General features: G+C 47.1%; 1 protein-coding gene across 1 annotated transcript; it reads right to left on the bottom strand.

The window, feature by feature from the left end:
* Positions 1-22,218: 22,218 nt before the first annotated feature.
* On the bottom strand, positions 22,219-65,292 carry CDH3 (cadherin 3). Its single transcript, XM_045814946.2, has 16 exons — positions 65,142-65,292; positions 64,829-64,949; positions 42,431-42,519; positions 41,154-41,279; positions 40,801-40,956; positions 40,538-40,682; positions 38,797-38,972; positions 38,005-38,133; positions 36,810-36,995; positions 34,358-34,599; positions 33,821-33,966; positions 32,850-33,074; positions 28,863-29,069; positions 26,144-26,274; positions 25,602-25,748; positions 22,219-23,111 (listed from the first exon to the last, which is right to left on the bottom strand). The coding sequence occupies exons 1-16, from the start codon at positions 65,193-65,195 to the stop codon at positions 22,902-22,904; spliced, it is 2,490 nt and encodes an 829-aa protein (XP_045670902.1). The 5' UTR covers positions 65,196-65,292; the 3' UTR covers positions 22,219-22,901.
* Positions 65,293-67,848: the final 2,556 nt, after the last annotated feature.

Below are 67,848 nucleotides of genomic sequence, written 5' to 3'. Positions count from 1 at the left end.
CTGAGCAGGTTCACTTTCCCTTCTCTTGGGGGCCAGGGGTTCTCAAATGACTGACATTTATGGAATCATGATGCTTCAGTTTTAATTTTTTAATTTTTTTTCAAAGATTTGTTTATTTATTTGACACAGAGAGAGAGAGATAGCACAAGCAGGGGGAGCGTCAGGCAGAGGGAGAGGGAGAAGCAGTCTCCCCACGGAGCACGGAGCCCATGTGGGGCTGGATCCCAGGACCCTGGGATCGTGACCTGAGCCGAAGGCCGGCGCTCAACCAACCGGCTGAGCCACCCAGGTGCCCCTGCTTTTCAGTTTTTAGATTCAACTTCCCAACAAAGCACAGAAGACTTGTAGTCACAGAATAAAATGTAAATATTATTAATAATATGTAAGTATTAGAAATTGGGGGGGGAAGACTGGGAATCTCTTGAGAGGGAAGCTGGGAAGTTTGGTGAGGACACCAAATCCCCATCCAACAGATATTTCTTTGTTCTTTTTTTTTTTTTTAAAGGTTTTACTTATTTATTGAGAGACACAGTTAGTGAGAGAGAGAGCAGGAGTAGGAGCACGAGTGGTGGTGGGGGGAGGAGAGAAACAGAGAGGGTCAAGAGGACTCCCTGCTGAGCAGGAAGCCCACACCTGGCTGGACCCCAGCACCCTGGGATCATGACCTGAGCTGAAGGCAGCCGCTCAACCGAGTCACCCAGGCACCCCAAAGTGTTTTTTTTACTTAACTAATCTCTACACCCCACATGGGGCTCAAACTCATGACCCAGAGATCAAGAGTTGCATGCTCTTCCCACTGAGCCACCCAGGCACCCCCAAACAGATATTTCTGTGGAGAGGGAAATTTGGGGTGAGTGGTGAGCTCACGATTACCCATTATATTATTTATTATTTACTATTTGCTTTTTTTAAAGTAGGCTCCATGCCCAATGTGAAGCCCAATGCAAGGCTTGAACTCACAACCCTGAGAGCAAGACCTGAGCCACAGCCATCAAGATTCGCATGCTTAACTGACTGAGCCACCCCCATGCCCCTCCCCATTACATTATTTTGTTTAATAATGTATATGTGATATATTTATTCTTCTAAAAAGATGTCAAATATTATCCTTTTTTTTTTTTTTTTTTGACAGAGAGAGACAGAGAGAGAGCAAACACAAGCAAGGGGAGCGTGAGAGGGAGAAGCAGGCTTCCCGCCAAGCAGGGAGACCGATGTGGAGCTCAATCCCAGGACCCTGGGATCACGACCTGAGCCGAAGGCAGACGCTTAATGGCTGAGCCACCCAGGCGCCCCAAATATTATCCCTTTAATATATATATATATATATTTTTATTTGACAGAGAGACAGCCAGTGAGAGAGGGAACACAAGCAGGGGGAGTGGGAGAGGAAGAAGCAGGCTCCCAGCGGAGCAGGGAGCCCGATGTGGGGCTCAATCCCAGGACCCTGGGATCACGCCGTAAGCTGAAGGCAGATGCTTAATGACTGAGGCACCCAGGCACCCCAATATTATCCCTTTAAAACAAAGAAAACATAAGGGATTCTGGGCTGGCTCAGTTGCTGGAGCATGCAACTCTTTTTTTTTAAGATTTATTTATTTAGGGCACCTGGGTGGCTCAGTCAGTTAAGCGTCTGCCTTCAGCTCAGGTCATGGTCCTAGGGTTCTAGGGGGATTGAGTCCCATGTCTGGCTCCCTCCTCAGCGGGGAGCCTGCTTCTCCCTCTCCTCCCCTGCTCGTGCTCTCTCTCACTATCTCTCTCTCTCAAATAAATAAATAAAATCTTTTAAAAAATTTATTTCATTAGAGAGAGAGAGAGAGAAATAGAACATGTATGTGCAGGGGGCTGGGCAGAGGGAGCCAGAGAGAGAGAATCTCAAGCAGCCTCCCCTCTGAGCTCAGAGCCAGATGCATGGCTGGATCCCATGACCTTGAGATCATGACCTGAGCAAAAATCAAGAGTCACACGCTTAACTGAATGAGCCACCCAGATGCCCCAAGGGAGCATGCGACTCTTGATCTCAGGGTTTTAAGTAAGAGCCCCACATTGGGTGTAGAGAATACTTACAAATGAAATCCAATAATAATAATAATAATAATAATAATAATAATAATAATAATATAAAGAAAAACCAAAAAGGAAGGGCAAGATAAAATGTTCAAATATAATGAATAAGATATAAACAGATATAGCAAAAATAAAAAAGCATTTGGGGGGCGCCCGGGTGGCTCAGTCCTTAAGTGTCTGCCTTCGGCTCAGGGCGTGATCCCGGCATTCTGGGATCGAGCCCCACATCAGGATCCTCTGCTGGGAGCCTGCTTCTTCCTCTCCCACTCCCCCTGCTTGTGTTCCCTCTCTCGCTGGCTGTCTCTCTCTCTGTCAAATAAATAAATAAAATCTTTAAAAAAAAAAAAAAGCATTTGGTCTCTGCCTCCGCAAGTGCAAACTTGTTCTGACTATGCTAAGTGTTTAACCCTTTCTAGATATATCTAAAAGGGATTGAAGGAGGGTGGTGGGGTGTTGGCTATGAAAAGGAATGGAGCTCTGATGCACGCTACGACCTGGATGAACCTTGGAAACATGATATGCTGAGTGCAAGAAACCAGACACAAAAGACATATATTATATGAGTCCATTTTTACAAAAAGCCCAGAACAGATGAATCCATAGAGACAGAGAATAGATTAGCGGTTGCCTAGGGTTGGGCAGGACTGGGGGGTAAAAGGGACACTGGGAGTGACTGCTAATGGGGAGGGGACTTCCTTTAGGGAGCGAGGCATATGTTCTAAACTTATACTGTGGTGATGATCGCACAACCTTGTAAACACACTAAAACACAATGAATTGAATGCTTTAAATGGGTGAATTGTGTGGTTTGTGAATTTTATCAGAATAAAGCTGTTTTCTCTTTTAAGTGGAGAGGAGAGTTTTGCTAAGAGCAAGCTTAGCAGAGGGGTGACTTTGGTAGTCCTCTACCCCTACTGTTTTTGTTTGTTTCACAAATCGAAAAATCTAGAAACCTTTCATCCACACACACATACAATTATAACAACAATAATGGCTCTCATTTATATAACAGTGTATTCCAGGGGCTAGTACCAGGCACTTTCATTGTTACTGACTGATGCACCTCTGTGAGGAAGATACCATCCTATCCTCTCTTGAGGAGACCAAGAGGTGAAATGATTTTTCATGGCTAGCAAGTGGCAAAGCTATGGTAAACCCACTATATGCCAGGTCCTGGGCTCAGCACCAGCAACACAGAAGTCCATTCTGAAGACCATCACCCCTCCACTGTCCATGAAGAATGACCCAACCAACCCAGTGCTAGAGAGACCATCCCTGTTTGCCAGGGACAGAGGGGGCTCCTGGAGTGTAGGACCCTCAGTGTGTAAGCCAGCCTGAGGGAGTCACCTTACCACAGTAGGGAGCACGGTGACGGTCCACTCCTGTGCATGTGTGTTTGCGTGTGCATGTGTGCACACATGTACATGTACTCATGGGTTCATGAAAGAAAGGGGTACGTCTTTGTCCTCCCAGGATCAGCAGCTCTCAGTGAGAGTCCAAGTTTCTTGGGAAGGGAAGGTGAAGCTGAGCCAGACGGTGGCAGGTGGAAGGAACCTCCCACAGGGGTGTAGACCAGCAGAGTGATAAAACCTGGGCAAAGAACAACGTTTCCACGGCAGGAAGAAACTCCCGAGTCCAGACTGAGGGTGGGGAGGGGCCCATAATTTTCCAGAGTGACTCTGTAACTTCTCAGGCTGCATTCACCCACTCACCCATCTGTTCATTCATTTGGTAAACACTCATGGGGCACCTAGCATGTGCCAAGCGTTTTGCTGCTGAGGGGAGGGCCTTCCTGCCCTCAAGCAGCTTTCGCTCCGGTGGAATAAACAGACAAGGGAACCAGGTATTTACAATCTCCGGCAATAAGCAAGAATGACATTACTATTTAACAACTGGTAGAACCTGGGCACCACGCACCTCAAAATAAAGACCAGCCCTTAACCCCAGAGCCGGGTGCCAGGCCCCTACCTTTTGGATTACTGGGTGGCAGGGACGTCTGCGGTGTACGGGAAATAGCCCCCAGGTGTGGGGATCACTTGAGGGACTCGGGGAAGCAGCTGATGGCCAATGATATGGCAAAATTTCAATAGAGTATCTTAGCAACTAGAATAGCTGTATCAGTTGGAGACTAGTGCTGGTGGTAATGATTCAAGATTAACAAGTCACGTGATGGGAGGGCACAAGGGGCTCAGGGAAGGCTTCCTGGGGGAAGTGACATCTGAGTTAGCCAGAGTGCCAGAAGTCACCACCTGGGCAGAAGCCCAGAAAAGAGGGCTCAGAATTTTCGGGTAGTTCAGTCTAGCTGGAGGAGGGAGATGCAGGAGACTGGACACAACAGGCAGGAAAGGAGAGTGCTGGGTGCTCTCACTTCTGGTCAGCAGCTGGGACTGTGTCCTCAGAGCAATGAGGAACCAGTGCAGGATTTTAATTAAAATCAGGGGAAAAACAACAAAACAACTGAACTAGATAAAAGGCAAAGTCCTTTCTTTTTCTTTTTTAAAGATTTTAAGTAAGTTCAAAAAAAAAAAGATTGTAAGTAATCTCTACCCAATGCAGAGCTCGAACTCACAGCCCTGAGATCAAGAGTCACATGGTCTACCAGTCTACTGACTGAGCCAGACAGGCGCCCCAAAGTATGGTCAGTCTTTTAAATTCAAGCCATTCTAAAATCTGTATGGTGGTATCTTATTCTGGTTTGACTTTGTATTTACTCAATGACTAATGCTGAGCACCCTATATTTTTCCTTTCTTTTTTTTTAATATGCTCTCTTAAAGATTTTATTTATTTATTTGAGAGCAAGAGAGAACATGAGCAGGGGGAGGGGTGGAGGGAGAAGCAGACTCCCTGCTGAGCAGAGAGCCCTGCAGGGTTGGATCCCAGGATCCTGAGGTCATGACCCGAGCTGAGGGCAGATGCTTAACCCACTGAGCCACCCAGGCGCCCTTTCCCCTTCTTTAAAAAAAAAAAATTATACAAGTAATAAATATCCACAGTAGAAAAAAATTTTTAGGGGTGCCTGGGTGGCTCAGTGGGTTGAACATCAGACTCTTGGTTTCGGCTCAGGTCATGATCTCAGGGTCATGAGATCAAGTCCCACGATGGGGAGTCTCCTTGAGCTTCTCTCCCTCTGCCTCTGCCCCTCTCTCCCCACTCCCCACCACTCATGCACACACGTGTGCTCTCTCTATAAAATAAATAAATCTTTTTTTAAACGTTTTATTTTATTTTGAGAGAGAGTGAGAGAGAGAGTGCATGTGAGAGGGGACGGGGGAGAGGGAGGGGGAGAGGAAGAGAAAGAATCTCAAGCAGACTTCCCCACTGAGCATGGAGCCTGACACAGGGCTCAATATTATTGCCCTGAGATGGTGACCTGAGCTGAAATCAAGAGTCAGACGCTTAAATGACCGAGCCATACAGGTGCCCTTGCAGTCCACATTTTTAATGCAGGCTTGTTGGGTCCAAGGGTCCCGAGTGAGATCCTACAGGACCAGCCAGAGGGTCCTTGGCTTCACACAGGATAGAAATCAAACATGAACTGAGAGGAAGTGAGAAAAGAGTTTATTGAAGACATAGAGAGTATAGATACGGACGGAGTGTACAGGAGACTCAGGAGAGTGAGTCTCCTTTTTCTTTTTTTAAGATTTTAATTATTTGTCAGAGAGAGAAAGAGAGAGAGAGAACACAAGCAGGGGGAGCGGCAGGCAGAGGGAGAAGCAGTCTCCCTGCTGAGCAAGGAGCCCTGTGCAGGACTCGATCCCAGAACCCTGGGATCAATACCCAAGCCGAAGACAGATGCTTAACTGACTGGGCCACCCAGGCATCCCAAGAAAAAAAATTTAATGCAGAGATAAACAAAAAGAAAAACTAAAATAAAAACCACCTGTTATCCTAGAGTTAACCACAGTTGACATTTGAGTTATATGCAAGATATACTCAGATAGATATAGATATATTTACTGATATATAATTATTACTAATTTATATGTAAATGATTATATATATCTATATTTGAGTAAGTAATACATGCACCTGGTACAAAGTTTGAGAGGACTGAAAAGGTGAATGTTGAGAAATAATTCTTTCACTCATTCAGTTGCCAAAGGTAAGAAGTCTAACTAAACAGGGTAGCAGGGAACATGAATTAATAGCATCCTTTTAATGTGCTGGTAGGAGTGTAAACTGGCACAATTCTAGTAAAACTGAACATTTACAAACTCTACACCCCAGAGAGTCCATTCCTCAGCATTTAACCAGGGAAACCACCAAAAGCATGTGCAGCATGAGACCCATACAAGAATATTCATAGATGTATTATCATAAGAGTAAAAATTAAAAAAAAAAAAATCCCACAACAACCCAGATGTCCATTGACAGGAGAATGGGTTTTTAAAATGCAATGGCGCCTGGCTGGCTCAGTTGGAAGAGTGTGCAACTCTTAATCTGGGGGTTGTGAGTTTGAGCCCCACATTAGGTGTAAAGATAACTCAGAAATAAATTCTTTAAAAAAAAGTAATATACAAAGGATGAATAGAAAGTAATGAAAAAATGAATGGACTTCAGCTACATACAACGGCATGAATGAATCTTAATAATACCATGTTGAATGGAAAGACTGGTTCCAAAAGATTCCATACAGCATGATACTCTTCTTACAGAGGATAGAAACAACTAAAAGTACACAATATATTGTTTAGACCATATGTGCAAAAGTGATCAAATATACAAAAGAAGCAAAGAAAGGAAAAACACACGGGGTGCCTGGGTGGCACAGCGGTTAAGCGTCTGCCTTTGGCTCAGGGCGTGATCCCGGCGTTCTGGGATCGAGCCCCACATCAGGCTCCTCCGCTATGAGCCTGCTTCTTCCTCTCCTGCTCCCCCTGACTGTGTTCCCTCTCTCGCTGGCTGTCTCTATCTCTGTCGAATAAATAAATAAAATCTTTTAAAAAAAAAAGGAAAAACACAAATATCAGAAGAGTGGTTTTCACTTAGGGGATGGAGCACATGGGAGGGAGAAAGATCCCACAGGTAAACATGAGGTATCTTTATGTTCGATTCCTTGGGCTGGATGGAGAATTAAAAACAAATGAACAGGGGCACCGGTCTGGCTCAGTCAATAGACCATGCGACTCTCGATCTTGGGGTCATGAGTTGGGCATAAAGATTACTAAAATGAGGTAAATAATTAAATAAACTTTAGAAAATAATAATAATAATAATAATTAAAAAGTAACTCTTCCTGGGGTACCTGGCTGACTCCAATCGGTGGGGTGTGTGACTCTTGATCTCGGAGTTGTGAGTTCAAGCCTCATGTTGGGTGTAGATATTACTTAAAAAAACAAAGGAAAAAAAATCCAAAAAAATTTAAAAAGTACCTCTTCCTCTCTGATCCCCCATCCACTCTGTTCCCCTCCCCAAAGGCAACTACTGTTACCATTCTCCATGTACGCTTCAGGAATAAACTACCTAATTCTACCGTGTTTTTACTCAACAGCTGTTCATGGGCAGACTCCCACATCAATAAACACAGATTCCCAATAGCATTTTCATGGCTGTGTAATTTTCCACTGTTTAGATGCCTATAATTTATTAAACTCATTGCCTTTCCAGTAGACCTGGAGTTTTTTCCAGGGTTTATTCTTGTAAACAATGTTGTGAGCAACCCCTTTATATATACACCCTTGATGACTTCTATGGTAGGTCTTGAGGATAAATTTCTCCAGAGGAGTTACTGGGTCTCAGAGAATGTGCATATTTCGGGATTTGAGCCACGCGTTGTGCCCACCAATGAGGAGAGGGGATTGCCTGTAGGAGGTTTGGCAGCGGGCTTGGTGCCACGAGGTCTTTTGTTCCTAAAGCTACCCCAGAGGTTGTTCATCAGCAAAGCAACGTTCGCCATGCTCAGAACCTCCCTGTGGTGTAGCAGGACATGGGGTGGCTTCTCTGGCAGAAGAAAACAAGTCTTTATTAAAATGCTATTCACCAAGAACGCTTTATTAGCAGAGTTCTTGGCCTTGCATTTGGGCAACTCCCTGCAGTCTGGCGTGGGACTATGTCTCCTGGGGGAAGATGAGCAGGAGTCCAGGGTGCGCCGGGCTCCTTTACGTCAACTCTACTTCCGTCCGCTCGCTTATGCAGTTGCTGTCATGCGGTGGGTAAGAGCTGGCCCTGGGGCCCGACGGCCTGGATTAAAATCCTCGTTCCTTCCCTTCCTGGCTGTGTGACTTTGGGCAAGTTTAGAATCTCTCTGGTTTCAGTTTGCCCTTTCAGAAAATGGAGCCAATGATACCCACCTCAGGGGGTTTTTCTGGCATTTAAATGAGTGGTACACAGGGGTACCTGGCTGGCACAGTCAGAAGAGCATGCGACTCCTGAGCTCTCTGGGTCCTGAGTTCGAGCCCTATGTTGGGAGTAGAGTTCACTTTAAAAAAACCAGTTTTTTAAATGTGGGAGTATATGTACAGTGCTCAAAACACATTGGGCATGTTGAAAGTGCTAATTATTAACTATCACCACCTACTTGCCCTGGGCTAGACCAACAGTCACTGCCCTCGGTGGGGCGGCGGCGGGGGAGGGGGGGGAATCCTCAGAGGAGTGGAGAAGATAGGTAAAGAGGCATTTATAATTCAGGGTGATGAGTGCATTATTGTAGATGTTAAGGAAACGCTCATAGGAGGGAGACTTCAAACCCAAAGACTTCCTGGAAGAAGTGACATTACAGCAGGAACCAAGTCACCTATAGGCTAAAGGAGGGGCAAAGTGGTATTAAGAGTTCAGAGAACAGGGGCGCCTAGGTGGCACAGTCATTAAGCATCTGCCTTCGGCTCAGGGGGTGATCCCGGCATTCTGGGATCAAGCCCCACATCAGGCTCCTCTGCTGGGAGCCTGCTTCTTCCTCTCCCACTCCCCCTGCTTGTGTTCCCTCTCTCGCTGGCTGTCTCTCTGTGTCAAATAAATAAATCTTTCAAAAAAAGAGTTCAGAGAACAGTTAGTTAGTTATACCAGCTATTAACTCCCTTTACTGGAAATTGTGAAGATGGGATTCAGAGGTTTTCATTCTTGGATTTCAACTCAGCATTTCTCAGCACCTGCCTGGGTCCTGGGTCCTGTGTGCAGTGCTGCGATATGAGTGTGTCTGGAGGGACACTTGGCTGGCTCAGTCAGTGGAGTGTCTGACTCTTGATCTCGGGGTTGTAAATTTGAGCCCCACATTGGGTGTAGAGATTACTTAAAAAAAAAACACCTTTTTTTTTTTAAGATTATTTATTTATTTATTTATTTGACAGAGAGAGAGCACAAGAAGGGGAAGGGGCAGAGGGAGAAGCAGGCTCCCCAATGAGCAAGGAGCCCACGTGGGACTCGATTCCAGGACCCCGAGATCATGACCTGGGCCGAAGGCAGATGCTTAACTGACTGAGCCACCCAGGTGCCCCTCCAAAAATAAAAATCTTAAAAAAAAAAAAGAGTAAGGCAGAGGCTCTCAGTGAGCTTAAGACCTAAAGAGGGAGATGGACACAAAACGCCTAAGAGTTAGACTCTCATGAGCTCTAGTAAGAACAAAAAGTCAAGGGAGAAGCTAATTCTGACTCTCCCAGGACAATATGGAAGGCTTTGCAAAGGAATCGCTTAAAAGAGTTATCAGATTCAGGGAGGGGTGGGGTGAGAAGGAAAGACTACCAATGTAGGGGAACAGCACAAGCAAAGGAGAGGGAATGGGAGAGCCTGTGCTCTGGAAGAGTGAATTGTCCAGTGTGGCCTATGGGGCCTGTACCTGGGGAGAGGTTATGGGTGGGCAGGAATGAAAGCTGGAAGGTCAATTTAGGCCAGGGTTTTTGGAGGGCTTCACATGACAGCCTACTTGGACTTCATCTAGTAGGTCATGGGAACGGAACAGAAGTGCTTAAGCAAAGAAGGGACATGATGAGATCTATGTTCTGGAAAGGTCACTGTGGCACAGATGGGGGGAGAGGTAGTCCTTGGGCGGCAGCACAACTCAAAAGCCACTCTAATTGTCTAAGCAAGAAAACTGGTGGGCATAGAGAGGATGGATAGTGTGTCTGTAAGCAGCCATTTGAAACACTTGCAATTAAAAACCTGAAGTTATTCCCTGGTGGCTCATGAGTCAAGATGTCTAATACCCCTGGAAAAATAAACTTGCTCCTGACCCCAGCCAGCAGGAGCAAGAGCAACCTGATATACTTGTTGATTAGGATTAGGGGAACTTTTCCTGTTTAACTGAGGGTCAACTGAATTACTAGGGGAAATAAAAAAGAGTGACATCTAAGAATGAAATGACTTGGTTTTATTGTTTTTTCCTTAATGGAAACAATACATGAGATCCACATTTAAAATATTTCTCAAGGATCATAAAGTGCATTCCACCAGAAACAGTCTTGACTTCATTTCCATTGAGAAATAGAGACGGAAGGAGAGTAGAACGGAAGGGTGGAGAAGGGTGGAGAACTAGCGGGGGGGGGGGGGGGGGGGGGGGTGGAATGCTGGCCAAGGGCCAACAGCAGAAGGAGCGAGAAATGCCAGGGAAGGGAGGATGATGCATTGGGCCCAGAAGTGGACTGCATAAGGACCTCGGGATTAGGAAGTCCTGAGTTCAAATCTCTGCTGTTTCCCTACCATTCTTATCCCCATTTTCTTTTTATTTCTTATTTATTTTTTAAAAGATTTTATTTTTAAGTAATCTCTGCCCCCTACGTGGGTTTGAACTTACAACCCCAAGATCAAGAGTCGCATGTTCCACTGACTGAGCCAGCTGGGTGCTCCTCCTTATTTTCTTACCTGTCAAATGGGGGTCATAATATCGTTATCCTCTGGCACAATGAATGTTATTGGATCTGTGTCTTTAAAGGTTTTATTTATTTATTTGAGAGACGGCACAAGCAGGGGGAGCCACAGAGGGAGAAGGAGAAGCCGACTCCCCACTGGGCAGAGAGCCCCATGCAGGCTCAAGCCCAGGACCCTGAGATCACGACCTGAGCTGAAGGCAGCCGTTTAACCCACTGAGTCACCCAGGCACCCCGCATCTGTATCTTAAAAAGATTAGATTGCTCTGGCCACCTGCTTGGAGTGGGATAAAAGGAAAAAGAAAGTACAGGCAGATTACCTGGTTTTTCCAAGTTTTCTTAAGCTCTTGAGACAAGAGGATTATTACTATTACTCTGATAGCTTGACTTATTATCATTTCCTTTCGAAGTTCTCATTGGCTACTTGTGATTCAGCTTTTCAGCTGTTCTTGTGAGTCTTGAAACTTTCAAACTTTCATAGACTCACTGATTCCTGAGATGACGCAGGAGGGAGGGGCTCTCTTAAGATTTTTGCCATGGGGGTTGGGCCACTGACATCTTACTTTCCGGTCCCCTCATTTTCTCACTGCCCGGCCTGTGAGGAAGCACCAGGGTTAGACAGGGTGCCTTCTTTCTCTTACTTCCCTTGCCTCCCAACTGTCTGGAAACTCATGAAATGACACAGCGGGGTCCCTGAAGCTCTCTCCTCCAGGCCCTGTACTCAGGCCTCACCCCTCCGCTTTAAACCACTCCACAGAGATGGGAATTATGAAGTAAACGACTTGAAGAGGCCAACACTTCTCCTTTATTCTTCCTCTCTAACTGGTGGCAACTTCCTTCTTCCATTTCTAGTGAGAAGCAGGATGATGTGGGAAGCTAGCAGCAATGCCCCTCCCTCCCAGGGTCCGTGGGCCCATGTGCAGCCCAGACCTCTCCCCACAGCCTGATTCCAACAGGACTTCACTCACCTCAGCATCTGCATTCACATGTACCACCGGCACCTCAAAATACAGGCAGGTCCAAAACCAAACATCACTGCTCTTCTCCAACCTGTCCTCTTTCTGTTTTCTTCATTTCAGAAAATGGCACCATTATCAAACAGTTGCTCAGGCCAGAAAACTGAACATCTAATCTGTAATTCCTTTTTTCTTTTTTTTAGTAAAATCTCCCCCCAATGTGGGGCTTGAACTGCCAACCCCAAGATTGAGAGTCACATTTTCTACAGACTGAGCCAGCAAGGCGCCCTTCTAACTCCATCCCTGCACTCACTGATCAACCCACATCTGATCAGCCATCTAATCCTCCCAAATATCCCTGAAACTACTCACTTCGGTCTACACCTTTGTCCCACTCATCGTCACCCCTACTTGGGTGACAGCATCATCTTCTGAGCTCCGAGTAAATTCCCCTTTCCACATGTGGCTTTTTAAAGTTTGTTTGTTTGTTCGTTCGTTCATTCATTCATTCATTCGTAATCTCTACCCCGAACATGAGGCTGGAACTCATGACCCCAAAATCAAGACTTGCATGCTTTTCAGACTGAGCCAGCAAGGCAACCCTCTACATGTGGCTATTAAGATTAAAAGTTAATAATTAAGTAAGTTAAATGAAAAAATTCAGTTCCTCAGTCACACTAGCCATTTTGTCAAGTGTCAACTGTGGCTGGTGGTTACGGTGTTGGTCAGCACAAATATAGAACATTTCTATCATTACAGAAAATTCCATTGGATGGCTATTCTATTCTATCCTTGAGTTTCTCTCTGCATGTTTAAATTAAAAAAAAATTCATACAGTCTAATTTTCCTTTTTTTTTTTTTTTTTACAGAAAAAGTAGCATACTTTTCACATTGCTCTCTAACTTGCTTTTTCACTTGGCAAGATACCTTAGAAATCTTTCCACAACAGTGCATTAAAGAGCTTCCTCCTTCTTTGCTTTCAGTTGCAGAATAGCCATACCATGCTCTGAATGTGGCAGAGTTTATTTAAGCAGCCCGCCCCCCACACGGGGGGGCGTAGACAAAGGGTTATTACCAATCTCTTGCTCTTATGGACAGTGGAACAACAACAAGGGTAGTGGCCTTGTCCATCTGGAATTTTGCATGTATGGAGGGTTATATCTAAGACACATGCTAGAGGGATCATTCTAGAGCAACAATTTGGTCAGGCCTGGGCCCCTGCTGAGCACATGCTGTTCCTCCTGATCTCCTTCCCTAGCCCCTGACAAACTTCTACACAGCCCTCAAGTATCAGCTTGGGTGTTTCCTTTTTTTTTTTTTTTAATACTTTATTTATTTATTTGCCAGGGAAAGAGAGAGAGAGGGCACACAAGCAGGGGGAGCAGCAGGCAGAGGGAGAAGCAGACTCCCTGCTGAGCAAGGATTCCCCATATGGGACTCCATCCCAGGACTCTGGGATCACCACCTGAGCCAAAGGCAGAAGCTTAACCGACTGAGCCACCCAGGCGTCCCATGGCTGTTGCCTCTTCTGGGAAGCCCTCCCTGACTCCACACCAGGTCAGGCTAAGATCAGCCTGCATTGTAATTGCCTGATTCCTCCTGGTCTCTTCTCTCAGTCTAGAGCTTTATGAAGGAGGCATGGGGTGGGGTTGTCTTGTTTTTCCATATATCCCCAGGGCCTGGCACTCAGTAGAGGCTCAATAAATATTTGCTGAATGATGAGGCAGACACCAAGTTTTCGTGGTTGTTCTTTCCAGCACTCTGTGGGCTCCCACGCTAATGGAGCTGGAAAGGAGAACCCCCAGAAAGCAGATGATTCAAACGGGAAACTGAGGCAAAAGAGGTGGCAGCCTTTTGATCTGCATTCTTGACTCCAACCTCTTCTTTTTTCCCCAGCCCACCCTATAGTTAATAACAAAAACTACAAGGATTAATATTTATTATTCGCTATGTGCTAAGTGCTGTTCTAAGTGTGTTATATCCATTAACTAATTGGTTTGTTGTAGCAACTTTGTGAGGAATGCTCTCTCATTATTCCCTTCTTAATGAAGAGAGAAATCAATAACTTGTCATGAACGGCAGAGAGTAACTTGAACCCAGGCAGTGGGGCTTCAGAGCTCGTGCTCAAACGCACTCTACCTATCTGTCAGTTGTTCTTGGGGGCTTCTCCCCTTTTCCAAAGCCCACTGTGGCTCCTTACTGCCTCCATCCCAAAACTACTTTTGTCGTCTCTTCCCCACCCCCGTTGCCACCCTGGTCCTTGTCGTTCCCCCCTTACCCTGCTACCCTGGTCCCAACCCTCTTGGCTTGGCTTACTTTCTCCTTCATTGGGTTCCCTCAAGACCTAAGTCAGACTGGGCTCCCTATCCCTTGCAATAGCTACTGCCTGGGTGTCAGTTTTCTTATCTGTACAACAGGTTGATCGCAAGTGAAAGCATCGGACTCGTCTTTCTTTCAGCCCTTATCTAACTCCTATACATCCTTTAAGACCAACTCAAAGGGCTTCCTCCTTCAGGAAGACTTCCTGGATTTCTCTAACCCCTAAAGTACCCTCCTACTCTCCCCTGAACTGTAGGCAACTTTTAACACCCAGATTAGAACATACTTTATCTTTTACTTGCTGGATGTAAGCTGTCACCCACGCCAAAGAAAGTGAATACTCTTTGAAAGAACATATAAAATATAGAGGATGGATTTCAATTTTATGGCTCCTTTCTTTGAAATACCACCTTCACTGTTGATGGCATCCCTGAGTTCTAATTTTACTGATCTTTACGTAATATTGTTTCTTTAAGTGGATTTAGTGTTTACAACTTAAGGAAATATATTTTTAATTTTTTTAATTAAAAAAATTTTAGGAAATATATTTTAAATAAAAAACATTAAAAAAAGAAAAAAAACCATTAACAATAGTGTAAATGAAAAACCAGCATCATTTGCCACAACTAGAGAATAAAAAAATACAGTGACAGAACAATGTTGTTTAAATGCTAGTCTTTCCTTCTCTGGTTAAGAGAGAGAACTGTAAGTCTTAAGTTGTTAGACTTGCTAAGCACAAAAAGGAGGATTTCTCCTAGATGCAAGCAGGACTGAAAGAAAATTGGAAATGGAATACCTTTCTTTCTGTGTGATTTAGGATTATTTAATACTTTAATACCTGCCTCATGTATCACCTAAAATCAGCTCACCTTCCAGGAACCAACAGCTTAGTCAGAATAGACAGAACCAGCTTCCTCTCCCATCTGTGCCCCTCTCCAGCCTCAATTGCTCCTCTGTAAAATGGGCTGATCATGACCATCCCTGGGACAGCTGTCAGGGTTAAACGAGATGTCACACATGCTGTTCCTGGATTCTCTCAGCTCTGCTGCCTACCATCTGCACAAGACCACGGGTGACTTGCCCTGCTTCCCTGGGCCTCAGTTTCCTCATTTCCAAAAAGGAATGTATAAAACCTGCCGTAGAGAGTTGTAAAGCTCCCTTATTTAACAAATATTTACCGAGGGGCACCTGGGTGGCTCAGTCATTAAGCATCTGCCTTCGGCTCAGGGCGTGAGCCCAGAGTCCTGGGATTGAGCCCCACATCGGGCTCCTCCGCTGGGAGCCTGCTTCTTCCTCTCCACTCCCCCTGCCTGTGTTCCCTCTCTCACTGGCTGTCTCTCTCTCTGTCAAATAAATAAATAAAATCTTTTTAAAAAAATTAAAAAAGTAAAAAGTAAAAACAAAAAAAACAAAAAAAACAACAAATATTTACCGAGTACCTACTATCTTCCAGTCACTATGCTGTGGGTTGAGGATGCAGCAGTGATGATGAAGAGGGACAAAAATCCTGCTCTTGTGGAGCTAATCTTCAAAGGGTGGGGGGAGAAGAAAAATGAAATAAGACAATAGATAAAATATACAGTACAATTTGGTGGGAAATAATAAATGCTATAGAAAAATAAGGCAGTGTGGGGGCAGGGTTGCCAATTCTAAAGAGGGTAATCCTGGGATAGAATGTCTGACTGGCTGACATTTGGATGACCTCTGTAGGTGAGGGCCCTGAGATTTCTGGGGGACCGGCCTGTCAGGCAGAGGGCACAGCAAATGCAAAGGCCCTGAGGTGGGAGGCACCCTGGGCTATTTCGTTGAGCAGGAGGCTGATGTAATTGCAACAGCAGTGTGAGCAAAGACAAAGAACAGCAGGAGGTGAGGTCCCAGGGTCCCCCAGGCAAAGGGGTTTGATCCTGAGCACATTTTGTATCTCTGGTTTTGATCTGGATTGAAATTTAGCATATCTTCTGGTACATGGTAGGTACCTAATTCATAGGAGCTCTAATGATAATAATTCCTGGCATTGCTTAGCACTGTCTTCTCTCACAGGGCCTCTGTTGTCAGGCTCCAGGGTGACACACAGCGACACACACACCTGCCTTACCCACTGGCTCTGCTTTAGTGGAAGGCAGCGGGGACAGCATGGATGGAACCCAGCCCCAGCATTCCTCACCCACACATTCCCTCTTGGATTCCTCGCCAGGCCTTCCACACCCCTGCAGCTGGCTGGGCAGTGGGCACAGGAATGCTGAGGCCGCCGTGGGTTGGGCTGAACTTGGAAGCCTAAGGACAAGCAGCAGCCACAACAGCGGTTCACATTTACGGAGCACGACCTAAATCCCCGGAAAGAGCTGAGTGCTTCCCAAGTGTTCCCTCCTAGCGCTCTCTTCCCAGCCCTCTGAGAGAGGGGCTGTCTTAGGAAACTGAGGCTTGGAGAGGTCACACCCTCAGGTGAGACACCCATTCTGCAACTTCTAGGGGCTGCACTCTTTTCCAGGACTCTGCCCCACAGGACTCTGGGGACCCTTTCTGACCAGACTCCCCTCCTGAGAGAGAAGAATCTTGCAGCTCCTGCCGGCCAGCTCTGCAGCTGCCTGCAGGCCTGGGCAGGTCCTGGCTGGTGCCTCCTCAGTGGCTGAGGATGGAGCAGAGGGGGAATCAGGTTTCACCAGCTCCAGGATAGAACCCAGGTTGCTGAATCAGGCCTTTTCCCAGGGCTTCTCGGACTCAGCCTCCAGCCCTGCAGTGGAGGCGGCCCAGCACTGCGCCCCCTGGTCCCCCCTCCTTACCAGTCTGACTTCATCTCCCACTGCACTCTTGCTCTTTCTCTGCTCCAACCACAGGGGCCTCCCTGCTGAATCCCACCAAGCACACTCCTGCCTCAGGGCCTTCGCACTTGTTCCTTATATTCAAACATACCTGCATACGTGCTCTCTAGTATCCTCCAGCCTTTACTCAAATGCCACCTTCTCAGTGAGCCCTGCCTCCAGCCCCTCCTTCCTGCCCCCCCACCCCAACTTGATCTTCCTCTATAGCTCCACCTTTCACTGTGCCATGTATTTTACTGATTTGTCTTATTTATGGTCTGTCTCCCATTGAATGTTAGCAGATCGCCCTTAGACTGGGCAGGAAGGGCCTCTGCACTGTGCTTTAGAAGGCCCTGCTCTGGCCCTCCCGCCCTTCCATGAAGCCAAGTTGTGACTGTTAGAACCTGGGTCTCCCTCCCTGCCCTCTAGACCATTCCCTGCCCAAATGGTCCCAGGCCCTTCCTAGGGCTGTCCGGAGGGCAGCCAGCATAGCCCAGGTGTATATTCCTAGGCCCAGGGGTTAGAAGGCTGTCTATAGGGATCAGTGGACCAAGCTTGGATGCGTAGGCTGGGGTGTACACACAGGAACCTCGCGGTGTGGGTAGAAAAGTGGACTGACCATTGCTCCTGGGCTGAGGGCTAATTCTGCCCGTGCAGTCACATTCTGGACCAGTATTCCAGATGTCTGAATATCCAGATTAAAACCTGGCCTTCCAGATCGCTGTGAAGACAGGCTTGTTCCAGTAAGAAGATAGAATATCTTTTATTTAACAGTTTAGTCAACTCATATGGTATATGGGCCCTACACACAATTTTGCCCAGAGCCCCCAATATATTAAGGATGGGACTTTGAATATTTTCTGCATTTCTGTATCTCCAGCACCTAGACCAGTGCCTAGTGCAGAACACATGTTCCGTAAATAGTTGTTAAATGAACCAAAAAGCCCTGGGGCGATGCCCCCGCATACTCATGGGGGCCCCAGAAGTGGCTGAAGTGCTGTGGCTTTTCTGTGTCAGAGCCTCAGAGTCTCGGAGTCGGGAGGGGCAAACCATGCCTTGCGTGGGGGGCCCTATGCCATATATGAAGACCCTCTCCTACCGCCTGCCTGCCCCCACGCCCCCATTATAGCTGCAATCTCTGAGCAGAGAGACCAATGCGGGGCTCAATCCCAGGACCCTGGTATCATGACCTGAGCCAAAGGCAGATGCTTAACTGACTGAGCCACCCAGGCACCCCACAGAGTTTAATTCTTAACAGTAAAAAGCTCATACTTGAGAATCAAAGAGACCTGGACTCCATAGCTATCTCTGTCACTTCCTGTGTATGGCCTTTATTCTCTTCACCCTCAATCTCCTTTTAAAAAGGGAAGCATGAAACCTCTCTCCCGGGGTGGGAGAATGTAGGTAACTGACTCCAGGCACATGAAGGGTATGGCCGGTCATCGCCCAATATTGACTGCCGCCGCCGCTGCCACCACCTCCACTATTATCACCAGAACGTGTTGCAGGACTGCTCTGCCCCCAGACTCCCTTCCTGTAGACCTTGCCCTCTGTCTCCACGCTGGAAGGCGCGTGGGCCGTCCTACGGCTCTGGTGAAGAGTGCCCTCTTCTGGGCGCATGGGGAAGGGCTTGCGGGGAAATCCCTGCCGCCCTGACCACTGAAGTGGCTTTCTGCAGACAGGAAATGTCTCAGTCCGGGTGAGACGTGCAGTTTCCACTCAGTGGAGATAAAGGAGCAGTAACTGGCCCTGTCAGTCTGTCAACAATCACCACAGTAGAGATAACACTTAGGCGGCTTTGTATGCCAGGCATCCTTGTAAACGCTTTACAGATGTTAACTCATTTACTCTTCCATTTTACAGATGAGAAGAGTGAAGCACAGAGAGGTTGAGATTTGTCTTAAGGCGTCATACACTGGAAGTGCTGGGATTTGAACCTGTGTCCCAAACCATGCCTCCTTAGTGGAAAGTGGAAAGTAGTTCTACCTTTAGCCAAAAAGGAGTTGGCTCACCCCAGTGAGTATGGAACTGGACATAGAGGGTGTGGGCTGAAAATGGGGATTTCCATAGTGACTGCCCCCACCCACTCAATGGCAGGCGAGCCACTGAGCTGACCTCAGCGCCCCCTCCTGACTGGCCATCCCTCAGCATTTCCCTGCCTGGATCTACTTACAGCATCCCTGTGTGGGCCTAGGGTTAAAGGAAGGTCTGTGCCTAGTACAAGAGACCACGAATTTGAGGCCTCAGCTACTTGCCCACCTTCCAAGGATCACAGTCATTTCCCTCAGGCTCCCTCAAGGGCCTGGACAAAGCTCACCTGGGGAGATGGGTCCTATCTGCAGCCGGTCTGCTCAGGTCAGCAGCAAGGGAAAATGGAGGAGGCCTGAGCTCTGCCCATCTCAGCCCTGCTGGACGGATCCTGGGGAATGCCTGCTTTTGGAAATGATCTTTTCCCATCTGAAAAATGACAGGGGTAAATTGGTGGCAATTTTCAAAGTGCTCTGCATTTGGGGGTTAAAGAGAATCACTGGGAAGATGAGGCCAAAGATGCAGGTCTCTTAGACACCTGACCCCTTCTTCCAACAATTTCATTAAAAAAACTTTTTTAGGGGCTCTTGGGTGGCTCAGTCGTTGGGCGTCTGCCTTCGGAATGGGTCATGAAACTGGGATCCTGGGATCCTGGGATCAAGCCCCGTGTTGGGCTGCCTGGTCAGCAGGTAGTCTGCTTCTCCCTCTACCCACACCCCCTGTCTCCTCTCTCGTTGTCTCCCTGTCAAATAAAATCTTTAAAAACTTTTTTTTTAAAGTTTATTTTAGTAATCTCTACACTGGAAGTGGGTGTAGTGATCAAGATCAAGAGTCATAGGCTCTACCGACTGAGTCAGCCAGGCACCCCTACAATTTCATTTTTTCACTGGACTAGGGATCTGTGACTTTGACTTTTAAGTATGGGGGATCACTTAACAGTATGAGCCCAAGGGGTCCTTTCAGCAGCAAGCTGTCATCCTTGACTGACCCCTCCACTTGGAAGTGGGCAGCCTTGATCCCAAACAGGGCCATGGGGACCCCTCTCACCCATCCCTAATCATCAGAGGACTGGCTTTGAAGCATCTGCAGAGCTGGATACTCCAGAGAATTTGTTTCAACATTGTTAAGGGCAAAAGACTAGAATCATTAATGTCCATGGATGGTGGTGAGCTTAAATAAATGCTAACACATCCCACCTGGCCATGTCACAGACAGCTGCCTCCTAAGCCGTGTTGTGAAAGGGATAATGCAAAATGTGTGCGAAACGTGGGGAGAGGTTGGAAGGATGCAGACCAAATTGTTGCACCATAAAATATGAAGGATCAACATTCCAGGTGTGTAAGGTACGTGAAGGCAAACATTCAGGCGGTCCCCACCAGTATGGCCAGCGACGTTGGTTATGGGGTACTAAACCCTGAGTGGTTAGCATTGGTAACTACCATATCGTGAATTCTTATTATAGACCCTAGAGACCGGAGTGCTAAAATTCCATTTTGCAGAGAAGCAGGCCCGGAGTGAGAGGGATGTAGGATCCATTCCCATCACAGAGCCCAGGTTTGTTTTTTTTCCAAATCACTCAGAGACTGGTGAGTAGTTCCATTGCCAGGGGAATCTAGATCCATCCACAGAGCTCTGGGTCGGCTAGAAAAGGCCACTTTTCCTCCTCAACGCCCTCCAAAAATCCCAGGGGAGGAAGGCCAGCCTGCACAGTGGCTGTTTGGTTTTATTATTAGTCTCAGCAGAAGATAGGGTTTCAGGCTTTATTTAGGCTTTTCAGAGAGGAGTTTAAGATAAGGGGCAGCAGGTGTTTGCTGGCTGAGACACCTAATCCTCTCACCTTATCGGCAAGAGCAGCAGGGCCCTGGTGGAGGGAGATCGGAGGCCATGGAGGAGCCCGCCACTGGAGGGAGAGGCAGGAGGTGGCTTTGACCTGCAGGCTAAGGCGCTGTGGACCAGGAACAGGTGAGAAGGTTTCTCACCCGACTGAGTTCCCCTTCGATTTCCCATCCAGGGCCTGAGGCTTCAGGACACCCTCAGTCTCCTCTTTCAGAGCCTTGGTCCCAAACTTGACTTGTGGATCAGAATTGCCTTGAAGGCCTGTTAAGGCACATTTCGGGGGGCCCACCTGCAGTGTCTCTGATTCAGTCGCTCATGCTGATGCTGTCCGTCCAGGAACTGCATTTTGAGTACCATGGCTTTGAAGAATTCGTCACTGCTGTGGGACGAAAACTTTTATTTCAAGTTCAGCAATCCCTTTGGCTTCACTTCACATTCTTTTCTCTTGGTTCATCACAAAGACAATGTTAAACTTCGCTTTAACAAAGGCACACGCAGAACTATTCTTTCCCCGCTGTCTCTTCATCCCCATTCCTGCTTCCCCATATTGTTAGTAACGTTCCAATTTCACGGACATCCTGGGTGACTCCTCTAATTTTCTGTCTGGCTTGATTTTGACAATGATCAGGTGTCATTTAAAAAAAAATACAATGAAGCCATTCTTTAAAGGACGAAAATCCCCTTAGAGGGCGGTTGTGAGGATTTGTTTAAAAGGAAATGATTGAAGTTATTTGGCCCTAAAAAGTATTAAATAAATAGTAGCTGTTACCAGTGAACACAAATAGCCCTAACAATGTGCCCAGATATGGCATCATTTAATCTCCATAAAAACTCCCCATTTGATACATGAAAAATGTGAGTCAAATAGAGGTTAAATTTGGCTTGTTAGGAAGTAGCAGAATCTGGCCTCTCCCTGCCTTTCAACACAGAGCCCACCACAAAGAAGAGGAACTCTTTCCATACTACATTACCCAAGAGCAGCCATTGTTCCAAAAAGACATTGCCTGTAGCTCTGGTGGGGCTCAGCCCAGCAGTAAGGGGGTTAATGGTTCTCCCACACAGAAGGGCAGCTCAGAATGTGGAGAGAGACGGTCTCCTGGCTGGCTCAGTCAGAAGAGCACGTGACTGTCAATCTCAGGGCTGTGAGTTCAAGCACCATGTTGGGTGTAGAGATTACTTAAAAAAAAAAAAATTGTAGAGAGGAGGGTAGATTTACCCTCAACAGGCCCACCTGGGCATGTATATGAATCCTGAATTTCCTCTACCATTGGGAGGAAGCTGGGTGAAGCCAGCAGGGTTAACAAGTGCCCACTCCCCTTACACAACTCTGACAATTCTGAAAACCAAAGAATTGGACACTGAAGTGGGTGAATGGTGTGGTACATGACCCACGGGGCAATAAAACTACAAGAAGCAGCAGCTCACTCCCCAGGCACCTCTGGGAAAAATTCCTTTAATAAAAAAGTTGTAGTACATTTACACGGATTGTCATCACCTTTTATCTACAGCACTCAATAGGGAAAATAAAAAATAAAGGACAACACAGTCGCACTCAGTATAAAAACGCAGGAATTCATTCAATCGGAGGCCTTGTTGCCTGGAGAGGAGAGAGAAGTGCATGAGGCACGTGAGTCAAGGAGCTCAGGCTTCGGCTTCTGGAGCAATCCAGGGGACCACTGAGGACCTGCCTCTAACTTTTTGAAGACAGTATTAAAAAAAAAAAAAAATTCAGGTTGCAATAAGGGCCTCATTCTAAGGAGAAGGGTCCATTCCAGAGAGAACATCATCACTGGGGGTTGTAGGCGGTGGTCAGAGTTGGTCCGGGCATTTTATGGCAGGTGATAGACTCCCAGAAATTTGGCCTCGGAGGCAACCCTGGCCTAGTCTGAGAGGTTTCCAGAGGTGAAATCAAACCACCCATGTCCCTCTACTCTGAAAGGCTTAGAAAACAACCCTTAATGTCAGATTTGAGGGCCTCTCTCCTCCAAGTTGCTAAGGCCACTTCTTGACAAGCTCCCAAGTCCTTGGCTGAGGGGAGGACTCAGGCTCCTTGGAGATGCCACTGAGGCCCAACCTTTAGTCCCTGGTCCTGCTGGCAGGTGGCCTAGTCGTCCTGGCCACCACCATACATATCTGCCAGCTTCTTGAAGCGGCTGCCCCACTCGTTCAGATAGTCATAGTCTTGGTCCTGGTCAGAGGCGGAGGAGGTGAGGGAGCTCAGGGAGGCAGCGTCAGAGCCGCTGCCCTCGTAGTCAAACACCAGCAGGGAGTCGTAAGGTGGGGCCGTGGGGTCCGTGTTGGCCGCCTTTAGGTTCTGTGGCAACAAGAGCAGGTGGTTAGGAGCAGCGGTCACTCAGCAGCTGCGAAAGCTTGGGCAAGTGAGTTCACCCTGCTGAGATTGCATCTCCTCATCTGTGAAGACATCTCTTCCTTCCAGTAAGGTTTTGAAAGGTGAAATGAAATAATGCATATAAACACCGAGCACTGAGCCCAGCATACGGCAAGTGCTTAGTGGACCAAGCCAGTGGTCAAGGGCAGGGACTCTGAAATCAGACAGCTTGAGTCAGAACTCGGACTTCACTCCCTAGTTTTGTGACCTCAGGCAAACTCCTTAACCTTTATGTGCTGTTTTTATCTTGTCTCTAAAATGGGAGACTTGGGGAGCCTGTGTGGCTCAGTCGGTTAGGCGTTTGCCTTTGGCTCAGGTCATGATCCCAAAGTCCCAGGATCGAGCCCCACATCACGCTCCCTGATCAGCGGGGAGCCTGCTTCTCCCTCTCCCTCTCCCCCTGCTTGTGCTGTCTGTCAAATAAATAAATAAAATCTTTAAAAAAAGAAAAAAAAACTACTCTGGGTATGTGCTGTGCTCTGGGCATATTTAAAAATAAAATGGGAGACTTCATATAGTTTTAGAGGAATAAATTAATACACGTGAATATATGAAAAGTGCTTATTAGAATAGTACTTGGCACATAGTTGAACATTATTTCCTCATTTGTAAAACGAGGATAACAAGAGGATTCCCTCCCTGCACTTGATTTGAGCATTGAATGACACCGTATTTGCAAACTACCTAAATGTCTGTCCAGAGACATTCTGGAAATGGTCTTCATCTAACTGGAGGGGAAAGTTCCAGGTATTTAGCTCCAAGGCATTTTCTCAAACCATCTGCTCTGAGCAACTTTCCCCAGATGCTTTTGTTTTTGCACAGCACTCTCATTAGCATGAGCTAAAGAACAGAGTCCACCAGGCTACTTCTAGAAGGCAAGAGAAGTAAGAGAAAAGTTCAAGCCAGGGTAAGGCCTTTTGACTGCCTACCAAGCCCTCTGCCCACCGCTGCTTCCTCGCACCCCCTGAGATCCATCAATCTATCTTTTTATTCCTCCCTCACTTCCTCCTCCCACCTTTCCTCCCTCCCTCCCTAACTCATATTAAGAACCTCCACTTATGGGGCATCTGGCTAGCTCAGTCAGTAGAGCATGCGACTCTTGATCTTAGGGTCTGTGTTCAAGGCCCATGTTGGGTGTAGAGCTTACTTAAGGGAAAGAGAGAGAGAGAGAGAGAGAGAGAGAAAACCTCCATTTACTGCTAATTAGGTACCAGGCTGTGATAGGCGCCTATCATGTGTCTCCTATGTACCTAGTTCAGGGGTTCTCACAGCCCTGGCTGTGTATCTGATTTTAAGCTTGGGGAGCTTTAAAAAAAAATTGGAGCCTAAAAAACAAATGAATCCCTGCATTCCAGGCATTGCTGTTTTTCAAAATCCCTCAGATAAATCAAACATGTGACCAGAGTTAAAAACACTGGAGATACTCAGCTATTATCAACAATAACTATCATTACCTACTAAATGCTACATGCCAGGCCAGTGGTTCCTAGACTTAAATTACTTGGAAACTTTTTTTAAAAAGATGTTATTTATTTATTTATTTATTTATTTGAGAGACAGAGAAAGAGAGAGAGAGCACATGCATAGGAGGGAGGGGCAGAGGGAGAGGGAGAAGCAGACTCCCCGCTGGGCAGGGAGCCCAATGAGGAGCTAGATCCCAGGACCCCGAGATCACGACCTGAGCCAAAGGCAGCCACGCGACTTACTGAGCCACTCAGGCACCCCTACTTGGGAATTTTTTTTTAAAAATCTGAAGCCCAAGCCACATCCAGATCAATTATACCACAATCTCTGCAAGGAGTCAGAGACATCAGGAGTTTTTGAAGTTCCCCCAGGAGATTCCAATATTTGGGAACCACGGTTGCAGGTGCTTGCTCATCCAATCCTTAAAGCAACCTATAACACGGGCGCCCGGGTGGCGCAGCCGGCTAAGCATCTGACTTTGGCTCAGGTCATGATCTCAGGATCCTGGGAATAGGTTGCTTCGGGCTCGTGCTCAGCGGGGAGTCTGCTTCTCCCTCTGCCTCTACCCCTGCTGGTGCACTCTCTCTCAAATAAAAACAAAAAAAGAAAATGCAACCTATAACAGAGGGTTGCCAACTCTGCTCCACACTGGGATCATCTGGGACCTTTAAAAATTCACACCCGGGTAGTCTGGCTGCACAGTTTTCTAACAATTGTTATATTTGTTGAATAAATGATTCCTAACCTATTGTTAACCACTCTGCAACTTAGGATTTCATGGAGGAGAAAACAGAAGCCCAGAAATGACTCAAATATGCCAGAGGTCACACAGCTGGTTGGTGAGGGAGGCAAGATTTAAACCCGGAGCCAAGACTCCAAACCCATGCTCTTTCTCCCATGCTGCCGGTGCCTGAATAAAGGCCTGCCCTCGGCTGGACCCCTAGGCCTCACCTCAATGATGAAGTTCCCGATCTCATCTGGGTTGGCTGGACGTGGACGGTACATGGGTGTGGGGATGAAGGTTGGCGCCACATCGTTGCGGAGAACCACCTCAGGCCGGGCCTCCAGACCCCGGTGGAGCTGGGTGATGTCATAGTCCTTCAAGGACATGAAGAAGAACATGGGATTGAGAAGGCAGCCCCCCACCATTTATGTTTCAGCCCACTCCCCTGCCACATGGGTGTTCTGGTTCATGGGTAGGACTTAGAAGACAATCTCTGTCAGACATTTCTGAAAGCCCTTGTTTCCACAGCCCCTCCTCCCAAATTAAGCATAGGCTCAAGGCCACCTTGAATAGGGTCAAAGGGACCACAGCTGTGGACCAGACACCCTCTCAGAAGAGGAGAAATGGTGGTCAGTCCTACATGAAGAGTGATGCGCTAGGCCAGGGTCTGGTCAATGGAGCTAATGTGGTTAAGCTGACTGACCCAACCATCCCTGCCAGTGGTCCTAGAGCCATTCATCTTCCAAACCCCAGACCCTCAATGCCTCACCTGGTCCTCCTCACCACCTCCCTCTTCACCGTAGTAGAAAACATTGTCACGGGTGTCATCTTCTGGTAGCAGAAGGGGCTCCTTCACCTTCCTCTTCTTCCTCACCAACAAGAGAAGCACCAGCAGGAGGACTAGAAGAGGCAGGGAAGGTAAATATCTGCCCCCCCCCCAACCACAGAGCTGGTTGATACCCCCAAACCCTCAGAGCCCTACCTAATTTTAGACCCCTCTCCTTGGTAGCCAGGGCTTAAAATACTTTCAATGGCTCCCTTGCACCTAGGAAAACCCCTAACTTCTTATCAAAGTGTACAGGGTTGGCCCCTGCCTGTCTCCACACATATACACCCCCTCATAGGTTTAGTCACATTGGCCTCCTTGGAATGCCACAAATACACGCAGCACTTTTCAGCTCCAGGACCTTCACCTGGGCATTCCTTTCTTGGGACACTCTGCACGCACATGCATGGCTCTCACCCTTCAGGACTCAGCCTAACATCACCCCCTCCTCGCAGCAATCTGACTCACCCCTCCCCCCCATAATTCTGTATCATTTGTCAGTCTTCCCTTATCAGTGATACTGGTCCTCAAGGGAATCTCCCAGCAGATGTTACTTTTCAACAAAACTCTTTTTCAGTCCCCAGGTGAGCCCTAAATTAGCCACAGACTAAGTTAAAAGCAAAAAGACAGTGCAAGTCTATATGGTGTCGTAATTTGAATGTAGGTGCAAATACTATTTTGGTATTTCAAGAGAAGGACTGGCTTTTAGTGCTATGGTTGGAAGGGCTGGCAGGCTATTTGGACATGGGGGTCCTGGCCAGCTAATGCCTGGCTGTTCTCCCTAATACCAGGACTACCTCCAGTTAATCCCAATAAGAAGGGTCCCCAGAGCCCTCTCTGTGGCTGTTCAGTGTGAGAGGATATGGCCACTATTTACCTTTATCACTTCTTTGGCCTGTTAACAGAACCAAGGTCAATCTCTGGCCCAACACAACAGACCCCGCCTTCTTGGGGAGTCTATGGGTTCTCAGGATGCACACCCTATGTGGGCTATACTGCATTCTTTCCCTCCTCTTTTCCTCCCCATTGAGTCTGGGGAAAGGCAGAAGGTGACCTGGACTTTTTACCTGCACCAAAGCTTACAGATCAGCCCATGGATATCTCCATTTGGACTGCCTGGCAATTCTCTTCCCGTGATCTTTTCCAAACTGGTTAATGGAAACTCCAGTTTCTACTTGTTCGGGTCTTAGAAACATGGATGGTTCTTTTCCTCATACCGTATATGAATCTGAACTGATTCTGCCTTGAAATAGGACCATCTCTCATCATCTCACCCCTGGATTATGGCAATAGTTCCTAAATGGTCTCCTGTCTCCACCCTCACCCCTGCACAGTCTGTTTAGTAAAAATCCTGTAAAACTCAAGTCAAATCACATCACTGCTTTGCTCTAATCCCTCTGATGACTTCACATTTTATCCAGATCCTTGCAATAGCCTCCAAGGCCCAGCATGATGCTCCGCCACAGCCATCACCTCTGACTCCATCTCCTACTTTTCTCCCCTTTTGCTTTTTCCACTCTAGCCATCTTCTGTTTCCACACACCAAGCACAGTGCTGCCTCAGGGCCTTTGCACTTGCTGTTCCTGAAATAGCTGCATGATTTGCTTCCTCACCTCTTTTGGTTCTTTACTAGAATATCCCTTCTCAGCAAAGCCTTTCTTACCCATCCTACTTGAGATAGCAGACCTCCTCCCTCTGCTTGCTTTTTCTCCGTACCAACACTGATTTCTCTGCCAGATTATTGTCTGTTCTCTGTACTGGAACTTAATTTCCATGAGGGCAGAAAGTGGTCTCTTTTTACTATAAAGTGCTTCACCCCAGCACCAGAAACAGTGCTGGGTGTGCAGGATGTGGATTAAAGCCTGCCCTTATTGAATTCATATCTGACTGAATGTGTTTCTGTGTAAGGACCAATTCAGAGAGCGGAAAAAGCCAATGTGAAAGGTTCCACCTTTAGAGTAAAGACCTTAGTTTTTTAGTTTGTAAAACTAAACTTAGTTTGTAACTAAACACGTTTGCCCCTAGACCAAGGACTCTCAAACTTTAGCATGCATCGGAACCCCTGGAGGGCTTGTTAAAACACAGATTACTGGGGCGCCTGGGTGGCTCAGTAGTTAAGCGTCTGCCTTCGGCTCAGGGCGTGATCCCAGAGTCCTGGGATCGAGCCCCACATCAGGTTCCTCCACTGGGAGACTGTTTCTTCCTCTCCCACTCCCCCTGCCCGTGTTCCCTCTCTCGCTGGCTATCTCTCTCTCTCTGTCAAATAAACAAATACAATCTTTAAAAAAGACAAAACAAAACAAAATAAACGAACAAAAAAACCAACACACAGATTACTGCATCTTAGCCCTAAGAACTGGCCTTTTGAACAAGCTCCTGGCACTGCTGATGCTGTTGGTCTGGAGATCACACATTCAGAACTAGTGCTCTAGCCTCTAGATGACAAAACAGCAGGGCTGAGTCTGTCTGTTCACCACTGTCTCCCCAAAGCCTGGCACATTCCAGAAGCTCCATAAACATCTACCCCCAAATGACACACCTAGAGTTAAGAGTATCAGGAACAGATGGGCAACGCTGGGGATGCCTCAGTCCCAGCAGTTCCGGGTAGAACCGGCTCTTCGAACGACCCCATCCTTGGACAGGAGAGAACACGGGTACTTACACAACAGAGCCAGGACAGCCCCCAGGATTGGGAGGAGGAAGCCCCCCTTCCAGGGATCGGGGCAGGTCTTCACGTGGCCATGGCAGTTACACACGGTGGCCTTGATCACTGTCAGCTGTTCCTTGTTGCCATGGTCAGCCAGAGAAAGGTGCACGTCGTAGGTGTCTTGCTTCAGGAACTTCTTCAGGGACAAGGCCACTGTGTCTCCTGGAAGAGACAGAGTAACGTTTACCACGAGAGAGGCCACAAGCGGAATGGAGTATATCACTTTGGAGGTTAAGGAGACCGCCTCACAGGGAGAAATACCCCAAAAGCACACTTACACCAAGGGTTTACAAAAATTGGTATTTGGCCAAAGCCAAAGTCACCATCGTGGAAAGGATTATAGGGATGGCAAAATAAATTCATCATCTTATTTTCTTTTTCTTTAAAGATTTTATTTTTTGGATAGAGAGAGAGAGAGAGAGAGCACAAGTAGGGGGAGCAGTGTGCAGAGTGAGAGGCAGAAGCAGGCTCCCCGCTGAGCAGGGAGCCTAATGCAGGACTCGATCCCAGGACCCAGCGATCGTGACCTGAGCTGAAAGCAGACGCTTAACTAACTGAGCCACCCAGGTGCCCCATCATCTTATTTTTTAAAAGTCAAATCGATAGTCACAGTATTTTTAAAATAACAAAGTTTTTAAAAAGTCGTGGTCATGCAGGGCCAATAATTTCTCAGCACCATTAGCTGCCCCACTGTTCTCCTCAAGAAGAACACAATGAAATACATTCTTCCTGAGATAACTAACCCTATCTTTTAATATTCACATTGACCACCTGTTTTCCTATATGAAAGTTCACTACCATTTATTATTACAGCATTTTGCCCTTGCAAGAGTAAATATAATGTTTGTGCCTCAAGTGTCTGACAGAATTTCAATATCTGAAACACTGATATTTCTGCAAAAGCATTAATTTTTTTTTTTAAGGATTTATTTATTTGAGAGATAGAGTGCAAGGGTGCAGGGGGAGAGCAGAGAGGCAGAGAGAATCAGAATCAGGCTCCATACAGACCGCAGAGCCCGACACAGGGCTAGATCTCAGGACCCTGAGATCATGACCTGAGCCAAAATCAAGGGTCTGACACTCAACCCACTGCGCCATCCAGGCACCCTGAGAGCATCGATTATTAATAAATCCAAATGCACGTGACTTGGTGATATGAGTGACGTTGTTAAGCAGATCAGACAGGCTGCCAGCCTGTGCTGTCACAGCATTAGTGACGAACACAGGTTCGGGGGTGCTGGCTGGGAGGCTGTCGTGGACACTGTGCTAACTGGCCTTCAAAGGCCCAGGGTGTGTGGCGATCCTAGAGTGGGGAAGATGGTTATGGTTTGTGGGTGAGAAATAGAGGGTCAGGGGCTTCTCTGAAGAAAGGCCTTCAGTTTAAACTCATTTCTCAAGGAGGAGCTATTAGCCAAGGTAGCAGGACTTCTCATCATGCAGGACTTTTCCAAGCATTAAAGACCCTCACTGTTAAATGCCAGCAGTGTCCCCCAGTCATCAGGGCAACCAAAAACCACCCCATGTTTCTAGCTCACCCACCCTAAGGCTTGCTGGCCTCGTTCAGCACTGACCTCAAACCACTTTTTTTTTTAATTTTTTAAAAAAATATTTTATTTATTTATATGACAGAGAGAGAGACAACCAGTGAGAGAGGGAACACAAGTGGGGGTGGTGGGATAGGAAGAAGCAGGCTCCCAACGGGGCAGGAAGCCTGACATGGGGCTCGATCCCAGGACCCTGGGACCAGGCCCTGAGCTGAAGGCAGACGCTTAACAACTGAGCCACCCAGGGGCCCCTCAAGCCACTTTTTGTTCAAAGGTTCTGCATACTCCCTGGGCTTGTCTTAGTAAGAAAGCCAGAGAGAGACTTCGCCCCGTTCCCATCTGGCAATGGCAGGCAGACAGGGAGCTCTGCATGCTGAGTATCTGGTCTACCGCGTCGAGGCCAAGGTGGGGTATTTCACTGAAACATCCCGACCACCATCCTGTCCCCATGCCAGAGGGCGGACTTCTCAGGTGATGATGACAATGGCGGTGCTGGTGACTAAGTGGCCACTGACTGGGTGCGAGGCTCTCCTCTCAACTTCACTGCCACTTTAAGAGGAGGTACTATTAGCCTCATTTTACAAATGCAGAAATTGAAGCTTAGGGAGGCTAAGTAACCAGACCAAGGTCACACAGGGGTAGGGTTTGGATTAACTCCCCTGACAACAAGGACATGATTAGAAAAACTAAATTAAAACCAAGAACCAAGGGCACCTAGGTGGCTCAGTCGGTTACACATCTGACTTTGGCTCAGGTCATGATCCCGGGATCGAGCCCCACACTGGGCTCCCCTGCTCAGCAGGGAGTCTGCTTGCTGCTCTCCCTCTGCCCTCCCCACACCCCGCCATTTGTTCTCTCTCTCAAATAAATAAATAAAATCTTAAAAAAAAAAAAAAAAAAAAAAAGCCAAGAACCAGGTATCAATACTATCACCAGGTGATGGTGCCATTGGGCCTTGGCCGTAATGCTCACACCTGACAGAGCCAGACCTGTGATTGCTGCCTGGGAAGACTGCTGGCGAAGGTGGTCGCTCACATCTGCTGAGCACTGATGTACCAGACAAGAGGCCTCTCATAGAATCACCCACTTCACCTTCACAGTAACTGGATGCATGTAGGTACAATTATTGGCACCATTCTGCAGATACGGATAACCGAGGAACAGTGAGGTTCAGTAACTTGTCCATAATCACAAAGCTAGTAAATGGAGGAACTGGGTCTTGAACCAAGCATTCTGGTTCCAGAGTCCATGCTCTATAAATGGTAACATCAGGGAGGGGGAAAAATGGCTTCTAGGCCACAAGGGGGTGACAGGAGACCAACCTGGGTTCTTCAAAGGAAAGGTGCCAGACATACATACCCAAATCACAAGAATCATAAAATTGAGAAAATGTGCATATCTGGAGCAGGTCTCCTGAGCCCTTTCTGGGCTGGGCTCAGCAGCAATAGGTAGTGGGCACTTGGTTCCTTTGGGGCAGAACCTGCGTGTATTGCTTCCCTGTTTCCCTCCTGGGGAACCTTAGCCCCAAGAGAAAGGGGAAGACATTTTAAACCGAAGTGAACAGTGTCTCTCCAGGGACCTTACTGGCTCTTGGGGCTGGATCTTTCTCACACACCCCGGGTCCTCACTCACTTGATGCCAGTTAGACCCCTTCCCAGGCCAGTGACAAGTGAAAAGCTGTGAAAGACTGAGAAGCTCTGCGGGGACGGGAACGGTAAAGGACAGGGAGGTGGACGGGAGCAGGTGCGTGGGGGATGGGGACTGTAGCTTCAACTTCTGCTCCATGCTCATGCACTCTGTGCCCTTGGGCACGCTACTTAACCTCTCTGTCCCTCATTGTCATCTGTAAATGGGGATAAAAATACTGACCACAGAGGGTGGTAGAAATAGTAAATAAAGAAAAAGAAGTCACCTTGCATATCATCAGGGTTCAATAAATGCACCAATGGTAAATCAGAGTGCCTGGATTAAAATTCTGGTGGCATCATTTTCTAGCCGTAATGCCTCTGCCAAGATATTTAAGCTTCTGTAAGCCTTGGTTTCCTCATGTGTAAAATGGGCGCACACACATGTATATGTGGGTTGCCATGAGGACTGAGTAACCTAATCTATGAAGTGTCTGAAGTGCTGTGTAACACACAGTAAGCGTGCTCAGGGCATGTGAGCTATTATCACCGTAGGAGTCCTGGCTCTTTCATTATGTGAGATTGAGAAAGTCATACCCTCTCTCTCCCTGCCTCGTTTTTCCAACTGTACAGGAAGGTGGTTGGGCTAGAACATTCTTAAAGGCTTACACTAAGTTAATAAGTAACATTTGCTTGATGTTCTTACCTCAGTGGGAATGTGTACAGGGTCCTGGTATGGGGCACACACCCACCTACCACCACCACTCACTCACCTTTCTCATTGACCTCTGCTGACCAGTAGATATCCGAGTCGTGTGTGAGCTGGGCCTGGAAAGGGGAGGCGTGGGGGGACAGGTCCTTGTCCGTGATGTTCAGCACTTGGGGCACAGGGCTTTGGTTGCAGATGGTGATCTGACGGGGCTCGGGGACCGGGCCATGGTCGTTGATGTCCATAAGTGTTAGCAGGAGAGTCCCAGTGCCAGTGGTGGGAGGGCTCCCTGTTCATAATTACACACAGGAGCCATTTTTAGCATCTGTCCTTGAGTTGGGTGATGGGTGAATGTTAAGCTCTCTGACCTATGCAGTCAGCCTCAGGGAGGTTCCTGTTTACTGCCCAGCTGTAACTTTTCAAGCCCCTCCATGTCCTGCCCTAGTCTCATCATAGATCAAACCAGTGATGGCAAATCCATGACAATCATGCCATCATTCTCAGCAGATTTTCCTAACTGATCATAGCAATTACAGCCACTACCAATCTATCCCAAAGGGAAACCTATTGGCCACCTCAGGGCTGATGCAGTGTTTGCTGATGAGCTTTAGGGATGCCTCCCTTCACAGTCCTGCCGTGACTTCTCGCCAGCTTCCAGGCCTCGCTTCACTGTGTCAAGCAGAGATATCAAATCACATCCCCCAACTCTGTCATGGTGTGACATCACTAATCAATCATGGCACTTTCCAGGCAGCCCCTTCTAATCCAATCACAAGGGGAAACCAACAGGCCAATCCATGGCTCAGTGAACCACACACTTGGGCTGAAAGAAATCTTACTCCTAACACGTGGGTCTTAGGGAAACCGTAGCCAGCCAATCCCAGTCTTTGAAAGGCTCCTCCGCAAGTCTCCCTTGACCGTCCAGATTGGTTTGCTGAGAACCCTCCCTGACACCATACTCTGTCTGGGGAGGGGATGTGCTATGCCATGGGCTCCAAAGGTAACCAAGTGGAGGGGTGGGGAGGAAGCTCTCACCATCATCTGTGGCCAAGACCATGACTTCGTAGACATTGTTCATCACAAACCGTTCATCCTCACGGTCTAAGACCCCCGTGGCAGTGACCTGCCCACTGTCTGGGTCTATCGCTAGCCACCCTGCTGGGTCCCTCAGCATGTGGTAGCTGGAATAGAAAAGTTGAAGAGTCATACCCAGAATACTTAGAATTCTGGTTGTCATTCAAAGCCTATGCATTCCAACTGGCAGATGGTGTCATGGGACTTGGGGCTCCTAAGCAGGATCACATGAAAAATGCACCTCACCCCTAAATGGGAGCCTGAGCAGCAGGCAGACGGCCCAGCGGGGACACATGAAAGAGAGTGGCTGTACCTGTCCTCTGGATCTCTGCTCAGAGTCCTCAGCCTTGGGGAGGGTAGGAAGGGAAGGCCCCGTGTAGGGGTGATGCTCAAGATATGCAGCAATCCTCATGGTAATTAGCATAAACGCTGACCAAATGAATCCCCATCCAACACTACCAGTGCTTTTGGATGCATGTGAGCCCAGCTCCTGGTTACCTGATCTTCTGACTCCCCCTGTCAGGATCCTGCGCAGAGTAGGTGCAGACAGGCTCCCCGATAGAGATGCCCTCCTGGACCTCGATGACCTTAGAGGGTGGGACGAACACAGGTGCCTCGTTCACATCGTCCACGTGGACCACTACAGTGGCGGTAGAGGTTGGGAGCTTCACCACAAAGGGAGCCTCGTTGGTCACTTCGACGTACAGAACGTGCTGGTTTTTGGCCTCGAAGTCCAAGCCCTGAGAGACAAGGAGGAGGACCTGAGCCACCAATGTCTGAGGATGCAGTGCTGTGATGTCAGAAACAAAGGGCCCACAGCGCGGGGCTGGAGGCTCCCAGCATCAACAATGCCGTCCTTCCCGGGACGCCTAGGGGGTGCAGTCTGTTAAGCATCTGACTCTTGATTTCGGCTCCAGTTGTGATCTCAGGGTTGGGAAATTGAACCCCATGTGGAGGCCCACTTCGAGCTCTGTGCTCGGTGCTGAGTCAGTTTGAGTTTCTCTCTTTCCCTCTGCCCCTCCCCCCCAACTCTCTCTAAAATAAATCTTTAAAAAAGAAATGCTGTCTTTTCCATAAAGCCTCTTGCCTTTTTTTTTGAGGGAGTGAAGGGAGAGAGGGAGAGAGAAATCTCAGGTAGGCTCCATGCTAAGTGCCGAGCCCGACATGGGGCTTGATCTCACAACCCAGAGATCATGACCTGAGCTGAAATCAAGAGGTGGATGCTTAACCATCTGAGCCACCCAACTGCCCCATCCTCCTGCCCTTTCTGAGTGGCTGGTAGGGCCTTTTAGAACATCCCTAGACCAGTAAGCCCTACAGCTGGTTCCCAGTGGAGGTGGCCCCCTACAGCGTGTTCCAGAAACTTGTGGAGGCCTAATTGTCGTAATGATTGGGGATACTGTTGGCATTTATAGGCTGGAGCAGGGACACAAAGAACTTTCCCACAGGTCATGTGACTTGCCAATAACCCCTTGGATGTTCACGTATTCATGGGTGTGAAAAATCTGTTTATAGTTACTTGTTTTACATATAAACTAAGTGTTTGGTGGTGTTTTTATACTGACTTTTCCAGGAATGCAACTTCTGAGGGGAGCTTGTAATTTGACTTGTCCAGGCCTTCCATAAAAGTTGTGTATTTGCTGTTTTTATAAAGACATCGGTATAACCTTTGGTATGCATGAGCCCCGAGTGACATCAAGTATCCACTACATTTGGACGATTCCACAAGGAGACGCAAGTAACCGACCACTTCATTATGTTTTCTCATATGCACCGCAAAGCTTACATATAGAAATATCGTATTATCGGGGCACCTAGGTGGCTCAGTCGTTAAGCGTCTGCCTTTGGCTCAGGGCGTGATCCCAGGGTTCTGGGATCAAGCCGCACATTGGGCTCCCTGCTCCGCTGGGAGTCTGCTTCTTCCTCTCCCACTCCCCCTGCTTATGTTCCCTCTCTCACTGGCTGTCTCTCTCTCTGTCAAATAAATAAATAAATAAAATCTTAAAAAAAAAATCGTATTATCAGTAGTAACTTTCCCTGTAAAATTCTCCTTCATTTTAGTTAGGGCATTCTACTTTTCTAGAAATTTTGTAAGTTAGATAAATTATATTATAAATGAAATTCATTTTACAATATAAAAAGGGCATTATAAAGTTTTTGTTGCAAGAAGGAGATAGTCGTTAAAGTATTATATAAAACCCCACTTCTCAAACTAGGCCATTTTTTTTTTTTAAGATTTTATTTATTTTGGCAGAGAGAGAGTGAGAGAGAGCGCATGAGCGCACAAGCGGGGGTAACGGCGGGTTCCCCGTTGAGCTGGAGCCCAATGCAGGGCTCGATCCCAAGACCCTGGGATCATGACCTGAGCTGAAGGCAGACGTTTCACCTACTGACTGAGCCACCCAGACACCCTAGGCCATTCTTTATAACAAACCAGAAGGATGGATGGATAGATAGATAGATAAATAAAAGATTAGGCCAATCTTCTTAAAGCATCAATTTTATTCAAAGACTTTTTGAGAAGTAAGCATATCTCTCACTATTAAGTAACTTAAAACATTTTACTATGCAAAAACGTAGATCTGTATTATGGATTCAATGCAAAACTAGCAAGAATTCCAATAAAACAGAGACACTGTGTGAAAAGATGAATTGGGGGCAGCCACTGGACATCAGGATCTGGGAGGAAGCCTTCACTAATCTGCTTCCATCAGACCCGTGACTCTCACCTGTATTATGAATTGAGTCCCTCGGGAAGATTTACTTTGAACAAATCCATTCCCTAACACGAGAGGGACAGGAAAGTGTCAGAAACCTTGGGCCTGGTGCACTCCCTGGTGAATGTTCCAAAGTAGGTGTTCCCCAGGCAGGTGGTATACTGCCTTGTCCTGGAGGCTGCAGACCTGACTGCCCCAGGGGTGGCCCTTGTCTAAAGCCCAAACGGACTCACCTTTTTGGTCGTCAGGATGCCCTGGTTGCTCTCAGGGTGAGTGGTGATGGTAAAATGGTCCCCGTCATCACCTTCCAAGATGCGGTAGGTGGCGCGCCATGCCGGTGAGTTGGGGGCATCCAGATCAGTCACCGTCAGCCTCTGCACTTCATGGCCTACCATGTTCTCGGGTACGCGGGCCTCGTACTGTCGGTGTGGGAAACACAGCATTGTCAGAGCATAGAGATTAACCGCCCACCCTAAGACTGTTCTACTCTTCGCCAGCCGTGGATCCTCCCTGCAACTCACGCTTTCTGGGACCACCCAACCCGCCCACCAGGGTTTCAGGACATACACAGATGCAGAATATCCTCACAGCTGCTGGAACAGACCACAGGGATCGTGGGCCTGCTTGTCCTACACCCAGGGGCAAGATATTCCAGTAATCTCACTAGGTCTGGGTGCCCTGAACCCTGCCACGTGTGGCCTTCTACCTAGCTGAGATCAGAAAGGTATGAAAAGGGTGGCAAGAAGGACGAGGGCCTGATTGCTATGCAGCATGGATCAGTAACGATTTTGGAAGTTCTGGAATGGTGGCAAACACTGGGAACTCAGCTGCTCAGAACAAATTTTTAATCAAGCCTAAATAACGTTCAGTAGCCAGAGTTATCTAAAGATGGAAGGGGGATGGGTGTCATCTTGAGTGGCACTGAGTCCTCTGTCACTGGTGGTGTAGACAGCATTTACTGGGTGAAGGACGGTAAGTATAGGTATGAGGCAAATTCTAAGTTTCCTATCAACGAGGATTTTTATTTCTGTCTGTCCTTCTTTCTTTCAATAAACTCTAACCCCAACGAGGGGCTTGAACTCATGACCCTGAGATCAAGAGTCACATCCTCCACCAACTGAGCCAGCCAGGCGCCCCTCAACAAGGATTTTCATACGGAGCACTTAGGTACCAGGGATTGCATTAGGAACTGGACAAACATTATTCCTTCTAAAACTCAGAGCAATGCAGCAGGTAATATCACTACCTCCATTTCACAGATTAGGAAACGGGGCACAAAGAGGTTAGGTAGTTTGCCTCTGGGCACACAGCTAGTAAGAGGTGGGGCGGGAAGGGAAGCAACGTGAGCTAGTTCCAGAGTTTCATCAGAAAGGAAAACCTGAGTCCTTCATCATCTGCTGAGGGAAGAAGTATCGAAAGGGCACTTACCTTCTGAGGGTCAAACACAGGAGCATTGTCATTGGCGTCCAGGATTTCCACTACGGCCACTGCTGTGGTGGTAGAACCATCCCCGTCCATATCTGTCGCCTGGATGGTCAGTGTGTACTCGGGGACTTTCTGGGGAGGAAAGGAGAGTTCAGGCTGAGGGGCCCCTCACAGCCCTCCCAGAGGCAGAGCCCTGAGTATATGTGGAGGGAAGGGGAATGTCTCTCCCTCTCACAGTGTTCTCTTGAATCCCTGCCCCACTGCTCACCCAGGAAAGAACAGAGGCAAAGGGTGTAGGGGGAGGGGAAATACAGACCCAAACTGTTCTCCTGGGCCAACCGGGGGTGCAGTCTGGGCATTGCCCCCTGACCCTGGGCGGATGCAGAATGGGAGCTTTGAATGGGGATTTGGGCAAAGGTATTAATTAGGAAACAGTAGGCAACTCCAATATCCATGGAGCTAATTCTACTTTGTAGCACACAAGGGACGAATCTGGGCAATGTGCATGCTAAATGAGCCATTCTGAGAGGAAATGAGAAAACCGACAGAAAATATCAAGCGCCTGCATTTTATAGCTGCCTCCTCAGCCTTAACGAGATCATTTGGCACCATGCCAGTGGCTCCAGAGAGCTGTAGGACATCAACACGGGAACACAGCAGCAGCCAGTCCCAGCTGACTTGGATTCTCACAGCTCTGCCTTGGGCTTTGGGGGCATGGACAGGGGCTTCTGCTCTCGAGCGTTTAGTCCCCAGCCTGAGCAAGCCTAGGCAGCACCTTCCCTAGGAGCCACTCACCTCCCGGTCCAGGCCACTGGAGATGACGCTGATGGTGCCTGTGCTCCGGTGGACAGTGAACATGAGGTCATGCGGGTCCTTCGGCTCTTGGCTATGGATAGAGTAAGCAACCACTCCATTGTAGGTGTTGATGGCATCGTCCTCATCTGTGGCTGTCACCTGCATCACAGAAGTGCCTACAGGGGAGAAGGAATGAGTGAACATCCTTCCTTCCCAGCTCCAGTTCCAGCCTTGCCCACTTCTGGAACTCTGAAGAGGCTCCACCCTGCTCATCGACTTGCACCCATCTTCCACTTTGTGGCAGACTGCTAGTTGGTCCATTTCCATTCTCCGCTTCTTTCTTAGAAACAAAATTCTCAATCATTTTAAGTTGAGCACAGGCCTGCCTGGAACAAAACTATTTCCCATGCCTTCTTGCAGCTAACTATGGCCTCAAGACTAAATTCTGACAAATGGGATATATAACTTTGGGGGAAGTGCTTTTCTGAGGATGGGGCTTATTCTCCACCACTCATCCCCCACCCCCCGTCCAGGTGTAATGGCTGGAGCTCTAGCAGCAACTACATGGTAACCTTGGAAATAAAGCCCAAATAGCAGAGCAATGAGAGAGAAGGGGCCTAGGTCTCCCACACTTTAAAGCACCAGTCCAGCCTTGATTGTCCACCTCTAGGCTTCTTGAATATAAGGAGAAAGTAAGGTTCCATCTCATTGAAGGTACTATTGTTCTTTGGGGGATTTCTATATTGGCAACCTAACCAACTCACACTTCTTGAATTCTCCACAACTCAGAGGAAGGAAGAGAACCCCTCCCCACCAGCATGTGTCTTTAGGTCATTATGTGCTATATCTAATCTTCACAATTCTTTATAGGTAACATTGTTCCTTCTTTCTTTCTTTTTCTTTCTTTCTTTCTTTCTTTCTTTCTTTCTTTCTTTCTTTCTTTCTTTCTTTCTTTAAGATTTTATTTATTCATTTGAGAGAGAGAAAGCAGGGGGGGGGACAAATAGACTCCATGCTGGGCACAGAGCCTGATGTGGGGCCCTGATCCCAGGACCCTGAGATCACAACTTGAGCCGAAATCAAGGGCTGGACACTCAACCAACAGAGCCACCCAAGTGCCTCCATTGTTCCCATTTTCAGATGTGAAGATTGAGGCTCAGAGGTCAAGAACTTGCCCAGGGTCACAGGTAAAAAGGCAAATCAAGATTCAGATCTAGATCTTTGTAGTTCCAAAGCTAGTGGTTCCCAAACCTGGCTGATCATCTGAGGCTTCTGGGAAATTTTTAAATATACAGATTCCAGGCTGTACTCTAGGATCATTTTTTTTTTTTTTAAGATTTTATTTATTTATTTGACACAGAGAGAGAGACAGCCAGTGAGAGAGGGAACACAAGCAGGGGGAGAGGGAGAGGGAGAGGAAGCAGGCTCCCAGCAGAGCAGGGAGCCCGATGCAGGGCTAGATCCCAGAACCGAGCTGAAGGCAGATGCTTAACGGCTGAGCCACCCAGGTGCCCCCCTAGGATCATTCTTATTCAAGGATCTTGGGATGGGTGGGAGAATTTGTATTTTTAAGATGATCCCAGGTGATCTGATGCACAGCTGAGGAAATCAGGTATGGAGGGTTCTTGCAGCCTTTAGGGGGTCTGGTCTGACTTCCAGATGGTTACAGAAGATGACCCAAGGCTAGGTCTGGGCCCAGCAAACCTCCCCAGCTATCCGCCTCGCCCCCCAGTCCTCTTACCAGGTAATACCCCTTCCAAGACACTCCCTCTGAAAACTTCCTGGGTGAACTTGGGCTTGTGGTCGTTCTGGTCTGTGACAATGATGGAGATGTTCATGGGGTCTTCCACTGAGGCACCATTCTCTGATACAGCATGGCCAAAGAGCTGTGGGTGCACAGGTGTGGGGTCAGCCCAGCCCCACCCTCCCCACAGGGCCCTGCTTCTTTTTTTTCGGCAGGGGGTGGGGGGGCCTGCTTCTTGTGGGATGCTACAGGCTACTTGCCTCATACTTCGCAATCTTCTCCCGGTCCAGTGGCTTATTCAACAACAACCAGCCTGTTTCCTTCTCTATGGTGAAGACGCCCTCAGGGGGACTGTCTGCTCCAGGCCCTGTGATGCTGTAGAAAATCTTGGTGCCTCTGTCCTTATTAGATTTGAGCTGGAAGCAAAAGAAAATAGCTGCTAAGTCTCAACTATCTTAGGACAGCAACAAAGGTGTGAAGGGGTGGAGAGGCCCTCCTTTATCAGAAACTGCTCCGTTACAGAGGCTTCCAGGAGCAAGAAACCTCATCAGCAGGCCCTTGGATGAGGGTCCCTGCACCCACCAATGACTCTGCGGAGAAGACGCAGTCATACCTGATTCAGCCTCTGGGGGAAGGGGCCCTTGCCATTCTCAGAGACAGATATTGGTGGAACCACCCATTCTCTCTTGCGTCTTCGCAAGACACGGTTGGCTGGGGAGATCTTCAATGTTTTCCTTTCCTGCAAGGAGAGAAGACCCCTTAAAGACATGCGAACAGCTGGAAGATACCCAACATCCTCTCACTTACAGAAATTAAGGGTGAGGAGAGAGAACTAAATGGGTTTACTGCAAAAGACAAATTGAAAATAATCCCAAGTGTTCATTTATAGAGAACCAATTAAATACACATTATAATACTTCCATCTACTCAAACTGCTATACTGCTCTAAAAATGAGAAAGTCCTGGCACGAAAGATCTTTGATAAATGCTGTTAAGTGAAAAAGAACAAGGTATACTAAACTATAATATTGTTTAGTATTTTATTTAACAATTTAACAAAGTTAATACGTATCATCTTCTGTGTGAAAGGGTAGGAAAATAAGACCAGGTATTCATAGTGGCTCATATATAAACACAGTATGGGGGGAGAGATACAAAAGAAACTAATGACAGGGTTATCTGTGAGAAGGGGACAGGCAGTATATTGACCTATTTTTTAAGTGCAGAAAGAAGATGCAGACATGTGAATAGTATACTAGCTTTTGCATGAAAGAAGAAAAAGAGTCTATTTGTGTATCTGTATACATATATAAAATATATAACATAATGTATTTAATACAAACAAATATAGAATATATAAAGAAATTTTGGTAGGAAAAAAACTGGTAACAGTGGTTATCTGTGTCTTGGACAGGGCATTAGGTAGATGCAGAGAAACAAAGGAAGGTTATTCATTGTGTAACTTTTTAATATTTTTTAAATTTTTGAACCACGTGGATATATTAGCCCTTCAAAAAACTAAAAGAGTGCCTAAGTGCCTCAGGTGTGTCTTCCCAGAGGCTCATGGGATTGGCAGCCCTGTGCTGGAATCGCCTTCTGTCGGGGTTTAGCCAGATGATATGGGAAAGAAGGAAAGGGAGATGGGAAAGGGAATCCCAGGGGAAAGCCACAGGGCGGATGCTCACAGGGCAGTTTGCCCCACAGGCCTGACTCTCTGGCGCCCCTAGTGGGAGTTTGCAAACTGCGGGCAACTGAAGGCCAGCACTGCCTCTTCTCAGGTGGTACATGGTTCATAATGGCCACGGAAACCTCGAACTCCTGGCCAGCAGCAAGTTGGGCATGCATGGAGAGCAGTTTTCTTCTGCCTTGTGGTTGCCCGGGGTGTTTTACCTGGACTGTTCTATCACTTGGCACAGTGAAATCACCATCAGTGCTAAGCAGGGCTGTTGACTCTTGCCTGGGGCAGTCCACGCAGATCACTGTGGGGAAGGAAGAAAGAGAATATGAGGAAGGAGGGGGCTTCTGGAAGCTACCCCAGGGGAAGCAACACTTGACAACAGTCCTCTGCATCAAGGACTGTTCCAAGCCGGAAGGAGACCTGGCTTTGGTCTCCATTGTGATAAAATAAATACGAATTGCAGATGGGGCTTCCAACTTTGGTCTCAAGAGGGAGGATCACTTTGTGGTTTGTAAGCCAAGCCCCTTTCTTTGCTCATGACACCAAAGAATCAAGATCATAGGCATTCAGCTCATCAGCCCCAGATGGCTCATGAGACACAGCGTTACCCCAAGGACATAGTTGGAGGCAGATTTTCAGCATTTCGGAAGACTATGAGTCTACCTACATGTAATATGCATCCGGCTACCTGGTTACCCACACAGATCATTCTGGACAACCTCTAGCTGTTTCAGTTTATTGTGCTCCCTCGGAATCCCCCTGCTTGACCACCCTTTAAATAAGCACCCTGAGGTGATAACTACCATTCACCAAGCCAGAGACCAGGCCCATTTCATCCCTACAACTACCTTAACCACCAAGGTAGGTATTAGCTTCTTTTCAAAGATAAGAAAACTGAGATTCAGAAGCCACATCAGCCTGACTCCAAGGTATTCGCTAGAGAGTGTTCTTACCCACCCTTCCTTGTGGCCAAGCATGAAAAGAGGGCACCTAGGGCACACCTGGGCCCTTCAGCACCATGCTCTGACCCCTTGGTTCCCTGATGCTGGCCCAGACACTAGTGTGCATCATTAAACTAGGCTGCAGCACAACAAGGCCCATGGAGACAGTGCTGTGCCACAGAAATGTCGGCATAAGGCCCCCCAACTGTGTTTTGAAAACTTGTCCTTTAGTCTCAGATGACGAGAATTGGTTTATTTTTCTCCCTCTGCTGCTGCCACTCCTTTCCTCCTCTCTGATGATGATTGTTTTAAAAAAATCCTTCCTTGGGGCACTGGGCTGGCTCAGTTGGTAGAGCATAAAACTTCTGATCTTGGGGTTGTGGGTTCGAGCCCCATGTTGGATGTAGAGATTACTTAAAAAAAAAAAATCCTTCCTCCAAATAAGAAAGAATACAGATTACTTAAAAATAAAATCTTTTAAAAAGTCATCTCTACACCCAATGTGGGGCTCAAACACACCCTAAGGCCGAGAGTCGCAGGCTCTACCAACTGAGCCAGGCAGGCATCCCAACAGATGAGTTTTTTAACTACAAAAGCAATGTGAACATGACAAAGTATTCAAACAGTATGTGAGTGTAATATTAAAAAGAATTCTTTTTTTTTTTTTTTTTTGTAGTCACCACGCCCAGCACAGAGCCCAGTGCAGGGCTTTAACTCATAACCTACTGAGATCATGACCTGAGCCAAAACCAAGAGTTGGACACTTAACCAAATGAGTCACCCAGGCGCCCCTAAAAAAGAAAAAGAATTCTAAATGATAAATATCCAGATATAAAAACTCCTAAACCTCAACATTAAAAAACAAAGAACCTTAAAAGACATTTGTCCAAAGAAGATACACAAATGGCCAATAAGCATGAAAAGATGCTCAGAATCATTAGTTATTAGGGAAATGCAAATCAAAACCACAGTGTGATACCACTTCACACCCACTAGAAAAACCATTTTTAAAAGTGGGGGGGGCGGGTGGAGAATAACAAGTGCTGACAAGATGGGAAGAATTTGGAATCCTCTGGCATTGGGCATGCGAAATGGTGCGGCTGCCATGTGAGAACTTGGTGGCTCCTCAGAAGGTAAACATAGCACTACGGTATGATCCAGCAGTTCTACTCCCAGGTGTACAGCCCAAACTACTGAAAGCAGGAACACAGACACCTGCACACTAATTTCCATAGTACCATTTTTTGGTAGTTGAAAGGTGCAAACAACCAGTGTCCATTCGGAGATGAACAGATAAACAAAATGTGGTATACCCATGCAAGAGAACACTATTCCAAAAGTAATACAATTCCGACAAATGCTACAATATGGACATCATACGTGAAATAAGCCAGTCACAAAAGGACAAATACTGTAGGATTTCACATATACGAGGTACTGAGGATAGTTAAGAGAGCAAGTAGACTGGAGGTTACCAGGGGCTGAAGAGAGGGGCAAATGTGGAGTTACTGTCCAATGGGTACAGAGCTTGTTTGGTATGATGAAAAGGTTTTGGAGATGGACCGTGATGCTGGTTGCACAACACTGTCAATGTGCTTTAACACCACTGAATTATTTACTTTAAAATGGTTAAAATGGTCAACTTTATGTTATGCATATTTTACTTCAATAAGAAAAAACAGCAGAAGTCTGATGTGGGAGTGTAAAATGGAACAGTCATTTTGGAAAACTGTTGGGTAGTATTTACCAAAGCTAAATATACACATTCCCCAAGACCTAGCAATTCTGCTTTGCAGTAAGGACCCAACACACACGCGCACACACACACACACACTCACTCACTCACCCGAAGGCATGTGTTATAATGTTCACAGCAGCACTGTTTCTAATAGTGAAAAACTGGAAACAGCCCAAAGGTCCATCAGGGAGGAATGGACAGAAACACCATGGTATATTCACATAATGAAATGAATCAACCACAAGGACAGATGACCACGTGGATGAATCTTACAAACCTACTGCTGAACAACAGAGGCTAGATGTAGGAGAGGACCTAGGTATGACCACATCGACATGAGGTTCAAGAAGACGCACAACTAACCTAGGTGAATGAAGTTAAGACACGGGTCATCTTTGCAGAGAGGGGTCAGTGAATGGAAGGGGGAAGAAGGGAGGCTTAAAGGCATTCAGAGCTGCCTTCAGCTCCCCAGAGCCCAGCGCCACCTCCCTAGAAGCCAAGAGCTCGCACACAGAGGCAGAATCTGGTGGGGGAGGCTGGAATGTGCCCGTGACAAAGAGAAGATACTTAGAAACCAGGCTGTCCCCTTGACGAGGTCCCCATTGAAGAGTGGTGGACTCTGACATGCTTGGCCAGTAGGATGGGGAAGAGCGATCTAGGCCTGAGTCAACTCCAGAGGGTCCTGGAGGTAACGAGACTCCCAGAGTGACCCTGCCCTTTGCCTCCTGCACACAGCTCTAGAGACCCATCTTCTGAGAAATCTGGCTTTCCCGAGGACTAAAAGGACCAAGAATGATATATGGCAAAGGTGAAATCACCTTAATAAAGGGCAACAATTAAATAATCTATGGAACGCTTACTCCACGGATTATTTATCCAACTATGCAAAATGGTATTTATAGTAAAGTTTTTAAGTTATCTAGGGAAGTTCTTATGCTATGAAGTGAAACAAAGTAAGCAGAATGTATAAAGTCCTATATAATTTATGCAACTACGCACATTTCAAAAGACTAGAAGAAAATGAACCTTTCCAATGACTGGGGTTACCAGCAACTTCTTTTTTAAAATTTCTTGTCAGATTCTTCTCTAAACATGAATTGCATCGTTCTCCCCACCAAACTCATCTGTTGAAGTCCTAACCCCAAGCACTTCCAAATGTGACTGACTGTATGTGGAGACAGAACGTTTAAAGAGGTGACTAAATTAAAATGATGTCATTAGGGTGGGGCCCAAGCCAATGTGATAGTGTCCTTACAAGAGGGAATCTGAACACAGTAACAGAGCGAAGAGAGAAGACAGCCATCTACCCGCTAAGGAGAGAGGCCTCAAATAAAACCAACCCTGCTAATGCCTTACTTTTTGTTGCTTAAGCCCCTGAGTCTGGGTCACTTTGTTACAGCAGCCCTAGCCAACTAATGCAACCTGCACCACTCTCAGGAGTCGGGAGTCCCTCCCCTCCTGAGTTCCTATTAACAGCTGACATTTAAATACTTTCTTATTTAATCCTCACCAAGCACCCTATGAAGGAGATTTAAAGTACATTTTCTAGAATGTGAAAACAGAGGTTAAATGAATTCACTGAAGTTGCATAGCTAGGAAACAGAGGAGCTAGAAGTGTTACCCAGACCTTCATGGCCTGAGTCATTTTCTTAACCACTATGGTTGTTCTGTCTCTCTGATACACCAATAGGTTGGGGTTTCTTTTGTTTTGTTTTGTTTTGTTTAAATCTCTTCCTTACCTCCCATTACCTGTTCTCCTTCTCCATCTATTGCAATAGCAGAGTTTGACTTTTAGATGCCCAGTGAGACAGTATGATATTTGGAGGAAAGCACTAGACTTCAGGAAAATAACAATATCACTCTCACAGGGTTGATGTGAAGATTAAATGAGAATATAAGTAAAGGACTGATGAATAAGAATGCATGTTAGGGTCTGCCTTTGACGCAGTTAAGGGACAGAGACCCGGGGAAGCATTAACATTAACTTGCTTGGTGATCCTGGGTAAAGCACTTGAATTCTGTGGGTCCCAGAATCAATTGTTTGCTGAAGTTTTATGCCTAAGGCCTGCTTTCCCCTGGTTTAAAAAGAGAGATGCATGCTATTAGAGTTAATTCAAAAGTAGTAGGACCAAACACACTTGCTCCTTAATATAATAAGAATAAGAAAAGCATAAAGGGAATACCTAAAACTCCTTAGGTGACTCAGCATTTCTTAAAGGTGTGTTAAGGATGCATACAAAGGTCCCTCAATGCCATTAGTTGGGAACAACAATATGCTGAGGCAGAAATTGAACCAACTTATTACGAATTTAGGTTTTTTCATTTGGAAGGTGGAAATTAGACTTCACAAAGCCATTTTTTTTTTAAAGATTTTATTTATTTATGTGACAGAGAGAGACAGCCAGCGAGAGAGGGAACACAAGCAGGGGGAGTAGGAGAGGAAGAAGCAGGCTCCCAGCGGAGGAGCCTGATGTGGGACTCGATCCCGGAACGCCAGGATCACGCCCTGAGCCGAAGGCAGACACTTAACGACTGCGCTACCCAGGTGCCCCTTCACAGAGCCATCTTGAACATCAATTAAGATAAAACCCCAAACCACAAATCTGTGAACCCCAGAAGCTTACGCAGACTCTTATAACACACCAGGAAGCTAAGGTTCAGAGGTGAGGATAGCCCAAGGTCACACAGCTAGTGAACGGAAAATGGAGATAGAACCCAGGGTATTCAGATTGTAAAGCCAGTTTCCTCAACGTAGCGGTTGATTCAAGAGCTAGCTGAGTGCTTCCTAAGTGCCCAACATTCTTCTAGAAACCAGGGATGATGCATCAGGGAACAAGCGTCTATCCTCAAGTACCTTTACTTTATTTTTAAGGATTATTTATTTATTTGAGAGAGAAAGCATGAATAGGGGGTGGGGAGAGGGAGAAGCAGCCTCTCCACCAAGCAGGGAGCCCTGTACGGGGCTCGATCCCAGGACCCTAGGATTATGACCCAAGCCGAGGCAGACGCTTAACCAACTGAGCCACACAGGCGCCCCTCTCAAGTACCTTTAAATTTGTACAGGATATTGCCTCCTGTCCAAAATCACCTTTCTACTAAACTATTCAATGATGCATTGATTGTAATAGCAAAACCCCAGACAATCCCAATGTCCATCAATAAGAGATGAACTTTGTATTATGACACCATCTATACAAAAGAACACTACGCAGCCACACAAACACAAAAAAGCTAATCATGATGAGGAAGCTCCTACGTATTGATATGGAAAGATTTCTAAGACATACAATTAATTTAAAGAAGAGATAAAGATCAACATGGTCTATATTAATATGCTAACATTTGTATTTTTAATTGTGTTTGAAAAATCCTCTGGAAGGTGACCCAAAAAAGCTGGGCTTACAGGTGGAAAAACCAGCAGGTAGGGAACAGGGATGAGATTTTTGTTTGTTTTTTTTTTTTTTTACTGACTACACTTCTAAATTCTGACCTGCATGAATGCATTAGCTATTCAAATACTGATAAAAAATTAACAGTCCCGGGGCACCCGGGTGGCGCAGTCGGTTAAGTGTCTGGCTCTTGGTTTCAGCTCAGGTGGTGATCTCAGGGTTATGCAATCAAGCCCTGTATGGGGCTCCACGCTCCACACCGAGTCTGCTTGAGAGTCTCTTTCCCTGTCCCTCTGCCCCTCCCACTTGTGCGCTCTCTCTCTGAAATCAATCAATCAATCAATCAATCAATCTTTAAAAAAAATTAACAGTCCCATTTCCCATTCTCAAAACAGCCTTCTTCCTAAGGGAAGGTCTTCAGCTAGCAGAGGGTTGGGTGGCCAGATAAGTCTGTTAGCTGTTTCCCCTAACAAAACACTATGAGGTCTCCATCCTCTCCTATCAGGTTATCCATTTAGAGGCTAATGGATTGTCGCGCCCCCTATCAGAAGCCTTAATCCCCCAAACTCTGAAAGTTTCCAGGAACCCAGAAACCCTCTCCCTGTTTTCTACGAAATCTGCCCCACCCCGCAAAATGCACAGGACACTTCAGTGTCCTGTTGCTGGCACATTTCCATTATCCTATGGTTCCAAATATTTATAGTTGGCTATCCACCTATTGTTAGAGAGGACAGTGCCAACAATCAAGGAGAAGTCAACAGACATGCACTCCAAGTGTACGTGCCTCCCACTTAGGCTGCGTGTTCTCATTGCATCAGAGGGCCTGGCCCCATCAGCCTTAACCTGCAGTCAGTGGATACAGAGCACAACCCAGGGGCATGAGTCAGGCAGGCAGGAACAAGCCTCAACCCACTCTGCCTGAGACACCTAGCTAAGTGTTTTCCTATCCCATTCCTTAGAAAATAACCTGCAAGGTGAATATTACTGCCCCCATTATGACAACTCAGAAAACAAGAGGCTGCCTGGAACTACAGTGCCTCAGGAAGCAGCTGCAGAGAGGTAAGTCCAGTATACAAGGCCGCATAAGTAGGAAGCAGTAGGACCAGATTTCAAATCCTAAAGGCAGGTAAATGACGAAGAGCATGGGATTTACAGTCTCAAAGACCTGGGCTCAAATCCATATTGTGGGCGCATATGGAAGCTGTTTCCTCATCTGAAAATGGAAATATTACTACTTAACTCTCAAGATTATTTGGAGCGTTAAATAAGATAATGTTTATATGCTCTGAGTACTATTTCTAGCTCACAGCAAGCCCTCAATAAAAAGCACCTCACAACTACTCACAACTAATTTAGGTTTCTGATCCTAACTCTGGGCCTCTCCCTACACCAAAGAGAAACCATCTCTCAAAGTGGGCAAGGGGTCAGAGACAGCCAAATGCTTTACCTGAGGGATGAAGCACCAAAGCAAGGAGATACATAGGACCGAAGAGCCTGATCGGGAGCTGGCTCCGTCTGCATTAGGAGAGGACTGTTTGGTAGGGGTGCTCTATGGTTTACGGGGGGAGGCAGAGGATGGCCACCTTACAGACAAGCAAAACTGCCCAGGGAAACTTGCTGAGGCACATGTAGGAACATGAGCAGTTTTTTCTGTAAGCCATGAGTCATAGAGAGGCTGGCAAATGGTAAGCCCTGGGGCAGATCATTACAACTTCCTCCTAGATGTTTCCTGGCACCACTGGCTTGGATTACTGGTTTCAAAATGAAATTGATCTGAAACCAGGTCTCATCATCACTCATCCCCTTCTACCCCACCTTCTAACAGCTAGTGAAGTAAGCCCATTCCTGACTGTAGCCTAGCTCCACAAGGCCACACATCTTGGCCAAGACATGAGAGCATGAATGGGCTTGTGTCAAACTTTTTCCGAGGGCAAGTTGGTGAGCACTGATGAGCACATGGGGCAATAGTTCAGACCTTAAGACTGGAAATGACACCTAAACAGAGTTCTTCCGCATCCACCTGGGACCTTAAAATCATTTAACCACCCTAGACTCAAGAAATTCTGAATCACAAAGCCAATGAAGCTGATGGAGAGTTAAGTATTTTAATATAAATTGATAGCTTTCAGCATTGAGCCTAAGTACACAATTCCTAGAATATTGTTGGGGAAGGGAGTTAGTAACTTGAGACTGCTTCTAGAGAAATAATAATCAGAGCTCTGTGTATCTGCACTACATAAAAAGACATCCAATGGAACCAGGGGTCCCTGGACTGTGCTCAAAGCTCCTCTCTAAAGACCATCCTGCCAAGCCTGGCCTTAGATCCTGAACTGGCACCACTATAAAAGTTGGGTGAGAAGAGTCAAGTCCCCGGGGTACGAGAGCTGTTGAAAAAAAGAAAGCTTTTTAAGTAGACTTATAAGAACTGACGGACACTGGGCTGAGAACACATTCCAGTCCTGCTTTTAAGGTTGGAATTGCCTAGACGCCTCCCCACCGCCAAGGGAACACCCTTGAAGGTCAGGATCTTGTCTTCTCAGCCACGACATGGAGGTGCTATAAAGTCTCAATGTCCAACTTTACTGGATGTTCTGACAAAATAAAACTACCCATCTCTCTGGGAATAAAATGTTCTTCAAGTGATCAATCTTGGCCAACTGGCCTGCTGATCTTTGGGCATTTAAACTAGAAGGGAAGAGTATTATCAGTTTTAAAGTACTGTAGCCAAAAGGAAGCTTGTGGGGGATGGAAGAGAGATAATCAAGTCTGCATTCTGGCTTAGGGATACATCTAGCTCACAAAGCAAACAAATGTGTGCTCATAAGTATCACTGCCTTCTGTTAAGGGGCTGGGATAACAAGTTGCATGGGATAAGTATACAGAACCGCCTTAAAAGAAGATTCTGGCATTTTCCTGAGTAAAGCTACACTTAGGAAAATAGTTCACTAAAATACCAATTAAAAGAACGAGTGTTGGTGCTGCTATAAACTGTTAGGGGGTGAGAGAGTGTAAATTGGCACCTTCCTGACAAGAAGCCTTAAACAAGCCCTTTGACCCAGGAGTTGTGTCAGAAAATCATCCCAGACAGGACAAAACCATAACCGGAAAGATATTCATAACTGTTGCTGAAACTTAAAAAAAAAAAAAAAGTCAGTCACAACAACTTAACTTTCAACAGAATAGTTATGTGTGCTACTGTCACTCAATGTCTCATCTACAGCATTAAATATCATAAAGGAAAACCTATAGGGGCGCCTGGCTGGCTCAGTCAAACAGCATGCAACTCTTGATCTCAGGGTCCTGAGTCGGAGCTCCACGTTGTGTGTAGAGATCACTTAAATGAATAAATAAATACTTTTAAAAAAAGAAGAAAAAGAAAAAGAGAACCTATCAAGGAAAAACCCTGCTCTGCTGAGGAGGAAAAAAAAGCCAGGTCACAAAACAGCCATTTATTTATTTATAAAAGTTTATTTATTTTTAGTAATCTTTAATTCCCAACAAGCGGCTGAACTCACAACCCCAAGATCAAGAGTTCCATGCTCTTCTGACTGAGCCAGCCAGGCGACCCACAAAATAGTCATTTATAGATATAAAATATTAATATTTTTATACTTGGAAAGGTGCAGGGGGAGGGAGTTTGAAAAGACAAAGACAGAAAGGGAATAGGGCTAAGCCTTGGCACCAGGAAGGTGCCCTAGCTTTCCCTAGCACCAATGATCCCAGAAGAAAAGGAAACCCAAGATGGTGGACAGTGAGCAAGACCTAGGCTAAGGCACTCAGCTGGATGAGGGAGTGGGCGCGAAGGATGCTGGGCTAGGGGGAGGGGTGGGCTGGGGCATGCGGAGTCCACAAGACATGCTGGGAAGCCAAGGGGTTCAATAACCCCGCAGGCAGTTGGTGCCTTGCCGGGAGATAAGGCGCTTGAGGCGGCTCCACAGCGGTCCTCAGAGGACCCAGACTCTGTTTTCCAAAAGCTGAGAGTGGAGCTAGTGAACTCACTGCCATGGAGGTGATCGTGATGATTCATCAACACAAGGTCACCATCTTCAGCCCCGCTGAGGAGTCAAGCACTATGGTGGAACGCTTGGTGGAGGGCATTCTCAAGCGGCCGCCGGTGCAGCAGTGGCTTTACACAGACAAGCAGCTCCTGGGCGACAGCATGACCCTGGCAGAGTGTCGCTATTCCTGCCAGATGGCCCCCCTCAAAGCACCGCTCAACTCTGGACCTGGATCTTCCAGCAGAGGGGGCCCACCAGGCTTTAGAGGCCCTCAGCATGGAGCCCTTCTACCCACCGAGGTAGAAGATGAAGCTGGATTGTTAGGGGAGCAGGACTGGAAGGCGAGCGGGAGGGCAGTGAAGCCCTGGAACTCCGGCCCTCCCCCTCAGATTAGACATCAGTGAACACTTGGTGAGGGAAATGGCCCTGGCAGATCTACTGAAAATGTTCATTTGAAACAACAGAGGTCCTTTATGGATGGTGGGCTTCCATTTTGCTTATCTTCTGGTTTTTCTGTAAATTATATATTTGATTTGCTATCAGAATTAGATGTTATGATTCCCCCACCACCACCACTAGTAAAGTTATGTAACCCCATGTTATTGAGGAGAAAGCAATTCTTTCTGGGGAATTTCTTTCTGCTTCTCTGTTGAAAACTCTTTTCAAAGAGCTGCATTACTACTCAGGTTCCTCCTTACCCTTGGGAGCAGGTCCTCCCTTATAATCCTCAGAGAAAAACCCAAGCTGGGCAGTACTCCACAGCACCCTGGGAGTTTGGAATAGGGCTGACTCAAAGTTCAGCATGAGGTATGCTGCCTGGCTTACGGATTCCAGGACCATACCAGAACAGAGATCTTAGTGATCACCCTGGGATATCTGGGATAGCAATTAAGGGTCTGGTGGGTAAAAGCATTGTTTCCCAAACATAGCTCAGTGATTCACCTGGAGAACTTCTTTATCTGTTTATGCAGTATTTCCCCCTGGATTTTTTTTTTTTTTTAAAGATTTATTTGACAGAGAGACACAGTGCAAATGAGCGTGCACAGTAGGGGAAGTGGCAGGCAGAGGGAGAAGGAGAAGCGGGGGAGCGGGAGAGGGAGAAGCAGGCTCCCCATGGAGCAGGGAGCCCAACGTGGGGCTCAATCCCAGGACCCTGGGATCATGACCTGAGCCAAAGGCAGATGCTTAACCAACTGAGCCACCCAGGCACCCCTCCCCCTGGATGTTTTAAAGGTTATCTTGAAATCAGGATGTCAAAAAGCAAATCCATGATCTTTAACTCTTAGCCCAAATATGGCCCTTTTTCATGTCTCTCAGAGGATGACATATCATGTACTCAGCTACTCAAACCCAAAATCTGGGTCCCAGAAGCAGCTCAGAGTCTGGGTCTAGAGTACCTGGACTCTAATTTTGGCTCCATCACCACCTTTGGGCAAGTTTGTTTTCTCACCTATAAAATGGAATGATGTTAATATCTAACTCAATTAATACTTTGCACAGTGCCTGGCATACGGTTAACTAGCATCATCGTCTTCGATGACCATTTTTCCTTCAGACTCCCCTTCCCGGTCAATGATCAAGATTCATGCCTCTTCATCTCTACCCACATTGCTTTAGTACATACCGCATCATATTTAGCTTCAATGAGTGCAAAAATCTCCATTTAAAAAAAAGGATCTTTTAAAACACAACAGATCATACATTTGAAAAAATGAAATAAGATCACTTTCTTGTTGGAAACTCATCAATGGTGTGCCATTGTTCTGAGGATTAAAAAAAAAAATCTTTAATATGCTCAATTCCCTGTCTCTGCTGTCTAGCCACATTAGTGCTCTTCTTAAATGCAGCATAACCCCTTTACACATGCTGCTCCCCCGTCCACAACAGTGTGTCTCTACACTCCCGCTCCAGTCTACCCAGTTAACTCCTAACATCTTTCACATCCCAAAGCAAGTTACTTTCTCAGGGAAGCTCTATGTAACTTTCTGCCACATAATTTATTACAACTGTAATTATATGTTTACTTGTTATTATCTAATTGTCTATCTTCCTTATTACTCTCAATAATGCCCAAAGGCAAAGACTACGTTGGAATTTGCTTATCACTGTATCTCAACACTTAGCTCAGTGCCTGATACAAAGTAGGTGTTCGATAATGTTGAGTGAACTATGAAAGTCCTTTGACCCACCAATTTTGCTTCTAGGAATGCATTCTAAGGAAATATGTATACAAACTATTACAGTTATAACAATACTGCTACTTCACCACCGCTAACACCTAAACATTTATTTACTAAATGCTTTTTCATATACTAATTCATTAAATCCATACCAAAGCCTTATCAGATCCCCATAATTATCCCTATTTTACAGATAAGGAAACTGAGGCATTGAGGTTAAGCAACTTACCCAAGTTTCCACAACTGTTAAATAGACAGATTTAACCCAGGCATTGTGGAACTCCAGCTCAGGCACTCTACACACTATAACACATTTTATGCAAATTTCAATTATAGAAATTTGAAATGGTGCCATAAATATTCAAGTCACATTTTATATGCAAAGTTTGAAGAAATGCAAACCTCCCAAATTAAATAGTGTAAAGTCACATAATTTCACAACTGGAGATACTAGTGAATTGTAGGCACTCCCCTAACACACATACACTTCACATACAGTCACATGAGAACGTAAGTCTTCAATCATGGGAGTTATGAATTATTTGAGGTTTTCAAGAATGCATCTTTTAAATCATGCAACTGCCTTCTACAAGACTGTTTATTACAGCAATCTTTGGGTTTAAGAAAAAGCCCATAAGCACCTCTTGGGGGAGAAAATAAGATCATAAATGAATATCCTCTTTAAGAATGGAAACCAGGATGCCTGGGTGGCTCAGTCAGTTAAGTGCCTGCCTTCGGCTCAGGTCATAATCCCAGGGTTCTGGGATGGAGCCCCACATCAGGCTCCTTGCTCAGTAAGGAGCCTGCTTCCCCCTCTGCCTGCTGCTCCCCCCTGCTTGTGCTGAGTCTCCATCTCTCTCTGACAAATAAATAAAATCTTAAAAAAAAAAAAAGAAAGAAAGAATGGAAATCAACTTTTCTTCAGCAAAATGCTTGCTAACTAGATTTTGACATCTAAAGAAAAATTAGAAAATTTTCATTTTTGCTTTCAGTGAACATCACATTTTCAAACTCTCAACACTCAAGGAAAATAATGCAAGTGCTGAGATTTTACAGTTTACTTCTGAGGTAAGCAGCTTATATTTTGTAAAGTTTTGATGACTTCAAATACTTCTGAAACATTTAGATAATTGTCACCAAACAATGGTTAGTGTGAAAACTAATGGGTTTTTATTATTTTTAAGATTTATTTATTTATTTATTTGAGGGAGAGGAAGAGGTGAGAAACAGATTCCCCACTGAGCCTGGAGTCCATGTGGGGCTTGTACTCACGACCCTGAGATCATGACATGAGCTGAAACCAAGAGTCTGGCGTTTATCCGACTGAGCCACCCAGGCGCCCCAAAAGTAATGGTTTTTAAATGACGTAGTAACCTTAATAAGTTTACTGCAAAGCCTGTCGTCTTAAAGGTATTATTTGAACAGAAAAGCTTAATTTATGTGAATGGGGTTAAGATGAACAATTCACGTGATCATCCTTCTACAGCAGTTTTTCCTAATAAGGTGATTACTGATAGTTAGGTTTCTGAAAATCCAAACACTTTACAATTTTTTATGTTAACTCCTCCTTACTTCCACATCTGTAAAAGATAAAAACAAGGGTTTAGCTAAATAAATCATGATATATCCACCACATAGAAGACTACGGAGCTGTTAAAAACAAGATAGATGTAGATTTAACAATATGGAGAAAGAGGCCTGTGATTCAGTAAGTTAAAAAAGCAAGTTACAAAGTTTATATGCTTGACATAGTCCAATTCTTGTTTAAAAAAATCCCTGAATGCACACATAAGTTTCTTGTAAAGAAAAAGGTCCACAAGGATTGACATTAAACCACTGGATGTGCTTATCTTTGGGCAGGAGAACTGAGGAAGAGAAGAACTTTCCCGTGTTTACTTCTGATCTGCTTCTATTGAGAGGCAGTGGAGTTCATTGGTTAAAGCTTGGGCTGCTTACATTTGAATCCAAGCTCTGCTGTTTATCAGTTGTGTGATCTTGGGCAAGTTACTTAACCTCTCTGGTCTCAGTTTCCTCATCTGTAAAATGGGGATAATAATACTACCTACTCCAAGGGGTGTTATGGTGATTAAACATGCTAATACATATAAAATACTACGAGCTGTACCTGTCACATACTGTTACATATTTTATTGAAAAACATGGTCTTTACAGTGAACATATATCCATGGATTAATGTAAAATTCCAACCAACCAGCCCAACCCTACATAAACAATATCAATAGTACATATGGAGGGGGATGTGATGAAAACAAAAAGCCCCCTAGGCAATTCCGATACTTAGCCAGCTTGCAAACTACTGATTCAGTGTCTAAAGACCGGTAAACCAGTTGGAGTGTGGTTGAGTCGCCGCTGGGGAATGCAGAAGCATTTTGGAAGCGGAAAAAGACCATAAAAGACAAGAAAATTGCAGGTCAAGCAGCCCTGGTGGGAAGGCCCAGCTGAGGCAGACTCCACAAGGAGAGGGCAGGGTGTGGGCCTGGCATCTTGTTCTGGCTTGTGTATGAGGAGACCACAAGTAGCTATCTTTTCTCTCTGCCTGAAGCTACGACAAGATGGGACTTGTTGTGAGAAGGCAGCCAGTCTTAAGCAAGACGCCCAGCAGAGGAGCAGAACGCTCCAGTCCTGCCCTGTTAGTAACCAAACAGTAGTCCACCTCCTTGTAGCTCCAGGGACATGAAGGCACTTCTCACACACAGGACAGTTGGAGCCTCAATGCTGAGAACCCTATCTTCCCCTGCCCAGATGTCCACCATCAGGCCTCTACCCACATTTGACAAGACTGAAGAACTGAATGCACTTGAGCTGGCAGAGTTTGGGAAGACAGTGAGGAATATGCTAGGTTTCCCAAATTAGGGGGAAGAATCTTCTCAGAAAAATACATATGCACTCCTGTACACAGTGAATTCCAGGGGAACAAAGACTTCTAAAGCTGATGTGAGACCCTGAGGTCAGAATGGTGGGCCAAATCAACCTACTTCTCGCCTCCAACACAGGTTTAAGGGTTCTTGGTAAGAGAGCTGTAACACTGAACTCATCTTACACGCTCTTAAACAAAAATGCGGGGCCCTGAGACTGAAAGGGAAAAGGAAAGCCTGGGATTGTGGCTCCTTGGCCCCATCTCCCCATCCAGCCCTTGAGATGCCTTGGGGTCCGGTGGAGAACAGATCTCCCCTCCCTGGGGTTCTGTGTAGCCTCGGAGGCTCTCATGAAGGGGAAGAAGCCACCAACTCTCCCACCTCCTGGCTGTGGGGCCCTGACTCTGAGGCCTTCTCCTCAGATGTCAGACAGCAAAAGAGAGTTATGAGTTCAAAAATGGGGAATGGGGAAAAAGTAAGGTGTCTGTCTGCTCTGATAAGGCATTTTGGTTTGCGGAGAGAGCAGAAGCATCCCAGCACCCAGGAAGTTCAGCAGGATCACGGCTACCACAGCCAGGAGGGGATTCTGTCAGCTTGAGGAATTTGCAGACCATAGATGCTCTAGTGACCCAGAACCGGAAGGATGCCCAGATTTGGCTGGGGCAAGGGGAGACAGGCAGAGTGTATCAAGCTCCTCCCCTCAGAACAAGGTGGGAGGAATCCTTGAGGGCAGTAGTGGGGCGGGGGGGGGGGGGGAGAGGGGGACAAGGAGAGGTAGAAGATAACCAGCCAGATGCAGATTCTCTGCTGAGAACTATCCGTGAGAGTGCTATCAGGCCTGGTATCTGAACCAGCCCTATCCCCCCACATCCTAAAGAGGAGGCCAGGGGTCCTGGATAGAAATGCCCCCTCCCCCCAACTCCTGGTGATTAACAGAGGCCTGTGCAGGGAACAGGAATTCAAAGCCCTTGGGTCAGAAGTTAACTATTTCCAATCTTCCTCTAGCTTGGCTGTGGCCAGAAGGGCTCACAACCTCTTCCCCTCTCGCACACTTAGGAGTGTGGTTAGTATCTCACACTAAGGGAGACCAATCTGGGTTCAAATCCTAACTCCACAATTTACTAGCTGGGTGATCTTGGATAGGTTACAAAGTTACAAGCCTAGGTTTCCTATCCAGTTAAATGAAACCAATTCAGTGCCTCCCCTCCCCCCACCCCCAATGGGGGAACTTTTAGGAGGATTAAAAGGGCTTATTACATAAAGTATATAGTGTAGTCTCTAGCACTCAGTAAGCTCTCAGTAAATGGTATTTAGGTCGCTTTTTTGTTGTTTTGTTCGGAAGCCCTTCCTTGATGGGTAGCCCTGCAGCCTGGCAATGACAAGTAACTAAATGAAATGAGGGGGAAAATTTGACTGAGACAACATCCTTGGGTCTGGGGAAACCTGGGAAGGGGAGGCAAGAAGGGATGCTGGAGGTGAGGCCAAGGGTCCTGGTTCCAGAGGAGCCTTCAGAGACGCTGGCCTCCAGCAGGGCATAATTGGGACTTCAGCCACACCTGTCCTTCCCAAACACCTGACTGCCTGTCTGATGAGGTGGGACAAATTCCAAGCTGGACTGGACCCTGCCTACTTCTCCTTTTGCCTCTTCCCACCTTACACTCCATGGTCCAGCCCCCATACTGTTCCCTTGTCAGGAACACTCCCTGCTACTTCTCCTGCCCCAACTCCCCTGCATAATTCTTCCCCACACTTCAGCTTGGACACCACTTCCTTCAGGTCCCCCTGAGAACATGTCAGCAGCTCTTCCTATGTGCCTCCATATTTTTTCTTCCCTACCTCCTGCTCCATCATATGTATATACAACATGTTATATATTTTACATATAAAACATAATATACTGTATATATACCACATAGTATATATGTAACATATACTGTATTATATATATACTATTTATTTATACATATATATATATATAAACTTATTTTGTCTGTCTTCCTCCACCAGCAGGTGAATGGCCCATGCAGCCTGGGTTTTGGGCATGTTTTGCTCACTAACATAACTGCAGCACTTAGAACAATAGTATCCAGCACTTGGTAGGTGCTCAGGAAATATCTGTTGAATGTCAGATTCGTCATTAAAATGGCCTGGTGGCTGGATCTGCTTCCTCCTCTAACTGGGGAGTTCACAGACATTAATGAGCCATGAGTCTTTGTCATCTCTGAACATCTAACACCCAGTAGGTACTCACATTTGTTGGCTGAATGACCAGTCAACTTGTCCTTAGGTCTCAGACACCTCATTGCCTCTGTAATGAGGGAGGAGCTGCACTCGACCACCCTGTTCACTTGAGGAGGCTCCTTCCCACTCATACACTGTCCAGGATAAAAATCGCCCGGGAAGAAGACCTCACCTAAGAAATTCAGGACCATTTCTAGGTTCCCTTTCTATTTTGGGGGACAATAACAAGCATTGGCTTAAGGACAATTAAAGGGAAGGATTTCTCCCCCAACACAAAGGATATGACCAAAGACAAAATAAAGAATTGCTGTCTCTTAGGATAGGGCCAAGTGAAAAATCAAGAATCCAGAAGGGATGGGTCTGGTGAGGACACTGTTGGAGGAGTGGGATGGCAGAATCTAGACGAGACTCGGCTACTTCAAGACCAAGAAAAGCTGACTTCTCAGTACACAGCCACAGTACTGAGATCCTCAGGTAATCCTCAGTTAACCCAGCAATTATGCTCCTAGGTATGTACCTAACAGAGAGTATACACCAAGACATCACATCGAAAGACCGGAATGATAATGTTCACAGCAGCACTAGTCATAATAGCCAAAAACCTGAAACTCCTCAAACACCTATCAACAAGAGAAGCGTCAATCATCACATAATGGAATGCTATATGACACTGATAGTCACCTACAAGTACCTCCAGAAATACGGAAGAATCTCACAAGGTACAGTGACCCAAGAGGATAAATGATTCTTTTACATAAAATTCAAACGTGGCCAAATTAATCTATGGTATTAGAAGTCCAGATAGTGCTTTTCTTGGTGGGGAGGATAAAGAATTGGGAAGGAAGGGGCATCTGAGGTGCTGGTAATGCTGTTTCTTTTTTTAAGTAGGCTCCACACCCAGCGTGGAGCCCAATGTGGGGCTTGAACTCATGACCCTGAGATCAAGACCTGAACTGAGATCAAGAGTTGGATGCTTAACCGACTAAGCCAAGTAGGTGCCCTGGTAATGCTGTTTCTTGATCTGGTACAGGGACACGGGTGTTTCAAATCTGTGACAACCATTGAGCTGTACACTTATCATTTGGGCACTTTCCTCCACATGTTATTCTTCAGTAACAGTGGTTCTCTGAATGGAAAAGTTCAGCCTCAGAACTAAAGCCTCAACTGATTTGGGCAGGGGAGGCCCTCCTCTCCTTCCTTCTCCTCTACCATCCTCCACATGCTGTGCAGAGCTGTAGTTTCCAGCCCTAGAAACTCACTGCTCATCGTAAGCAATGCCTTCCTTACCCGCAGCAGGGAGGTGAGGGCACCCTGCAATGGGTAACCTAGGAACAGAGTGCCATGTGAGGAGGTGGGGAGACTAGAGGTTTGGGACCTGCTCCCTAGGCGCAAGCTAACGGTGATGTGCAAAAGGCTTAAGCAACCAACCCTAGTCCGCTGCTGAGCCAGGAAGGCAGCCAGCCATGCTCAAAACCCCAGTTCCCAAATATTCATTACCGAAGCAGATTTACTGGGCACTGGGGAATCCCCCTGGATTTAAAATCCTGGCCTTGGGGTAACCTGGAGGCTCAGTCAGTAGAGCATGTGACTCTTGATCTTGAGGTCAAGTTCAAGCCCCATTTTGGGTGTAGAGATTACTTTAAAAAATAATTAAAATTAAGAAAAATAAAGTAAAATCCTGGCCTCACTGCTGACTGCCCCAGTGACCTCACACCAAGCTGCTTACCCCATTTTACAGCAAAGGAGTTACCACCACCTGCTTCGCAAGGTGATCATAACCATAAAAAATATTAGACTATAAGCTCCGCAAGGGCAGGAACTTGGTTTTGTCCATTGCTTTAGCTGCAGTTCTAGAACATTGCCTGACACATGCAGATGCTAAATATACGTTTACTGAAAGAATAAAATATCAACAGAGGGCATGGCTCAGAATGGAGGCTCCAAAACAAAGGCAATATTTACACAAGCTGAAATAGGCAAAATCATCTTGAAATTAATTCATGCTCAGTCAGATTCATTACCGAACTTTTAAGTTTCCTACCAAAGCTAATGTGGGTTAGCTTTAATCTTACTCCAACACTGACTAAGGGTGAGTTGAACCTGCTAAAGGGCCACAATGAAGTACTGGATTTCTTTTACTGTAATGAGGCTGCCTCTCTCAACTGCCCACCATTAAGGATGTATGACGATGTTAGGTCAATCACTTCTTATCACTATACTAATACCATGCAAATTCCTTCCTCCCACCTCTTCTCTGTCTTTGCTTCCAGACCACACTGGAAGATAGCCCCCCAAACTGTGGGGTTGGGGGGTGTGTGGGGGAACATTCCAGCTCTGCCTCCCTCCAGATTAACCTCTTGCCCTTGGCTGAGGCAAGCCCAGCGTCACTTGACCCAAGCCCCATCACTAGGACACCAAGAGACTGTAGCTAAGCCAGTTTCCCTACAGGAATGTTTCTGGAAAACCTTATGATAAGAATGAACAAATGACTAATTGCTCTTAGGACAGGGGTTGTTATGGGTGTCTGTGGGATCTGGCGCTCCACACTCCACTCCCCTTCCTCCACCTCCCACTTTTGGTAGTAAAAAATGCCACGGAACTTAGGAGTCACAAACTTCCATTCAAGTCCCAGCTGGTCACTGTAATAATGCTTCTGGTGAAGCCACAACCACACAGGTTTCATGTGTAAAACAGGCAGACCTTCACAAGATTGTCATGATTCATGCAAATACCTTCTGGGCATCCTGTGAAGTATCGGTCCCGGGACTAACCCTAAAGGTAAAAGTCATGTTTGTGACCCTGAAGGAAGCTCCTGAGAGGTTCAGCCTAGCAAACTGCATCCATTAAGCTGTTTCTGTGTCTCCACCTTTGAAACCTCCAGCAGGGCTGGGTTACAGGCTTTCTGAAGTACCAACTCGGAGATTAAGAGCTCAAGCTGTTTAATAGTTACCTTACCAGCTTCAAGAGAGTGTCAGGAGGACAAAGCAAGCTCAGAGTTGTGGAAGTGCTTTGAAGAGTAAAGTGCACATGCAAACAAGGTATTAATTATATCAGATAATTTCTCTGAGCTCAACTTCATAGACACCTGTGATATTCATAACCCAGGGGCGAACAACAGGGGCAATTGTTCCTTAGCAGTAAGAAAACTTGTCTGCTTGGCCAAACTTGAGAGTTTGTATGTACCCTCAGGATAACCCTTTCAACAAGGCTGGATCCATCCTGTGCACTGAGGACAGAGAGCTGGGATGGATGCAGGAAGGTAGAAAGAGGTCAGCAGCTGCGGACTAAGGAGAGAAATATCAGTATTTTTTGTTAGGGTGTCTGAATTTATTGGAACCAACTGGACCCAGAAACTTGCTTTTACTTAAAAAAGAAAGCAGCAGCCTATTTCACAGGAAAACTACTCTAAGAACCAGTCGTGTTGCACGGAGGCTCAAGGTTAGCTAAGCACATTAACCCACCCTTTGTTTTATAACCCAGGTGTGCTCCTGGCACAAACCCACCATTTTCACAACCATAAACCAGACATCCAAGAAAGGAGAATTTTCTCAAAAGAGAAATGCCTGACGTCACCAGGAAACACTCGCCAACCGGACCATGAAATCAAAAACCTGATCACTGCTTCCCCCCCACAACCTCTAGCTTAGTGAAGTGACAGTTAATCTGATATTTCTTGATTCAGTAAGAAAGATAAGGCACAGTCAACACTCAAAAGCCATGAGATTGTAGTTGGAGAACTTGACAATGAGGGGGAGGAGTACAGATTTGGCAGAGGTCTGGTTAGCAATAAAGCTTCCTCAGGGAGCCGGAATTGGATTTGGGGCCCTGCCCAAGTTAACATTTTTACAGGTTGGCTGAGTTGCAGTTTGTTAGCCAGTCAGTAATAAACCCATGTGCAAGAATTTAAAGTTTATGAGGCATGGCCTCTTAATGCCTCTGCTTGGCTCCCTACAGCCAAGAGTTTAAGGAGCCTGGCCTAGCCTGGGTGTTAATTGTTTTGTCAATCTGCAGGGTTGTTTGGGGAAAGAAGGGGGGGAAAAAGGCTCCCACAGACTCCAGACCCCAGTCCTCTTTTGGAGAAACAAAGGAAAGCCATTCTATCCCCTAGGCATTAACACCTCTACATTCAAACTGGTAATTTGTACCTGGGGTGAGGAGTATGCTGATGAAGGTATTAGAAAAATGCTAGGTGGCAAAGGTTCTTGTTTTGAAAGCCACATATACTGTGGAGGGGGATCTACACAAGTTCTTAAACAATTTCACAGGTTAGGGATCCTCTGGAATCCCCACCCAAGGATCCGGGTTACACCTCTGTTTAAGAACTTGGATTTGATCCGTGGAGAACCCCCCCCCCCACACACACACACTGTCCTGTTCTGGATGGAGGGAAAGAAGCCCCCATCAGCCCGCAGCTGTGCAGGTCTCATAACACACTGGTTCTCCGCGCCAAAGTGACTGCCTGCTCTCAAGTTTTTGAACTTGTTGGGGGGGGGGGGGACTAGTAAATTGGGTGATCAAAAATGTGCTTTGATCTCCCATCCACCGCGCCCTCAGCTTCCGGCTTGGTACCCCCCACTCCCCCAACATTCCAGTCCCAAGATGGGGGGGGGGGCACGGGTGTCCCAGTGCGTGATGGCTCCAGCCCAGGTGTGCCAGACCCGGTTTCCACGCAGGCTGCAGGGGCGCAGGCCCTCCGGGAAGGGCAGGGTTAAGAGTGCATTCCAGCTGCCGGGGAAGAAGGGGGACGGGGGAGGGGAGCGCGAAGAAGAGAAACAGACCCGGTCTGTCTGTCGGAGACACAAAGCACGGTACACAAAGGGGGCCCGAAAGGGGCGAAGGGGGCTGCCCGGGGCACGGCTCATCCCCACACCTGCGCGGGGGTTGGGGGAGGAATGTGGACGACGCATTCCTTTGCTGGGGCCAGTGGGGGAGCTTCCCACGTCCGGGCTGGGTGAGGAGCTCAGCCGCCCCGCACCCCGAAAGCGGTCTAGGTAAGCCGCCGCAGCGGGGCAAGGAGGAGTTGGAGGTCAGAGGGCGCTATGCTCTCCATCCTTCTCTGTCCGCCATCCACCCCCACGCTAGCCCCCGAGATGCTTTCTGCGCCTTCTCCATGCCCCAGACCGAGCCAGCGGCGCCAGAAATTCCCCTGCCCCGGCCTGGGCACCCCTCGCGCCGACCACACTGGAGCGGCCCACGTGCGGCCCCCGGGCCCGCGGTTCCACCGGGGTCCCTCCGGGAAAGTCTTACCTTTCCTCTGCGCCTGGCCCGACTCCAGGTCCGCGCCTCCCGCTTCCAACGTCACTTCAGCTTTCCCGAAGCCCGGCCGGCACGGCTCGGAGGCCACGCAAAGCAGCCAGCAAACCTGCGCCTGAGGGAAAAGGGGGAAGCTGGGTCACAGGCGTACCCGGTTCTGCATACCCATCCTGATATTCCTCACGGGGCTTGCTGGGCCACCTTGGTCCCAAGGAGCCCAGCAACTCTGTGTCCTCGACGCCACCGCCGCGTGCGGATCCGCCCAGCTGGAACGCCCCGGCCCGGCAAGGGCAAGGCAGTGGAGTACCTGAAGGAGGAGGATGAGGAGGAGGAATGCGAGAAGCCCATTAGGGAGCTCCATAGCTGGAGAACGAAGGACGAAGAAGCTGGAGCCTCCGCGGGACAGCGCTACGCTAAGCTTTCCCGGTCCCTTTGAGTGCCGCAGCCCGCGGGAGCTAGCGGAAGGGGGACCAGGTGAGAGCAGGTGGGTGCTGATTGGTCCGGCGCCGCAGGTCCCGCCCCCTCGCAGGTGGGGCCGCGCCCGGCGTAGAGGAGACGCCCACGGTATACTCTTGTATTCGTTTTATTGCGGCAATTCCGAAATGGCCACGGGCTTTTCCGCGGCTGCACCCAGCAGGGACCCAGGCTCTATCTCACAGGTTCTGGGTTCGAGGGAAAAAAAAAAAAAAAAAAAACCACCCCGCTCCTCAGTCTCCACAGCACTCGAAGAAAAATGTTTTTGAGCCTTGCGGTGGGAAGTGGGATAAATGTGGAGACGCATCTGAACCCGACTGGAAAAGAGGCGTCCCATTCATACTCCCCCAAGGCACTCTATTATACAAAGCTTTGATGGAGGCCGGGTGTGTCCTCCCCACACCCGGCTACAGTGGGGGCTGTCCCCTGCCTCCTTCTCCACCTCCCATGCCAGCTGGCTCTGAGGACACAGGAGTAAGGTTTAAAACTGGCAGTGAGGTGCAGAGAGGCCGCGTTACACATTATGCTGCAACTTGCGGAAAACTCCTTAGTTCCATTGCACAGCCCAACAAATGGAGGCTAGGAGAGAAGGCCCCAGTTTGGAGGCTGTCGTGGCGCCAAAGGGGACGAGGTAGATGGGCGGTTATTAGGGACCCCCCCACCCCCATTAAATACAAATGACACTTTCTCAACTTTATGTAAAATGTAAATACTTTTTTAAAAAAGTAGACATTTTTTTAAACGCGGCTGTTTTTATTGGTCTGAAATACTGAATATAATCTAAATGAAAACTGTGCACTAGCAAGCCGCCTTCCAGTGAGCCTCCCACACAAACAGCTCTCCTACCACCGCCCCCTCTCCCCACTTCTTGAAAGAAACGCGGAGGAGCTGGGATTGGTCCCTCTACTTTAGACCTGAAGTGCTTTCCTCTTCACGACATACAAGTGGGCCTCAGACACAGAAACTGTCCGGAGACCACCCTGGACGCCCCGGCCCCACCAAGTTGAGCTTTCCCAATGTCGTTGTTCCCTGAGGCCTCTCCACTTTGCCTAGCTGCCCTGAGAACCCAGGCTGACATCTCCTCGTTCCTCCCCTTCCTCCTCCCCAGCTCAGATTCAGGGGTTTGAGGAGGAGACTGGAGTCTGTAATTATAGATTCTTTGGCCCTCAAGGGCCAACCTGGTGGCCTGCCTGTCTTTCCAACCACTAGGCCTGTGGCTAAGAGGAAAACAGTTTGTGCTGCGACCCTGGCAGGACTCTCTCCAGCTGAGCATTGGCTCTGGGGCCACCATACCGCCAGCGTTCAAACTCGTGTTCCACCATGATTAGTACCACGGCCTCAGGAAAGTGAAATAACCTCTTTGAGGCTCAGTTCTGTATACATTAAATGGGGCTATTATGACATCTGCCCTCTAAAGTACTAGGATTAAATGAATTAATACGTATAAACGAGGATTAAATTAATTAATACATTTAAAACGCTAAACTCAGTACCTGGCACAGAGCAACTGCCCAAACGTTGCCTGGTATTATTGCTTTAGGATCTGGCTCATTTGTCCTCCGCCTCGTGAGTGGTTTCTGTCCTTCTTAGCACCCTCACATTCCCCTAAGAAATGTAACCCTACAATTTCACGGCTGATGGTAAAAGCAAGCAATTGGCATCTGGTATTACTGGAGAGCTCGGTGATCCGGCTTTTGGTCCCAGCGGCTGGGCGCTGGGCGTGGACAATGCGCGGGAAAAGCCAGAGGCTGCTCGCTAAGCTCCAGGACTTGCTGGCTCGGTCTCCCGCAGGGGTCGCTTTCCGTGCCTGAGGGAAGGGTAGCTATGCGTGCAGGGGCGCATCGCGGCAGCGAAGGCCCCAGATGGTACCCAGTGGCTCCGCCTAGCCTCGCCTCGCAGGTTCCGCTGAGCCCGCGCCGAACCAGATGAAGCCATTAAGTGGACCGTTAAACACAGACGAGCCTCGAGATACAAGCCCTAATTAAGTAAACACCCGGCTGGAGGGCTGTTGAACGCGCTCATTTCCGCCTCCTTCTAGGGCACTCAGCATTCCGGGCGGGGGGAGGGGGGGCGGGGAGAGGAGAGGAAGGGAGAAATTGAGAGTCAGCTCTTCTGCCTTCAATTTGGACCACGCTGCTGTCTTCCCCGTAGCTCCCCCTTGTCGTTCGTTCATTCATTCGTTCCAACAAATCCTCGCTGGTAGCCTGCTATGTGCCAAGCACTGGAGATACAACAGTGAACAAAACAATCAACTCTGCACCTTGGACCTTCCGTTCCTGACTGTGTGTGTGTGTGTGTGTGTGTGTGTGTGTGTGTGTGTGTACCGCGTGAGGGGGGGGAGGGTGCGGGTTGAGGAAAATAATCAAAAAGTAAATATATGTTAGATAATCCGTCCTGTGTAGGTGAACAAAGACGAAATGGGAAGTGCCAATTCATGAGACAGAAAGTAGGGGCGCCTGGTGGGCTCAGTTGGAGCCTGTGACTCTTTTTTTTTTTTTTTTAAGATTTTATTTATTCATTTGAGAGAGAGAGAGCACAAG

Source organism: Ursus americanus, chromosome 21 (assembly GCF_024610735.1).
Source record: "Ursus americanus isolate L20-20 chromosome 21, mUrsAme1.1.p, whole genome shotgun sequence".
Lineage (NCBI taxonomy): Eukaryota > Metazoa > Chordata > Mammalia > Carnivora > Ursidae > Ursus > Ursus americanus.
Note: the sequence above shows the minus strand (reverse complement) of the source record. Positions and strands in the feature narration are given on the sequence as shown.

Bases quoted from the DNA above. Each gene is read 5' to 3' on its own strand.
- CDH3 (XM_045814946.2), bottom strand. From the start codon at position 65,195: ATGGAGCTCCCTAATGGGCTTCTCGCATTCCTCCTCCTCATCCTCCTC. The intron at 40,683-40,800 runs GCAAGTAGCCTG...GTGCACCCACAG, and splicing joins AGAAGATTGCGAAGTATGAG to CTCTTTGGCCATGCTGTATC. The intron at 36,996-38,004 runs GTAAGTGCCCTT...CCACACCGACAG, and splicing joins CTGTGTTTGACCCTCAGAAG to TACGAGGCCCGCGTACCCGA.